Genomic DNA, 70,682 nt, shown 5'->3' with positions numbered 1-70,682 from the left:
CCCACACACCCCTGGGCAGTTGCACACAGCATAGATGTGCATGAAGACACACATATGTGCAACTAGGCACACAGAAGACGTGCACACACAGACCCAATGGCTGGAAGTTGAAGCTAGAACAAACTCAGAGTGGAAAGAAAGTGTACATTTTTAACAGCGAGGGTCATTCCCCATTGAAACAACTTCTAAGAATTGTGGTGGAATCTCCATTACAGGCAACTTTTAAATCAAGACAGGAATATTTTTTCTAAAAGATCTGTGCTAGTTCCACCAGGAGTTCATTCAGCTCTGGGTCTGCGTTACACAGAGGATCACGATGCTCCCCTAGGGCTTTACAATCTATGAATCCATGATTGTGCAAATGCACACAGCATAGACACACACTGGGGACTTGCACAAAGTTCAAGAACACGCCTATGCACTGCATAGATCCTAGACACAGAGGGACATGTGCAGTTATATGCATCATAGAGAAGCATGCACACACAATTGCACACAATAGACACATGCACACTGCACACGCAATCATGCAAATTCACATTAGCCACACGCATACACACACACAGGAATGAACACATGCAAAAGCACAGACACAAAACCTCATCAAATCTGCAGATGACACTAAGCTGGGAGGGGCTGCAAGCACTTTGGAGGACAGGATTAGAATTCAAAACAACCCTGATAAATTGGAGAACTGGTCTGAAATCAACAAGATGAAGTTCAATAAAGACAAGTGCGAAGTACTTCACTTAGGAAGGAAAAAAAATCAAATACACAACTACAAAAAGGGGACTAGATAGTTAGGTGGTAGTGCTGCTGGAAAGGACCTGGGACTTATAGTGATTCATAAATTGAATAGAAGTTGACAATGTGAGGCAGTTGCAAAAAAGGCCAATGTCATTCTGGGGTGTATTAACCAGGAGTGTCAGATGTAAGACATGGAAGGTCACTGTCCTGCTCTACTCAGGACTACAAGGCCTCAGCTGGAGTACCACGTCCAGCCCTGGGCAGGACACAGTAGGAAAGATGGGGATGAATTGGAGAGTCCAGAGGAGAGCCACAAAAGTGATTAAAAGGTTTGAAAAACCCGACCTCCGAGGAAAGGTTAAAAAAACTGGGCACATTTAGTCTTGGCAAAACCAGACAGATCAGGGAGCTGATCAGAGTCTTCAGAGATGTTAAGGGCCATTATAGAGGAGAGCGATCAATTGTTCTTCCTGTCCACTGCAGGCAGGTGTCGTAGCTTCCTACTCAGATTTGAACCTTAGCGTTCATAAACTGAGAAGCTAGCATGAACCCTCTAAGCTTAATTACTAGCTTAGATCTGATATCGCTGCCACCAGCCAAGGATTCCAGGGCTTGGCTCCCTCTGGTCTCCCAAAATCTTCTCTGGGGGGACCCAATATCAGAAGCCCTGAGTCTTACCCAAGGGAATACCCCCTCCCTTGTCTTCTTTTACTTCCTCCCCAGCTTCCCTCGTGGGTTATCTGGAAGATTCCTGTACTAAACTCCTTGGAATTATAACAGAGAGGGCCGCAATTTACCTCCCCCCCTCCTTTTCCCCTGAGGCTGCAAAGATTCACTCTGTAAATCTACACAAAGAGATTTCCCTTCCTTTGTTCCTTAGCCTACCCAGGAAACTCAAACAGGTCTTAAAAAGAATCTTTATAAAAAGAAAGAAAACAATAAAAATAGTCTCTGTTCAGGTTGACAATACATGATCAATTGCTTAAAGAAAAAATGAATAAACACCTTTATTCAAAAAGAATTACAATTTAACATCAGCACATACACACATGTAATACAAAAACAATAAAAGCCTATTGTTTTTCTACCTTTGTACTCACAACTTGGAAACTCAAGATTAGAAGCTTGAAGATAGAAAGATCCCTCTCATAGCCGAGAGACAGACAAAAGACCCTCCCTGAGCTTTGAAAAATCCGGTTTCCTGATTGGTCCTCTGGTCAGGTGTTTGGTTCCCTTTGTTAACCCTTTACAGGTAAAAGAAACATTAACCCTTAGCTATCTGTTCATGACAGCAGGGCAAGAAGGAATGGGCGTAATCTGCAGCAAAGGAGATTTGGGATTCAAGCCTTGGAAAAGCTTGCTAATTACCAGGGTAGCTAAGCTCCGGGCCAGGCTTCCAAGGGAGGTCGTGGGATCCCCCCAGAGGTCTCTGAGAATGAGTTGGACAAACCCCTGTCAGGGCTGGTCTGCGTTTACTTGGTGCTGCCTCAGCGCAGGGGGCTGGACTTGCTGACTTCTCAAGGTCCCTCCCTGCCCAACTCATAGAGCTGCAGCGTCTCTCAGCCCTGCCTCTTGCACAAGCTGCCTCCTTCCTGGCACAGCCGAGCTGGCTACCAGTTTTGCTTTGAAATACGCTGGTGACCAAAATGCACCTAGTTCAGCTACAGCAGACTCGAGGCTGGCGGCCCCTCTCTCCCCAGCATCCCAGCAAGCAGCACCCGCCTACCTAGAACCCAAGGCTGACAATGGCTGTCTGCAGGCAACAGCAGAAACTTTGGCCAGTCTCTCGGCAGCAGCACTGCGCTCCCTCACCAGAGGCACAAGCTTAGTCGCTCAAGAGAGCCACACCGCAGAGGCCACCTGCTCCCAGGAGAGGCAAGCCAGGACCCAGCTGGGACCCAGCCAGGACCCAGCTGGAGATGCCTGGCGTAGGCCTGGGCATCTCACCTGGGCTTGTTGTCACTCGAATGAGGGGGGTTGGCAGGATGGGCTGGGCTGCGAAGCCAGAGAGCCTGGCAGCAGGGCCCACCGAACAGCCCCCAGAAATGAGGCCCACGGTCGGTGCTATCAGTCCTACCAGCAAATATCCATGCAGCTCCGAGCCAGAGCCAGCGCCAGCCCTGCATATGCCAGCAGCGCTGCAGGGTGACAGACGATAGCGTCATGTGCTGTCTCAGTGCGTGCAGCCTCCTGGCTCCATCCCTCTGCTCCCCTGCAATAGACCTGCTGCAGATGGCACCATGCGTTCGCCAAGCTAACACCAAGTAGTGCCCTCGGCCCCCTTTTATCCGCAAGGCTCCCAAAGCACCTCACCAACTGCGTGCACACGCCATGCACTGCAATGTGGCCACCTCTGGGGCAGAAGGCAGCAGCCAGGCATACAGCAATGCTGCACACCCCGGGGGAGGGAAACCCCCACCAGCCCTGCCTGCTCCGACGAGATGTGCCACAAGGATCTTCAACATCCACCTGGTGCAGACGGGACAGGACATTGGGAGGTTCCAGTGCACATGGCACCAGGCCAAAGCCTGGGGCTGGGGAGACCCTGCTGCTCAGGGGGGATCACTGCTTAGGGGCCGGGAAGTGAAATTAAGTTCCCAAATAGCCTCATTTGGTATCAAATAATCAGAGGATGGGGTCAAACACCCAGCAATTGTTAGACACAAGTGTGCAGACGCAGAGCCAGTTAGTAGCCATTCATCCAGAGCCTCCCCCACGGGTATGTGCCTCCCCATCAGTACAGCAAAGCCCCTGGGTCACTACCCGCTCACGACTCTGGATCTGCCCCCCTGGAGCAGTTGTGCCTCCTTCCCATTAGTGTGGGGAACTGCCGCTAGAGAGTGCGCTACAGATAGCTGGCCCCGGTCACCACAGAGGACTGCATACGACGGTGCCCCATGGGGACCCTGGCACTAGCTGTTTGGTTTTCTGCTAGGGGAAGATGCTTTGAAGGGACCTTACAGTGACCCTGTAATAAGGCACCCAACCTGAGGTGCATGTGCCTCAGTTTCCCCTCAGCCCAGCCACACCAAAAAGAGCACAGTCTCTCTCACTGTCTGATACAAATGATGCCACCTCTGGGCAGAATTTATTCATGTACACGTGCACTAGTCCATGGACCCCTCATGAGAAAACCCCTCTCCCAGTTCCCCCAGTAAAACACACCAGTGCATGCTGGCTTTCCACTCCCCTTTCCAGAACGATGACTTCCAGGTGACCCCCTGGGAGCCCATCAGCACTCAGTCCCCAGGGCCTTTCCACCCTCAGTGCAGGCCCCCACTCACCCGGCCAGCCACTTGAGAGCGACCACCTCATGGCTCTTCGATGACCACAGCCCCCTAGTCCCCCCAGCACTGGCTCTCGGCTCAGGAAGACCAGTGGCCAGGCTCCTGCTGGTCTCTGGGCAATGCCTCCCTGCAGCACCCCGACTCTCCCAGCTCCTCCTCTTGCTTGTGCCAGGCAGCCCTGACCCTCTAGGTCCCCGGCTCACCCAGTCTGCACCCTTCTAGGGCCCTAATTAAGCCTAAGTCACAGGTGCACAGGCCTCTTCCTCTTAAAGGGCCAGTGTCACCCTATGACAGACCCCATGTCAACAGGCCCTTGGGGAGAGCAGACCCCAGCCTGACGATGACCTGCCCTGCTGGGCACCGGCTGCAGTGCTCTGTTCCAGCTGCCCCAAGCAAGGAGACGTAAAGAACTTTGAGGAGAAAACACAGTTTATGCACAAGTTCATGTGACCTGTTTCCAATCATCCTCGTCTCCAAGCAGGCGAGTCCCTCTGTCCTGCCCCTGCTAGAGGTGGGGCCTGGCCATTCGCGTTACACCAGGTTCAAAGCCAAGCTTTCCTCCCACCAACTCACAGCCTGTCGTAACCCTCTGGGGCACGTCCCCATCAGGAGGGCCAGGAGCTGCTATTGCTCAAGTCCCCACGATCCAGCCCGGAGGTTGGAGACACTGCAATGGGGCTGACGGGTGAGTGACATGCCCTGAGCAGCAATGGTAGGGGACAAGGAGGGTTTAACCCACCAGAGGAGCAGGAAGGCAGAGATGGGGGTCAGCTCTGCACCTGTGCTGAGCAAAGGAGTAGTTCCAAAACAGGCAAGAGCAGCCCTGGAGAAGCCTTTCTCCCTGGCAGCAGCATGAAGGCAACAAGGCAAGCACTGCTGAGGAGGGAGACGTGCCACCGTCCACATCCCCTGAATCTTCAGATCCAGCCAAAGCCCTGAGAGGCCCGTGTCCCAGAGGAGCACTGGGGGTTGGATCGCCTAAGGATGGCAGCAAGTGAGATCCAGATGGGCCAGGTGCATCTGGGCAGGTTGGCTCAGACTCGCCAGCAAAGCCATTCCTGCCAACCTCCTGCCACGGGGCATGCTGTCAGGGAGCAGATCTCCAGCTCACACCGGGCATTTGGTCACCCACCCATCAGGCCATGGAGATGCTGTTACCAGGCGACCTCCCACATCCAACTGGAAGAGCTCTGGTGGAGAGTTCAGATTCTCACACTGAGGCCAAGACACCGGAGGCTGGTGCCAGGGTGGACCAGTGCCCTGGAGAGGGAGCCAAGCTAAGCCATGAGCCATTCTGCCAGCGGCCCCGCTAGGAGGAGGTGAAGGAGGAGGACCGGACATTGGGTATGGACCTCTCCAGCGGGGAGGGAGGCAGTGGGAGGCACCGGACGACCTTGCACGCCGTCCTCCACAGATCAGCCCGGAAGCGCTTGATGGAGAAGCAGTAGATCAGCGGGTCGATGCAGCTGTTGAGGCTCAGCAGGGCCACACTCAGGGTGTGCAGGACGTCCAGGGTGGAGGGTGGGCTGCAGTCAGGGCTCTGCATCCGGCCGGCCACCCAAGGGGCCAGGGTGAGGTGATAGGGGGCCACGCAGATCACGAACACCAGCAGCATGCCCAGCACCATGGCCCGGGCCAGCCGGCGGTGGCTGCCCGGGGAGGCAGTGGCCGAGAGCGACCTCATGATGGAGGTGTAGGCACCCAGCACCACCAGGAAGGAGGCCGCAAAGAAGCCCACCATGGCGTAGGCATAGTTCCTGTGCCACGCAGTCTGCTCAAAGCACTTGGTGCCCCGAGAGCTCGGCCAGGTCTGCGGGGCTGCCAGAGAGGGGATGGCACAGCCCAAGCACAGCAGCCAGACCAGCACGCAAGCTGCCATGGCCCCATGGCGCCGGTTCAGAGCCAGGTCCAGCCTGGCCACCCGGACGGTGCAGTAGCGATCAAAGCTGATGAGGGTCATGAAGGTGATGGCGCTGTAGGTGGCTGTGTAGTAGGCCGCGCCGGCCAGACGGCAAGTGGCGTCCGAGAGGGCCCAGTGCCCCCCGGCCAGGTAGTAGGGAATCCAGAGGGGCAGGGTGAGGTTGAAGAGGATGTCGGCCAGCGTGAGGTTGATGAGGTAGATGCGGATGGCCTTCCTCACCTGGCCACTCTGCAGAAAGGCCAGCAGGGCCACCAGGTTGCCAGGCAGCCCCACACAGAGCACCAGGCAGTACACCAGGGGGACCAGCACAAACTGCACCGGGTCACTCGGCTCACACTCCCCACGGGCAGGGCCCAGGGGTGCCTCTGTCACCTCCAGCCTGGCTGTCCAATTGCTCATCTCGGCACCACTGGAAGACAAGAGGAGGCAGGGTTAGAGGGGAGGCGTGGTCTGTGTGCCTGAAAAGGGGTCAGAGTCCTGAGCCGGCCGGGGGAATGACACTGATTAGGAGCCCCTTGTAAAGCTATATGGTCAACCTGGCCGCAGCACCCCTTGCTGGGTAGGAGGAGCCAGCCTGACCCCCTTAAACTCCAGAGAAGTTCCATCTATCCCTATTCCCATGCCTCCCCATCTATCCAGCCAGCCAGCTCCATAAATACCCCTCGAGCTATCTCTCCATCCACACCCCTCCAATCAGCCATCCAGCCACCCTCTCCTCTCTCCATACAGTCCCTCTATCTATCCGTCTCCACACACACTCCTCTATCCATCCAGGTAGCAGCTCAGCACTGAACTCAGAGCAAAGCCTATAAGCATAAGACTTGGAGCAAACATGAGCACAGCAGCCACAGGTGGAGTCTGGGGGGTCATGGAGAGCTTTGCCCCCCCAAACTGCATGCCTCAGTCAGGCATCCTGAGTATGCAATGAGTTCTGCAGAGGAGACAGGAGATGAGCTGCTCCCAGTTTGCACCCTGAGGCAGGATCCAGGACTTAAGATTTTGTTTATAAACAGGGTGATTAACAGGTAATTAAGATAGGAAAGGGCCGTTAGGATGTTTCCTAAAGTGAAATGATCTGTTCCAAGCTTGATGAACTGGGAAAAGTAGCCTAAATGATAGAAAATAATTGTAGATTTTTCTACAATTGTTTCAGTTGTCATATTCCAAAGGCGGTAACGAAGTTACTCATGTCTTTGAGAAGAGAACTGACTTTTTAGTCAAAAGAAATGCAGTAGATCCAATCTACCTGGATTTCAGTAAAGCATACGATGCAGTTCCACGTGAGAAATTAATTAGTTAAATTGGATAGGATGGGGATTCATATGAGAACTGAAAGGTGGATAAGGAACTGGTTAAAAGGAAGACTCCAACAGGTCATACTGCAAGGTGAACTGTCAGGCTAGAGGGCGGTTACCGGTTGAGTTCTTCAGGGACCAGTCTTGGGACCAATCTTATAAAACATTTTTATTACTGACCTTGGCATAAAAAGTGGGTGTGTGCTAATAAAATATGCAGATGACACAAAGTTGGGAGGTATTGCCAATACCGAGGAGGACTGGAATATCATACAAGAAGAGCTGGATGACCTTGTAAACGGGAGCAATAGAAATGGGATGATATTTAATAGGGAAAAGTGCAAGGTCATGTAGTTAGGGACTAACAACAAGAATTTTTGCTATAAGCTGGGGGACATATCAGTTGGAAGTGACAGAGGAGGAGAAAGACCTGGGTGTATTTGGTACTCAGAGGATGAATATGAACCATCAATGTGATGAGACTGTAGAAAAGGCTAATGCAGTCCTAGGGTGTCTCAGGCATGGTATTTCCAGTAGAGACAGGGAAGTGTTAGTACCATTATACAAGGCACTGGTGAGACCTCATCTGGAATACTGTGTGCAGTTCTGGTCTCCCATGTTTGAGAAAGATGAATTCAAACTGGAACAGGTGCAGAGAAGGGCTACCAGGATGATCTGAGGAATGGAAAACCTACCTTAGGAGAGGAGACTCAAAGAGCTTGGCTTGTTTAGCCTAACCAAAAGAAGGCTGAGAGCAGAAATGTTTGCTCTCTATAAATACATCAGAGGGATAAATACCAGGGAGGGAGAGGAATCATTTAAATTAAGTACCAATGTGGACCCCAGAACAAATGGATGTGAACTGGCCATCAACAAGTTTAGGCCTGAAATTAGGTGAAGGACTCTAACCATCAGAGGAGTGAAGTTCTGGAGCAGGCTCCCAAGGGGAGCAGTGAGGGGAAAAAACCCTAACTGGCTTCAAGACTGAGCTTGGTATGTTTCTAGAGGGGATGGTATGACAGGACTGACTACAATGGCACGTGGCCCATCGGCGACTGCCTAGAGAGGGACCTTAGCTACTACAGAGAATTCTTCCCAGATATCTGCATGGTGGGTCTTGCCCACATGCTCAGGATCTAACTGACCATCATGTTTGGGGTCAGGAAGGAATTTTCCCCGGGTCAAATTGGCGCAGATCATGGCAGGGGTTGCACTTTCCTCTGCAGCGTGGGGCACGGGTCACTTGCAGGTTTAAACTAGTGTCAACGGTGAATCCTCTGTAACTTGAAGTCTTTAAACCATGACTTGAGGACATCAGTAACTGAGCCAGAGGTTTGAGTTCTGTTACAGCAGCGGGTCAGGGAGGCTCTGTGGCCTGCAATGCGCTGGAGGTCAGACTAGATGATCACGATGGTCTCTTCTGACTTCAGTAAGAGTATCTGAGTACGACTAGACGTTACAATTGAAACTGCACCAGTGTCCTAAAAGTGACTTGCTACGAGATGTCAGAACACATTAGTATTAGAGCTGAATGGGTCTAATATTTATTACATTTTCTTTCTTGCTATAGGAATTAGCTACAATGCTCCTATCAGACAAGTTATCTGCCAAAAAAACAAGTTTTCAGTTGCCTGAGAAGCTCTTGGAATCACGGTTAAAGTTATGTCCCTCCTCCTCGCGAAAAGTCTGAAATGGTGCCCCTGTGGGCAGGCAGGGAACTCGCCACACACACACGCACGGCCCCATTGGCCTGACTGGAGCCCAAACCCCCATTATAGAAGTCATATGACACTGATGCTCAGCACTCCATGTGAACTAGGCAGCCCAGCCCTGTTTGAATCAGAGGAAGAACCTGGCCCTTAACCCAGCAGCTCTCTGCAGAACAGTGATAATCAGGATGACCCATTTCAAACCGTTGACACCTTGTCAATGGTTTGAAATGGGCCATCCTGATTATCACTACAAGAGGTTTTTTTTCTCCTGCTGATAATACCCACTTTAATTGATTAGTCTCGTTATAGCTGCTATGGCAACACCCATTTTTTCATGTTCTCTGTGTATATATATATCTTCCTACTGTATTTTCCACTGCATGAATCTGATGAAGTGGGCTCTAGCCCACGAAAGCTTAAACCCAAATAAATTTGTTAGTCTCTAAGGTGCCACAAGGACTCCTCGTTCCTTTTGCTGATACAGACTAACACGGCTACCAATCTGACACCTGTCACCATTCTCTACGTGACTCTCTTCTCATCATGCACAGTCAGCAGCCATGCGGCAGTCGGGGAATCGCCAGAGAACCCTAACCTCAAACCACAGCCCGGCACCTGACTGCCAGCCAGCCAGATTGGCCGTTAACGTCTCAACCAAATGAGTGCAGTGCTTCCCGCTGCTCGCCCGAAGGCAGACGGTCAGCGCTCCAGAAAGTCATGTGGGTTAAGGAGGAAGGGACTCTCTCTCTCTGGATCCGTGCTCCTGTCCATCCAGCCATCCCTCACTCTAACTATGCACATCTGACTGCCTAGTCACCATGCAATGCACCTATCCCCATAGGATCTGGGCCCCAAACAGAGCAGGCCAAGCTTTGCACCTTCACAACCCAGCTGGAGCCATTATCCCATGGGAAATCAGCACCAGGTTTCACTGGCAGCAGACTTTGAGGAAGGCACCAGTGACAGCAATGGGGAGTTTGAGTTTTTTCTTTCCCAGGCATGGGATCCAAAGGCTAGCTGGTCTGGGCCGACCGGACACAGGGGCTGGGACTGAGGTCAGCACCATCCCGACAAACCAGCGCCTTCACTCCTGCAAGGGGGCAGGGCATCAGTCGCTGACAGAAGTCCCTGCTCCCAACACACACACACACACACACACACACACACTTTCTGCAGCATCCCCCAGCCTCAGCCCTTTGCCTGGACCATTCAGAAGGCGACTCAGCGGTGTCTTGCTCAGTAGGAGCGTGGCCAGGAGGCTCAGCACTGTGGTTCTCACGAGCAGCCAGGTTCCACATTCTCCATGCAGTTCAACTTCTCCATCCCTTTCAATCCAGGGAAACTCCCTGGGAATGGAGCCCAATGGAGAAGCCTTGTCCAGCAGTGGCTCTTTGCTCCAAGAGCAGGCAACAGGTAGCCATTCAGGCAATGTCAGTACTTTTCCTGCCCTATGACCTGGCCCAGGAGAGGCCTTGTGGCTGAGAGGCCATGGCCAGTGGCCATAAATTAGAAATACCAGGCCTCGTTGCATGGCTAGAGGTGAAAAGGACAGATGGGCCTTTGCTCCACTGCAGATATTTCCAGCTGCCATGTAGATCTGTGCAGCAAGCTTCAGCAGCAGCCTCGGCCATTCCCTGGGCCAAAGGAGAACCCCGAATGCAGAGGCAAAGGAAGCCAGATTTAGTGTGGCTTGAGCAGGGTCAGAAAGTTATATGGGTCCATGGTGCCTGGGCTCCAGCAATTTTCAGGGCCCGGGGGCCCGGATCCACCAATGTTTGGGGCCAGGTCTCTCCCCCAGCCCCGCACTCCTCCCCAGGAGCATCCCTGCCTGCGCCCTGGGCAGCGGGCAGCTGCTCAAGGGAGCAGTGCCGGCAGCAGGCTGTGGCATTTGGGTGGAGGTGCAGTGGAGTGAATGGGCGACTGCAGCAGCTCAGGAAGCCCCAGGCACAGGTGCCAACTTTCCTTGGCACCAGTGGGTGCTTGCACCCCTCCCACCCCCACCCTGTCTCCACTCCCTCCCTGCCCCTATTGGATCCCTCCCCAAATCACCATGGCCCTGCCTCTTCCCCAAGCGCACTGCGTTCCTCCCCCTCCCTCCCAGCACTTCCGGCACGAAACAGCTGTTTCGCGGCACAAGCACTGGGGCGGGGGGAACAAGACACTGCAGCAGAGGTGAGTGGGGCAGGGCGGGGAGCTTGCAGAGCACCCCTCAATTTTTCCCTGTGAGTGTTCCAGCCCCAGAGCACCCACAGAGTTGGTTCCTATGGCTCCAGGTGGCTGCTTTGGGCTTTTTCTGTTCCCTCCTCTCCTCCGCTTTTCTTTTCTTTTGCTAGTTCCCCTTTTGTGTGGCTGTAGCCAGGGCACTCCGACACCCCTTCCCCCCACGCTTCCTCCTCCCCATCTCCACTTTGGGGGAGAAACTCAGGCTGTTTTCCTGGGTCCTCGCTGCAAACAACTTCACCACTTCTCCTCCCCCGTCCCACTGAGCCAGCTGCTTCCCCTCTGCCTCCCTGGGTGCAGTGCCCCATGGCCAGCAGGACTTCTCACTGCCCCTCCCGCATGGGAGCGGCTCCGTTCAGGGTTTCTCCCGGAGTGCAGCATGAAGCTCCCCCCCACACCCCCGTAGTACTTCTCTGGAGATGAAGGTGGGCAACATTTGTCGATTGTTGGTTTTCCCGCTGAACTCGTGTCACTCTGGTCTTTGAATGAGGATTTCTTGCTCTGGGGGAAGTGTAACCCCCTGAACCGGAGAGGGGTCCTAGGAGCACGTGCAGTGACCGCGGTGTGGGGTGAGTGTGCTGCTGGGGGTGGGAGGGGGGCCTCTCCCCTGGAGTTCTCTGCTGCCAGGGAAAAAGGGTTGGAGGGTCATCCTCTCTGGCCTCAGCCCCGGGGCAGCCTGCCTGCACCCCAAACTCCTCATCCCAGGCCCTACCCCGCCAAAGCCCATACCCCCAGCCAGAGCCCGCACACACACCCCGCATCCCAACCCTCTGCCCCACCCCTCACCCCTCCTGAATCCTTCACCCCTGGTCACACCCCACATCCCTCACCCCTGCACCCCAACCCTCTGCCCTAGCCCTGAGCCCCTCTCACACCCCAGATCCCTCATCCCCAACCAGAGCCCTCATCCCCCCACACCCCAACCCTCTGCCCTAGCTGTGAGCCTCCCACCCCAAAACCTTCATCCCCGGCCCCAGCCAGAGCCCTCATCCCCTCACTCTTCAACCCTCTGCCCCACCCCGAACCTCCTCCTGAACCTCTCATCCCTAGCCCCCCCTGCACCCCAATCCTCTGCCCCACCCTGAACCCCTTCCTGAACCCCTTATCCCCAGCCCCACCGCACACCTCTCACCCCCACACCCCAATCCTCTGCCCCACCCCAAACCCCCTCCTGAATCCCTCACCCCAAGCCCCACCCCAGGGCCCTCCGGGCTGTCACAGAGAGAAGGATTTCCTGGGAGATTTACCAAGCTGCCGTGAGTCAGAGGCACAGCTGCATCCAGGGCCGCAGGGTCTAAGCCACAGAGAGAAGATCCCGCAGAGATGCTGCCCTGGCTCCAGCTCACAGCTGCAGGGGCTTAGCACTCCTGCCAGAGCCGCATACTTGCACCCGTTGGAATGTCCCTGCCTGCTTCCTGCTCCAGTCCGGCAGTGCGGCTACCCCTTGGCCGAGCCAGGTTACTGGCTGCTCTCTGCCTGGCAATCACAGGTTCACCGGCTGTGCACACTTGCCCTGCACTGCTGCTAGCCACACGCTCCCCTCCCACATGGGGAACCAACAACAGGCTACATTCCTACTGGGAAGGAACGAGCATCTCAGATCAGATCAGCAGCTACTGCCCTGCCCCAGAGAGGGACCACTTCCAGCAAAGCCACTCAGCCACTTGTTCAGTGCTGAGACCAGGGGATCGGACATTTCTTCCTGACCCCTGCAGGCGATCAGTTTGAGCCTTGAAGCTTGAGGCTGAATCACTGCCCGTGACCCTGCCTCAAGCTTGCACAGCTCTAGGACTTACTGACACCCAGAAAGGTTTCCTGTCTCCTCCCATTGCACACTTCTGAAACACTGACTCACTGGACACTAGCTAGGCCACTTGTTAGCAGTCTCAGCAATGAGGCCAAGTGCACCGAAAGACTGGCTAGCAGAGGCCCTCCTGGGGCAGGAGCGCAGGAAGCTGCTGCTCACACTGTCCCTGCTCTGCGGCTATTCAGAGGGCCTCCATCTGCTGGGCTGGAACATTTACCAGCTCTGAATGTGCAGGGACCAAATAGGTGTGTACGCCCTGCTCCTCCCCAGAGCCAAGGCAACCAGGAGTTAGAATTGCCATGTCCAGCCGAGTCCCTGCCTGGCATGGTACTTTGGGGTGCTATAGAGCCTCCCCCAGCCATGCCATCTCTGATGCATCTAAACCCTGCAGGAGCTGGCTCTGCAGGGTGGGGGCCGTGCAGACAGACACACACACACTGTGGCTGGGCCCACAGGCAGCAGGGAAAAGCCCCAGAGATGCAGCAAAGAGCCCCCACAGAGACTGAGTGGTAAGAAAATTGGTTTGGTCCTTACCTGCTGACTCTGCCTGCCTGACTTGCTCTGCAGCAGCCCTCCTTCAAAAGTGCAGATAAGAGTGTGAGTTGGGGAGGGAGAAGGGCAGGCTTGCCATGGACTGGCTGTCACATCATAGAATAGCAGGGTTGGAAGGGACCTCAGGAGGTCATCTAGTCCAACCCCCTGCTCAAAGCAGGACCAATCCCCAGACAGATTTTTGCCCCAGATCCCTAAATGGCCCCTCAAGGACTGAACTCACACCCCTGAGTTTAGCAGGCCAGTGCTCAAACCACAGAGCGACCCCTCCCCTCCCCATTGTCACGGGGAAGCTGATGTTACTTGTGCCTGTGGCTTTTTTTGACGTGAGTCATTTCAGCCCCATGCTGGGAGGCCAAGATGCTGCCAGGCCCCCTTAGCTGACAAACAGCCACAAAAGGCAGCAGACTGTCTCAAGAGACTCAAACCACCTGAGCTCAGCTTTTCATCCCAGCCACAGAAACGTTCTATGCTACAGAGAAGGGATCTTCAGGCCACAGCAGAGTTCAGGCTGCCATGACCCTTTCACATTGACCAGCATGAAAATCTCGCCCCCCGCCCCCACACCCGTTAAGTGTCAGTATTTACTCACCAAGGCCCTGATCCTCAGAAGTTTTTAGGCTCCTAACTTCCACGGACAACAGCAGAGGATCTTCCCCCAGACCCTGAACACGCGCAATTTTGTCTGATCTCAGAAGCTAAGCAGGGTCAGGCCTGGTTAGTACTCCTATAGGAGACCTGCTGGGCGGCCCTGATTTTCACTGGATTTCTGGGAGCTCGGCACCTACAGGTGGGGATGAGTTTAGAACAGATCAGCACGGGGTGAGGGGGACCTAGCCCCACAGGTGGGTGGAGAGCCTGCAAAAACCTGGTGCTCTTTTAAATGTCACGATGACACAGCCTGTGTTAGACTATTCCGCATACACCAGCTCTTTTTCCAAGCCCCCTGGCAGAGCAGTGAGTTTGATAATAAAAAAAGATTTGGCCCTCGTAAGCTCTCTCATTAGACTGTTTATTACTAAGCAGTAGTGGCACTTAGCTTGGACTATAGATCCTCAGAACGCACCCTGGCTCTTATATTGTGCTCAATAGCAGTAGCTCTCAAAGCTCTCTACAAAGGTGATACAGCCATATCCCTCTTGAATGGATGGGGAAACTGAGGCACAGAGCAGCAAAGTAACAGGCCAAGGAGAGAGAGACGCTTCACGCACCCACTGCACCCAAGATACAAATTCAAAAGCTCACTCTTACACAACGCCACCCCGCTGGGTTCTGCAGCAGTTTGTCACAGCTGAATGGCAGGCCCGTCCCCCATCGCAGGAGGAGTCCAGTGATCTTTAAGATTTTCCCATCGCTGGGAATAACAGGGCTCTACCATTCCAGGCCATTCCATGCTCTACAGCTGGTGTAGAAATCAGAGCAGCTATGAAGGGGCAGCCAAATATTTTTTCAAGCAAGGGAAAGCAGCCTGCCCTGCTAACACCCCCCAACCCCAGCCAGTCGCTCCTCTTGGAAGAGGGGTGGAAACTGGCTCTGGGCCCTACCCCAGCAAGTCACCCCCTTCTTCCGAGAGCCCCATCCAAAGAACTGGCTAGTTCTGGGCACTCCCCAGCAATGAGATGGTGCTGCAGGAGGTGCCAGTGGGAAGCTCAGGTTCCTGGGTTGCAAGGCTGCTCCAAGCTGGTGTCTTACCTTGTGAGGCTGGCTGGTGGGTCGGCAGCGTTCCTGTCCCTGCTGCACTTTGCTCTCTGGCTGAGCCAGGTCTCTGGGAGGCTTTAAGGAGCTGATCCAGGCTGCGTGGCACGTCTGATCTCCGCAGCCCCCGAGCGCCGTGTCTCTGTCAAGGGTTAATCCACCCGGTGTCGCAGGGGATGAGGTGGCAGCTGGAGGCTGGGCAGGGCACGGCACCTGTGCATGTTTGTAACAGGGGCTCCAAAAGGCAACGCCCTTTGAAGGCTTCCCCAAGCCCGAGGAGGCCAGCAGCACTGCAAGTAGGGCTGTGGGGACACAGCCCTGGCTCCCAGACAGTTCAGCCATGGTCCCACATCAGCACCTGACCCACGTCACGCACCTCTGCACCGAGTGGGCTGCAGGTGGGAACAATGGGACCTAACAGCTAAGGCAGAGAGTCCAGGGCAAAAAGCACCAGGGGTCACTCTGTGCAGAGGTGAAGGGGGTTCCTGTTCCCCTGAGCCAGCCCCCCCGCCCACGCCAGCCCATAGTGCTTAGCCCAGCAGGAAAGCCTGGTGCCAGCTGGGATGAATCAGCCGTGTGTGACCGGCAGGGATAATGGGCCTTTTCATTCCCTGCTCTTCGGGCCAGATTGACTGAGCAATGTGGCAGCTGAGGGCGCAAGCCAGGGTCTGCGCTGGCATGGACTGCGGTGGGGCTCAGGACTCTAACCACAGAGCACTCACTGCAGGATCAGGGATGGAAAAGAGGGACAGAACATGGGGAAATTAACACTTGCCACTCCCCCACACCTGCCAAGAGCTGGATGTCGCTAGCCCCGTTCACCAGTGGGGAAACTGAGGCACGGAGTGGGGCAGTGACTCACCCATACGCAGTAGGAGAGTTGAACACAGAACCCAGGTGTCCTGGCCCCCTTTCTCTCAGTAACCATAACTGGGATACAGAACAGCACCCACCACCACGAGTGAGAATTTGCACCCCAAGGACCGGCACTGGTTACACCTGTTGATGGCCAACTACTCAGGCAAGATGCACGACTGCAGATTACAGTGCATTGTGTCTTTCCCAGCTGTGCTAGGATTAACACCTCTGGCTGGACCTGGGGCAGTGCTTGCATGCAGCTGGGCCTGACCTCAACCCCAGACTCCAGCAGGACAACGCTCACCTTGGGACGGGGGGAGCAATAGCTCAGTGATTTGAGCATTGGCCTGCTAAACCCAGGGTTGTGAGTCCAATCCCTGAAGGGGCCCTTTAGGGAACTGGGGTAAAAATCTGTCTGGGGATTGGCCCTGCTTTGAGCAGGGGGTTGGACTAGACACCTCCTGAGGGTCCCTTCCAACCCTGACATTCTAGGATTCTACAAAATGAGTGATTCCCATGGGGATTCCTAGATTCAAAGGCCAAGAGAGACCTTCAGATCAGCTTCTCTGCCCCCCACCCCCCTGCATAGCAGACCATGGCCCCTCACCCAGTTACCCCTGTCCTGAGCCCAGGCACTTGTGTTGGCCTAAAGCCTCTTCCCAAAAGGCAGCCAGGCTGGACCATCAAGAGATGGAGAGATCAACACTTCCTCTGGTAGCACTTTCGAACAGCTAAAAACATGCACCTTCTGTTTCCACACATCTGGCTCCAGCCACCAGTTCTTGTTCCACCTTCTCTGCTAGATTAGAGCCCTCTCAGAGCTGATATTTTCTCCCTGGGAAGTTATGTGTACACAGTAATCAAGTCACCTTGCGAGCTCCGTTTTGATAAACTAACCAGACAGAGCTCTTTAAATCTCTCATTGCAGGGGATTTTCTACAGACCCCAAATAACTTTTGTGGCTCTTCTCTGCCCCTTTGCCAATTTTTCAACATCCCTTTTAAAACATGGAGCCCAGAACTGGATGCAGGATTGCTCTCACCAATGCCGTACACAGAGGTAAAATCCCCATCCTGCTCCTGTTGTGAAGGCCAAGACTGTAACAGGTTCAAAAATGAACTAGACTCTAAGTTCTTGGAAGATAGGGCAGGGATGGTGTCTCTAGCCTCTGTTTGCCAGAAGCTGGGAATGAGCAACAGGGGATGGATCACTTGATGATTCCCTGTTCTGTTCATTCCCTCTGGGGCACCTGGCACTGGCCACTGTCAGAAGACAGGATACTGGGCTAGATGGACCTTTGGCCTGACCCAGTACAGTTGTTCTTATGTTTCTACTCACGACACTCATTTACACCTCTAACGATCACGTTAGCTGAATTATACATATCCCATGGGAATGAGGGGGGGCAAGGATCATGGCCTGAGGGGTTTGAACCCCCTGGGCTCTGAGCCAAGGGAAACATTAGCAGGAATCCCTGAGTCCCGGGCTCCTGCAGAGACTTGCAGTGGGAGAGCCAGCGGGGCAGGAACAAGCATGTATTTGGTGCAGTGCAGCCCGAAGGATGGATGGGGAAGCATGACAACTCCATGTGGTCAAGTTTCCACAACTCACCAGCTGTGCCGAACGAATGGCGAAGGGAGAGCAATTCTGGAGTTTCTGTTCCTTTCAGGTTTTGGTCTTTGTTCATTTCAAAGTGACGTTCAGAATTAACACGAACTCCTGGGAGGCCCTGCCAGACAGGTGTGCAGCACTAGATTGGTCTGTGCTCCATCACAGGCTCCAGCACTGGGGTTTCAGGAGACCTGGGTTTTGTTCCGAAACTTGCAGTGTGACCTAGGGTGCGTGACTTTCCCCTCTTGGTGCTTCAGTTTCCTCCTATCTGAGCAACGAGCTTTGCACAGGTTAGTTAGTTACTGCTTATAATGTGCTCAGAGAAACTTGGCTGGAAGGGAAGGAATACATTCTTAGATGGTTTCCTTTTGGAACCTGTGGGTCCCTTCCCAGCTATGGATGTGTGCACCCGGAAACCACACAGATGGGCACTGTGCCAGTGTATGATCATAGACCCAATACTGGGCCTTCCGCTCTGTGTTTGTGAGTGGGAAGCATGAGAGTAAATAACTTACTGATCCCCTGGACCTCCAATCCAGTAGAGGTCAGGCTGTAGAGGGAAAAGTAGCTAGTCTCTATTCAGGCTCCGCCCACACCACCAAGCTCCACCCACAAACAGTGAGTCACTGACTTCTTGATTACATTTGTCATTGTGGATCCTTTTAAACAAACACTAGCATATTTCATTAGGTTTCAGAGTCAACACACCATGGTGATCGATGTTCACATCCCTCTTGGAGTTTCAGTCTGTCTGCAGACTCAAGCTCACAGCACTGTATTGGCCACATTTTGTGGGGGGTTTCTTTGCAGACATAAGGAGAAGTGACAGTGTAACATACACTATGTTGTACTGGCCAGAACTAGTTCAGTAGGACTTCCATTTCTTCCAACGGTCCGATCTCCAAGCACCCCTGCCACCCTCCCTGGGAGTTGGGAGAATGGAACCTCTGCCAATGGGAGACTTCTGCTCCCTCTGTGATGAGCACCAGACACTGGGGTCTCTTTGCTGAGTCAGGGAGACTATGTGCACCAGGGACCTTCCTTCCCATCCACTCAGCAACTGAGTAATCACTGCTAGTAGAAACACACCAAGAAAAGCCCTCTCTGTTCACTGATGCGTCATCCTCCCAATGCCTGTTTGTCCTCTGAAGCTGTGGTTAGCTGGGGATTTCAGCAGCAGCAAAATGTCCAGAGCTGGGGCCTAGTGCTGCTCTCTGGGGTTCAGATACCTGGCTGCAATACCCCAGGGGATTCCAGAATAAATACCTCAGCAGGCCTGTCGAGTGTGTCCCCTCATGTGTTCCCCCGGTCTCAGAGCCCACTCAGCTCCATTTTGACTGGGTGGGGGCGGATGCAATGGGTGAGGTGACCTGGTTCTCAGAGGTTGTCCTGCCCACGACTTTCCCAAAAGTTAATTCTCTGTTCTCAGAAACAAACAGCAAGAGGGTCAGAGGTGCCGATCTGAGCCCCCGAGCAGGGGGGCTGGAATAATGCGTGTAGTAGGGTTGCTGAGAGCTGTTGAACCAAACTGTATAGAATGGAAACCACTTCAAGCCAGGGGGTGCGGAAGCCCCTTTGCAGCCTTAGTTCCAGCACGTATGCCCCTGAGACTGTTTTGCATGGTCTCCTTCTGGCCCCCATTACAGATACTCGTCTCAGGCTTGGGAAGGGGGTAAATAATTCCTTTCGATCGTCAGTGAAAAATCAGACCACGAAGCAGTTTGCCAAGCAGCTCACTGGGCTATGATGTGCTGGCAACTCACACATATTAGCATCAGGATGACGCATAGATGGCTCTTCTTTTATTTTCAAAACGAAGCCAGTGCTTTCTCATGCTGCACATAATCAAGCTGTGGAACTCCCAGCTGCAGGAATTCTTTGAGGCAAATGCTGAGGCTGAATCACCAACCAAAGATCAGATCCTGAGCACTCTCAATCCCACTGACTCCAGCAGGCATTTCAGGTGTTCAGTAGGTGGATAGGATTCGGCCCATCTTTGTATCTCTGCAAGGTAAGATGATGGTGGTAATCAACTGCCAGGCTCCACAGCGTACACTGTAGGGGTCAGGAAGGAATCCATCCCATTCAGGGAATCAGGCGCACTGCAAGGATTTCCTCCTCCTTTGAGGTCTTGGACGTTAGCTAGACATATGCTGTCTGAGCTTGCCTGTTAAATCCTCTGGGCTGGATTCTCCACTGCCCTGCTCCTGGTGTCGCTGTTTCCACTAGTGCAGCAGTTCTCAAACTGTGGTTGGGACCCCAAAGTGGGTCAGGACTCCATTTTAATGGGGTCACCAGGGCTGGTGTTCGGCTTGCTGCGGCTTGGTGCTGAAGCCAGAGTCCGAGCCCCACTGCCCAGGGCTAACCCCCTCGAGCTCTGGCACCCCACAGGTAGGTGGGGCTTCTCCCCCTTCCCAGGGCCATGTGGTAACTATTGTTGTCAGAAGGAGGTTGCAGTGCAATGAAGTTTAAGAAACCCTGCACTAGTGCAAAGTGAGTGCCGCTATTCTGACTTGCTTTCCACACCCAAGCAGGGCAATGGAGAACCAGGGCCTATATTCTCAGTCTGACAGGGCTGTGGGTGTGTCTCTCACTCTCTCTCTCACACACACACCCCTCACCTCAGAATCAGGCCCCAGGGTCCCCTGGGGCTCTCACGCCCTGGCCCTGTGACAGTTGGTGCGGCACATATCTCAGAGGCTCCAGCTTGCTGCCTGGCTCCCGCCCCCGCTGTGACCATGCCTCACCTGCCATCCACCCACAGGCTGATTTCTCTGTGATCTGCTCCTCGGGGATCTCGTCTGCGCTGCAAACTGCTCCCTGGGCTGCGCCAGCTGATGGGAAGGCTCTTGCTTGGGTCTAGGAAGCTGTGGGACCCTGTAAGATCAGGCCCTCCCCCTTGCCCTCCCAAGACCCACCTGTCAACATGCCACTACCCTGCCCCGATAGGGCCAAGCAGGGAGCTTGATCCTTGGGGATACACAGCCCTTGGCCTCTGGGTCCGCCAGCAAGGGTTCACCAGAGACCAAACCTCGCTCTCAGCCCCCAAGCAGGGCAGAACGGGAAGCCTGGCCCCTCTCTGCCCCACACTGAGGGTATGTGCCCCTGGAGCCATCCTGCTGGACGCCTGGCAAACACCAGACTCACCAGCAGAGGAAGGAAAGTGAATCCTGCTCCTGTAAGAGCAGGAGTCACAGGGGCTGGGGAAAAATGCTGGGAATGTTACAAGTGATGGAGGGGTGAGGGGCAGGGGTGGGGAACCAGCAGGAAGCCCTGAGCCTCAGGTGCCCCCCCAGGGCCTGGGCCCCCAGAGAGCCACCCCAGCCCAGCAGGTGCAGCATGAACAGTCCTTCCCCCCTGCCCCCCGAGCTATGGCTGCACCTGTCGCAGCCAGAATCCCTCGCAGCCAGGCTCGGGGGGCTGTCAGGGCAGGGCAAGCTAAGTGCTGCCAAGTGGGGGGAGCAGAGGAGGGAGTGAGACAGAGGTTTGTCCCTCCCCACTCCCCCCCCCAAATTGCCAGCACCTGCCTTGTGATCCTGCAAGCGCAATGGGGGCCATGCCGCCTGCTCTGGGGACGCCAGCAGCTCACACACGTGCCCTCGCACGGCAGACCGAGCTTGTGCAGGAAGCAGTTGTCCCCAAACCAGTCCCTGCTGCAGCTGCATTTTTCAAGCAACCTAGGGGCTAGGAGCCCCCTTCTGCTCCATGAGAGCCCCCGGCAGGAGCCGCAGAAGACATCCTCAAGGCACCAGGCGGCCTGTCTGTCTCCTTCGAACGTCTTTTCTTAAACAGTTCCATGGAACAGGCCCCTGTGACCATTCGTGAACCTTCACCATCATTCTGGCCACAGCTACTCAGTGGGGCTTTCCCCAGCTCTGACCTCTGGGACTCACTGCTGCTTCCCACCAGGTGGGACTCAGAGCCCAGCCCCACTTCTAGGGGAAGGGTCACAGCTATTGGATGGCCCCTCCATGGGCAAGCTCCGCCCAACTGCCCCCTTACCCTCAGCCCCACCCTGTGCTCAAACCCCACCTGCACCCTCCTCTGGCCCCAGCTGGATCAGCAGGCAGGCATCACCCACCCACGGCATGGCCAGGGAGTCTCCCAAGAGCCCCATTTCCTCCACCGCATGCCCTGCCCTCCAAGGGCTGAGGATGGGGTTGGTACACACACCCCCAGCCCCTTTCCAATTCCTCAGCAGTGAGGACAGCGCAGCGCATGCAGCGACTCACCCATTTGCAGCAGCCGCTGATGCTGAGGCCCAGATCGGGGGCAGAACAAGAGGCAACCCGTTGGAAATAGAGGTTTTATTTAAAAGTCAGCGCTACGTGGCCCCCATCCAGAGCAGTCAGCACCACCTCCTCCCCTGAGGTCTGGCCAGACAGCTCCACAGGGCCCTGGCACCATGATACGATTCTTAGTGACAGAGCAAAGTGGGCAGCCCCTGACCCCTGGCAGAGCATCCCAGGCTGGTGGCACATCCAGCGCAGTGCCAGGTGGCTCACACCATGAGGTCCCTGCCCTGTGCCTGCCAGGTTGGCTGGTCCTAGGACAGAGGAGACTTGGGCTCACATTGGAGATGCTGGGTGAGCAGCAAGGAGAAGGGGAAAGCAACACAGGCAGACACTGGGAATCAGCCCTGGAGCCTTGCAGCCTGAAGGAATCAATGCAAGCTGGCTCCTGGGGCGAGAAGAGCGTGTGGGGAGAACTGAGACAGCAGAGCAAATGTCCAAGTTTGGGGAGCAGCCCTGTAGAGTTTGGCCCAGAAGGCCTGGAGAACGCAGGGGGCAGGACGTCTCGCTGGCAATGGTGGCACTCCAGTGCAGCTTTGGGGCTGACCTGAATGGAGGAGGATCCTGTGCTGGAATCACATACATCAGAGTGGAAAGACCTCACAACATCAACCCTGGAGAACCCGATGCAAGATCCACAGCCTTCTGGCACCGCCTCGGAAGATCAAGCTGCATCTCCACTGGCTCTGAGCAGCAAAGACGCTGCAGAGTTGGAAGGTTCCTCCTTCATTCCCACTGCACAGAGTCCTTACACACCATGCTCCCTGGCCAGCGGGGAAGGGCGGGGCCCCCAGGAGACAAAGGTTGTGTTCACCTCAGCTATTTCCGCTGAAAATCCAAGTTGTCTGCGGCTCCCAAGGAATGGGAGCTGCAAAGATTCCCACAAGGCCTGGATGGGGATCAGTGATGGGATGTCAGTGGTTCAAATCCAGCCAGGAACTGTCTGGACATGAGATGAGTTTTCTGGTCTCAGCTCAGTTCCTAGGGGGACTGTCCCCACAGCACTGGCTGGCAGAGAGGTGAAGGAGTTGCTAGACCATGGGAGCCTGACACACACACACACACACACACACACCCCGACTCACCCCAGGTCACACTGGAGCATGACCCATTGTGGGAACTCACACAGCTGTTACCCATTTGGGGCACACTCCAGAGCTCCCCCCACGCCCCATGAGGTCCCAGCACAACGCACCACGGCCCAGTTCCAGCTACCCTCCCCCATCTGGCAGGTCAGGACGAGCTGCCTTCAAAGCCAGGCAGAAAGAGAAACTTCCCAGCCTCTGTGCAAAGCTTTCAGGCCGGCAGCTGCTCCCCACACTCTGCACACAACTGCAGCAGGTCCCCGGATTAGTCAGCACTGGGGCCCAGTTCTGCCAGCAGGGCCTGCTGGTCCCTCCCCAGGATTTGTGAGTTTGTTCTGCGCGTAAGCGGCAAGTTCATTAGCAGGAAGCCATGTCATTGCAACACTTTGTTGGGGGCAGGACATCATTTCCTGCCAATCCAGTGCCCCCGCCCCCCATTTCATTCCAGTCACTCAAACTTGGACTTGGCCCTGCCCCCCCTTCCTCGTATGTTGAGCAGCAGCAGGAGGCCCAGGCAGATCGTAGCCGGAGCACACATGGCCAACGGCTCCTTCAGCACCAGCAGGGTGTAGATGGCACCTGGGGAGACAGAGAAGAAAACACGCTGGGGAAGAGTCAGGAGATGGACCAATGAAAGGTCAGAGCCACCCCTTCACTAGCAGCCCAAAGCACCTGACTCCAAAAGGTGGCCCCATGGCTTTGAACTGTTGTCATTACACTTCAGAGTCAACATACCCCATGAGATGGATGGAGACAATTCACACCTCTAGGAGCTATTGTTTCAGACACTCTGCAGACTCAGGCAGGGTGCAGCACCCCGGCTCAGGTGCAGAGGGTTTTCTTTAGGGGATAATATTTGAACCCCACAAATGCTGACCAGGCCCTGAGTTTGGGCAGACCCAGGTTTCACAGTGCTCATGTTCCTCTGCCAGAGATTTATCTCTACGGGTCTCGGCATTAGCCGCCCTACAGCTCGCTTTGACGCCAACAGACCATTCTCTGCACAAGCTCCGCCATGGCACCAAACAAACATGAGAGAAGCCACCGCAGCTCCCCACGGAGAACCGCATGGAACGCTCCCCCCGGCTGCCTAAGGACAAGGATGCTGGGAGCAGGGGGTGGAAAGGGGACATGTTCCCAGGTTATGCTCCCACTCTGACACTGTGGCTCCCTGGCCTCGCTCAGTGGCTTGATGGCAGCTAGCAACGGCAAACGCTTGCAGCCAGCAGGTTCCGCCCCATCACCAACCACCCCAGCTTCTGCAGCAGCTCTGGAAACGTCCTTGGCTAGACTAGAGAGCATGGGGACTCCGCTGCTGGTGCAGATAACGCTCCCCTAGGCAGTCCCAACACTGTGCCCTGCTGCAGACTAACAGCAGCTCAGCCACTGCACAGCCAGTTTATCCAGCCCCTGGGGAGTATCCCCAGCATAGAGAGGGGCCCCTCATTGGGTGGGATGGTGCCTGCTCAACATCCCTGCTGGGCTCACCCTGCAGGCCCCAGGGTCATGCTGAGAAGGGGATAGGGGTTGCTGTTCTGGGGCAGTGGAGCTGTCCATAGGGGGCAGTAAATTTAGAGCAGCCTCTGGGGATGCTCCAATTTATGCTGGAGGGGGCAGATCAGGTCCCAGAATCCCCAGAGGGGACGTAAAGCCCCCATTGCCCCTCCCCATACCAGACCGCACCCCTGTGAGCACCACAGCATGGAGTCAGGGCCAAAGGGATACACACGACTCTAAACAGCTTTCCACTCTCTCTTCCAATTAACTGGGCCACGGATCTGGTCAGAGCAGCAGCAATAAATTCCCTGCACGGAGCTCTCGGTGCTGGCCACGGGGCTGGGCTAGATGGGGCCCGAAAGGAATCCAACATCCATCGTTCTGTGACCGGACCGATGAGGCACCATCTGACCTGCTGTCACAGCTTCCTACTCAGATTTGAACCTTCGCGTTCATAAACTGAGAAGCTAGCATGAACCCTCTAAGCTTAATTACCAGCTTAGATCTGATATCGCTGCCATCAGCCAGGAATTGCCAGGGCCTGACTCCCTCGGGTCTCCCCAACAACGTTCCCTGGGACCACAAGACTCAGGATCCCTGAGTCTTAAACAAAGGGATAATAACCTCGCCCGCGCGCCGTCTCCTCATTTACCCCCCTCCAGGCTTCCCATGGAGAATACAGCTTCAAGTCCTTGAAACACAAGCACCGAGAGATTTAAGTATCTCTCCCCTCCCTCTCCTTTCTTCCCCTCTGAGGGACTGGTTCAAGATCTGCCCTCCGTAGAATCTTAACACAAAGAGAATTTCCCTTCCCTTCATCTCCTTAAGCCTACCCAGAGAAAATCAAACAGGTCTTAAAAGAAAGCTTTATATAAAAAGAAAGAAAAAACACATAACTAGTCTCTGTATTCAGGTGGACAGTACAGGGTCAATTAATAAAAAAATATGAATTAAACAGCCTTATTCAAAAAGAGATCATTTAACATTCCAGCAAACCTACACACAATGTAATACAAAAAAAACAATAAAAGCCTATTGTTTTTCTACCTTTGTACTCACAACTTGGAAACTCAAGATTAGAAGCTTGAAGATAGAAAGATCCCTCTCATAGCTGAGAGACAGACAAAAGACCCTCCCTGAGCTTTGAAAAATCTGGTTTCCTGATTGGTCCTCTGCTCAGGTGTTTGGTTCCCTTTGTTAACCCTTTACAGGTGAAAGAAACATTAACCCTTAGCTATCTGTTTATGACACCTGCACAGCCAGGGGCCTGGCAGACAGGGAGAAGCTATTAACCAGTGCAGCGCATGCTAGATTTGAACCTGATGGATGCCTGCTAGCCCCAGGAGCTTGCAGGGCCGGGTTACTTAAGGTCAGCTCTGTCGCTGCAAGCCAAGGATCCCCAGGTTAACATGTGCAGCCTCGTGATTCCAGCAGACAGTGATTTTTTGGCCTGTAACTGACACGCGATTTGAGAAGATTGTTACCAGCCAGCTCCCCCGGCAAGGTGAATCCTGCCAGGGACAAGAGATGGAAATTGCAGCCTTTCACCCTGAAGAATCGCTGCACTCGTCAAGGGCACTTGCCTTTAACCTTCTGGTTGCTGGCATGGTGCAGACTGCTGCCCACCTTTCACTGCAACACCCCCATTAACACCGAACTGTTCCAGAGCCGCTCTGAGGAGCCCTGGCGCTGTGCACGAGAAGGGGGGCAGCTGCCGAGGATCTATACCCATTGGGGGCTGGAGAGGATTTAAATAAAGGACCATAAAGAGCTTGACTGGCTGAACATGGACAGTGATGATTAAGAGCCAGGGGAGGCTTGAGAGCTGGCTGACAGGTGTGAATAGGAGGGAGTAGAAAATCTAGGCTGAATATCGGGGCAGAAGGAATTGGTGGAACCCCAGTTCCTGCAGCCAGGCCAAGCCCCTGGGGAACTTCCTGCAGAAAGCAATGCACCTGCCGAGAGCAGAGACCTGACTGACCTTTCCTGTCTCAGGACACTGGGCATCTTTCCACGGGTTACGTTAGCCACACATAGGCATGGAGCAGGGCTCAGGTGGGCAGAGCCTGCCATTCGAGGTGCCCCAGGGGCTGGGGATAGCGTGGGGACTGTGCATCCAGCCCCTAGTGAGGGAGGGGGCATCAATCACGAGAGACTGCTCCAAAGAGTATCCTAGCCCCTTGCCCGGAGAGCTGGAGGCTCCGGAGGACGGGATGGCATCACCACAGAGGAGAAAAGATCAATTCTGGGGCTCCTGCAGCAAAAGCCAGGACTCCCTGGTCGGAGGGGAGGGGTAGCAGGGCCAGGGAACTCTCAGCAACAAGTCCAGCGGCTGACACCTACCGATCATGACGATGGTGAGCACGAAGTTGCTGATCTCCTGCAGGAGCTGGGGCCCAAAGGCCAGCAGCGCCCCGGCCACCACCTCGATCCAGCCAACCACCTGCAGATACTGCCCCGGCTCCGGCTTGTAGCCAAACTCCTTCAGGGGGAAGACATCGGCAAACTGCACAAACTGGGACTTCTGGAACGGGGAAGGGAGCGTCAGTGGGTTTGGGGCCGCGGCGGTTCCCCTCCCGGGAATGGGGCGTTTGAGCCTGCGGCATGGCAGGGGCTCAGTCACGGTGCATGGTCCTTAACAGAGAGGAGATGGGTGGCCTGGAGCCCACGGGGGGCTAGGAAAGGAGCAGGGTGCCCCTTGCTTTCAGGTCTAGAAAGGCAGCTGGGGGGCTCCCAAGTAAAAGGCCTGTCTGCAGTAGCACTAGGTGCCCCCAAGGGCAGTCAGTGGGGCAGCAGGGGCACAACACTGCCAGAAACCAGCCCCTAGGCCTACAAGGGACGTGTTATTTATTGGGTAAGCACCAAGAATCTTCCCTGCAGTGTAGCAAATTCTCACCCTGCCTGAAATCCCGCCTTCCGCCCTCCCTCTGGCCGGCACCTTCCCATCCCGTAGGATCCCACTTTCCCGGGCTGCCAGCCCAACCTCTTTTCCCAGCACCTCTGGCTAGGCTCTCTGAAGTGCTCAGCGCCCAGCCAGGCTGTGAAACAAGCAGCCAGACCTTTCAATCCAACAGCAAATTCAACCCTGGGGTGTCCCCTCTGTGCTTGAGAAAGAGGGTCCCAGCCTAGCAGCACTACGCTTGGAACTCCATGGTGCTCGACTCCAACCTGCACCTCCAGGCTGCTTTTAGACTGGCTCGACGTCCTTTCTGAGGGGCAACGGGAGGGGTAGTTAAGAATCCTTCCCACAACCCACCCTAGGGCATGTTTATTATACGGGTTCTTACAGTCCACTGAGTGGGTGGCTTAGGCAGCCAGGACTCCTGGGTTCTCTCCCTAGCTCTGACACAAAATCTGTGGGTCACCTTGGTCTATAGAATGGGGCTAATGATAGTTCCCATTGTGGTCAGCTACCTGCTCTTTGGATGGAAGGGGCTACATAAGGACGAAGCGTTACTATGCCAGAAGGCAATGCCAGTGCATCCAGAGTGCCGCGACCCTAACAGAACATCATCATCAAGGCTTCAGGTGAGGTTACAGGTGGAATGTTTTAAGGTGGCAGAGAACACCTTGCTGCGCTGACACGGACAGTTTATTTCCCTGCAGCTCTAGGTGACATTCCAGTGCTAAAACTCTCCTCTCATGATAGTTTTTGGCCAGCTGGGAATATTGCTCCTTAGCCACAGAGCACTGGAACCTCTGCTCTTTGCTCCTTTATTCTCTGTTGGCCTCAGCTTAAATCAAAGTTCATTTATTTGTGTGTTATATCAGGGAAAGTTCACTGGCAGATAATTTAACTTCTTATCTTGTCAGTTAATTTCTGCAAGGCCTCTTGGCAGGGCGCTGGAGAGCAACATTGGCAGTTCCTGAAAAATTGCCATAACAATCCCACACTGCTAGCAACAGGTATTAAGGGCTGTGAGCCAGATCCTGCGTTCACCTGCACAGGTGTAAAACCAGTGTCACTCCATGGAGTTAGTTTTCATTGACACTGGTGGACCTGAGAGTAGAATCAGCGCCCCCATTTTCAAGTGCTCAGGACCCACATCTGGGGTCAGATTTTCTATACTCAGCACTCAACCTGCTGATCTCTGGACAGCTCGTGCCTAAGTGATGCTGGAGAGTGCTTCCTCTCCCAATAACTGCACAGGTTGGGGCTCAACAACGTTTACATGGAAAGTAACGCAGAATCAGTTCATCGTAGCCCCAGCACTTTCCAAGTTGGGGTTTATAACCGATCCCTGGGTCTACTGGGTGGGCTGAACGCAGCTGCCCTGAAACCACGGACGGTGCAATCTGGAAAATCTAGCTCGGCATCCAACATGTAGCTCGTGATCAGAGCTCCTCTGAACATCTGTGCGCCCGCCCCAACTCTCACTGTTGGTGCTGAGCGGTTTTGGAAAATCTGACTCCAGTGACAGAGTGGAGAAATAGAACCCAGTTCGCCGACCCCCCAGCCCAGTGTTCTAGCCACTGGATCACCCCACCTCAAGCCAGTTACAGCCCTTTCAGATGTCACCTCCAGCCGAGTCCCTGACCAGCTGTGGGTTTGTAAATACCACTGGGTTGGGTTTGGTTTGGGGCAGGGAGGGGGTTCGCTTTCCACTGCTGCTGTGAGAAAGCCACACAACAAACGGGGAGAACTCACTGACCAGACAAGGGAACAGGGCAAGTGACTACAGGCAAAATGCTGTTAGACATACAAAGAAACAAACTGGTGGGAAAGTAAAGATAATTTCTCCAACCCCTGCCAGTTCTGCCAGCCCAGGGGTTAATGTGTAACTAGGGAAGGTAACAAGCCTTCAAGCAGAGCAATGTTAAGCTGAGGTTTTGATCTCTCGATACATGTTTGTAAGTTGTGCCACCCCTGGGTGGAAAATATTTGTTTCCCCCTGTGGCCCTGATCCTACTCCAGCCCCCAGCACAATGGGGTGCTGCTCTCCGAGAGCATAAAGCACCAATCACAATTCTGGGAAGAGCCCTTAGCCTGCATCTGCAATGCACTTTCACTTGCAGGGGTCAATCATCCTCCTGTTCTTACAACTCGGGGGGGACCGCCCCACAATCTGGAGGTGCAGGAGGGGACGGCACGGTGGCAATGTGAAAAGGGGGGACCGCCCCACAGTCCGGGGGTGCAGGGGGGACCACATGGTGGCAATGGGAAAGGGGGAGGTGGAAATACCCCAGAGCCTCCCTTGCGAGGGAGGGGGAGACTCGCCAGGCCAGCTGCCCAGAGTCCCAGCCGGAGACAGGGAGCGGTCATGGGGTCGGAGCTCGCCAGCCGCCCCCGCCCCACGGGACGGGGTTAGACCCCCGGGGAGCCGCTCGGAGGCTGCAGGGCGGCGAGCCCCGCTTGCCAAGCTCGCTTCCCGCCAACCGACCCAGCTCCAAGCCCGGCCCCGACCTGCTGCTTGCAAGAGCCTGGCACAAACACCCCGCCCCGGCGCCGCGCAGAGCCCGGATCCGAGCCCGATTCCCCCGCCGGAGCCTGCTGCAAACCCCGGGCCGGGACCCCCGCACTCACCAGCTGCTGGTAGAGCTCGGCCGAGATCCGGTCCGTCAGCTTCACCGCCCCGGTGAGCAGGAAGAAGAGGCCGAGCAGCACCCGCACGGCGGGGAAGACGAGCGCCATGGCCGGGCAGACGCCGCCCGGGCTGGGGCGCGGCTCCAGCCGCTGCTCCCCGCCCCGCCCCGCGGCTGGTCCCGGCGGACACGTGTCTCCTGCAGCCAGGCTCCGCCCTGCCGGGGGTCGCGGGGGCCCGCTGCAACCCTCACCCCAGCCTAGCGTCAGAGCCCGGGGCTGGGGGGCCCCGCCGGGCAGACAGGCCATGAGACCGGCAGAGCTTAAGCCACTGGCCAGGCTGATGGGTCTAGGGTGACCAGACAGCAAGTGTGAAAAATCAGCACAGGGGGTGGGAGGTAACAGGAGGCAATATAAGAAAATGCCTCAACTATCAGGACTGTCCCTAAAAAAGCGGGACATCTGGTCACCCTAGACAGGTCTCAGGGTAGCAGCCGGGTTAGTCTGTATCAGCAAGGAGGAGGAGTCCTTGTGGCACCTTAGAGACTAACGTATTTATTTGGGCATAAGCTTTCGTGTGAAGGAAGTACTGTTACATAGCAGAAAAATAGCTGCTGTCACACATACATTCAAAAATGGAAGAGATTCCAAACCTGATGTGACGCAAGACAGTTTACTTCTACATCCTCTCCGTTACTGGAAATCAGACCTATCTCTAAGCTCAGTAAAGCTACATCTCACAGTCATTAATAATTTCTGCTGGAAGATAGATGGTCATTCGGTGTTTGCTCATCCTACAATGAAAAGATTTTTTAAAGTATGGGTAGCCTTTACCTTTGAATCAGAGATCTTACACCAGTATGGGACCTTAATCTTGTCTTAAACTGTGCAATAAGGTCAGCCTTTGAGCCTATGGCCACTTGCTCACTTCTGTGCCTCTCTGTGAAAACTGCATTCCTCGTGGCTATCATGTCTGCTCAGAGAGAGGGGGGCCCTAATGGTATATCCCCTCTCTTTGATTTTTTTCAAGGACAAGGCCATATTGTGGCCACACCCCAAATTCCTACCAAAATACCTTCAGCCTTCCGCGTAAATCAACTTACCTTCCAGCATTCTTTCCCAAACTACACTGGGATAAAAGGGAGGCAACACTACACACACTCAACATTAGAAGAGTGTTAGCCTTCTATTTGGAAAGGACTAAGCCTTTCAGAAAATCTTCAAGACTATTCTTCTACATTGCAGACCGATCTAAGGGATCCCCAATATCTATGCAATGGCTCTCTAGGTGGGTATCAGAATGCATTAACTACTGCAATTGCACGCATGACTTACAGCCCCCTTTGTGAGCCTGAACGCGCTCTACGAATTTTCTGTCGACTTCTGTCCTTCCTCAATAACGTTCCAATCACAGAAAAATGCAGAGCAGCTACTTGGGCATCTGCACGTACATTTGCCAAGCGTTATGCAATCAGTCATGATTGAGCATCTGATGTGATTCTTGGTTTGACCGTATTATAATCAAGATTGGACCCTGCTCCGATGTCCTACCCTTCCAACAGGGACACTGCTATAGAGTCACCTAGAGTGGAACACCCATAGGGACGCTACTGGAAGAAGAAGAGGTTACTCACCTTGTGTTGTAACTGAGGTTCTTCAAGATGTCTCCCTATGGGTGCTCCACTCTAGGTGACTCTTATATATGAGTTCTGTAGTAAAGAAGGAACTGAGGGTGGTTTGTCTATACAGCAACAGAACATAGCACAAGATGGGGAGAGAGCATGTGTGGGCCAAACGGATACTGCTACCAAAAATCTCCAATCTGAGGCACAGGGATATAAAGATACCTAGAGTGGAGCACCGGTAAGGGGACACACACCTCAGAGAGCCTCAATTATTGCACAAAGCAAGAAACCTCTTCTGTAATGAGCAGCAAAGCAGTTCTTTGGAGGTTTACTATTATTTCATCATTGTCAATCATTAAGCTTTCAGCACAGCTGTGGTTTAGAAATCCTAGGTCCTGTGCCACACTGCCACAGCTCAGTCAGCAGGGGCATGCGGGCTGGAATGCCCACACTATAAAAGAGAGTGGGTGGAGGGCAGATTGTTCCCTTTGAGTGTTCAGAGTCTCAAGAACTTGGTGCCACCTCACTTGATCCAAAATAGCTCAAATTTGGTGACCTTCCAGGCGCGCAGCAAAAGACACCTGTTTGATAGACTTTTTGGAGAGGCTGTGTTTCTCACAATGATTAAAGAGTGGGAATTAGTGTCTGTAGGTGTCTAGTTGGCTCATTTCATGTGATATTATTACTTCAGTGCTGCTGGGATATTGTTGTATTATCAATGATGTATTAGGATACCTAAAGCCTTGGATCGATGTCTTTTATTTTAAATCTAAATGCAAACCTGTTTGATTTATTTAAGATCTTGCTTTGTTTTTAGTTGTGAAACCCTTGTTACATTGTTTTCAAGTTGTTATGCACTATTAAAAATTCTCAATGTATGGTTTTGTCTCAATACTTTTATACTATTTAGTATTAGGATTTATTTATGTTGGTTATTTTTAACTTTTGCTCTCCCTCTTCCCCCTTTTTAATACTGCAGTTCCAAAAGAGTTGATAGAACTTCACTTGAAACTGATGAGGAAGATTGGGAAGTCTGTCACAGCAGATAGATGGGAAAAATACTTAATCAAGGTACAGTAGATTTCTGTTCTGTTAGTCTGAAAATGCTAGAATCTGATGAAATCTTATGTCAGAAATCCGTAGTATGAATTTTAGCGAACCTAGAGCTGTAGCCAAAATCTGTGTGCATGCCCAGACCAGAGTTGCTTAAGGTTCTAGTTAAACTAACTAACTTTTGGCCTGCCTGGGTATGCGCACAAATTTCTGAAACTAGATACCAACTTCTGCGTGTAGAACATTGCAAACCTGCAGGCTGTATTACATGTGCAAGACAGGAGCAGATTGGACTATAAGAATTTTAGTGGCCAGTCAGAGCAGAGAGGTCTGAGCCGTAGCCTGGCGTGCTGCGTCACGAAAGTGCAGGCCGCCATGTGGCCCAAGAGTGTGAGGCAGGTGCGAGTAGAAGTTAGAGGTGCTGCCTGCAACCTCCGGATGATGTCCGACAAAGCCTGGAATCGGGACAAGGGAAGAGTGGCCGTGGCCGTGGTAGAGTCTAGGACGGCGCCGATAATTCTATCCTCTGGGTAGGGGACAGAATGGACTTCTCTACATTCATCAGGCCTTAAGGTTATGCAAACACGGCGATACAAGGCGGACGTGGAGAGAGCACTGGCCTGCTGACGGTCCCTCGATGCCAGTTACTCGAGGTAGGGGAAATATATGACCACCCGGTCTCAGCGACGAAGGGAAGGGCGAGACGACTACGGCGGCAACTTACGTGAACACTCTCAGGAGGCCGCTGAAGAGCGAAACCGGAGGACTGTGACACTGATAAGCGCGCTGCTATAGAGCGCAGAACATACTCCGAATGGGGCCGGGAAATGATGCGATATGAACAATAGGCGTCTTGACATGATCGAGGGCGTTACCAGTCTCCAGGATTCTAAGGGATGGAATGGAACCCCAAGGAAACATGCGGAATTTCAACTTCAGTAAATATTTGTTGCATCGCGCGAGGTCGAGGATGGGACGAGAATCCCTTAGGCCTTGGGAATCAAAAATTAGCGGAGTAGAACCTCTGCCCTTCTGTTGCGGACACCTCTGATTGGCACCTTTGTCGAGAGCGCTTGCACTCCCGGGGAGGATCTGCCGTAGAGGTCCCTGAAGAGGGAGACGAGGGGAGGAGCGGGTACGAGGCAAACTGCAGGTGGTACCAAAAGCAAGCGTGCAGAGGACCCAACGGTCGAGGCCGGACGCAGGGAGAGGCAGAGAGGACGGAGAAGTGGAGCAGGGGTGTCATGGAGGAAACTGGTACAACTGCGCCCGTAGCGAGTCGTATTCAAATGAGGACTTGAAGCCGGAAGAAAGACTTGGTAAGGTCCTGGACTTGACCCTTGAATCCAGAGTGTCTGCGCCTGCATCATTGCGGTGCCTGATTTGTCTCTGTTGGGTGGGGAAAGCCTACGCTGTTGTTGTAGTTGGCGGGCAAGGGGAACGCTGGAAGCATTCCAGAAGCCCGCATAATGACCTGTATCCTTTAGGCTTTGCACCGCCGCGGAGGTTATCAGAGAACAGGCCCTGGCCCTCAAACGGAATCCTGGATGGTGTCTGGAGTTCCGGAAGGCAGAGACCTGCAGCCAGGAGATACGACACGCATCATGAACACCGGAGGCAGAGTTCTGGGCAGCAAGTCGCCGCGTCCAGTGAGCCTGCAAGAGAGGTGCGTGCAACTTTCTTCCCTTCGCGTCCAGAAGGGACGAACTCCTGTGAGCGTCATTGCGGGAGGAGCTCTTTGAATTTATCAGCGGCTGACAGCCAGGTGTTAAAGCAGTGCGAGTAGAGGCTTGCTGGGTTAGATCATCAGCGCATGCTCGAACCAATAGATGGCGAGCAGGCCCAGTTAGGTCTCTTCTTATGGGGAGGCTGGGGCTTATGACTTGGTCTCTCGTTACACGTCGTGAACACAGAGGAGCATGGCGCGGGGTGAGTATATAGGTAGTCATAGGTTTTAAGATGGACCATGTTGCGTTCTATAACCCTCGCAGTGGGGGAGAACGCGAGCCGGTGAGCCAGACAGAGTGGTGGTCTGCTGCCGTAGATTGTTTTAATAACACGGGCAAGGTGCAACAACGACTGGGGAGCGTCAGACGTGATTACGCAACCAGGGTCTCAACCTCAAGAGATCTTCGGCTGAATGTTCATGTTCAGAGCCCACTACGCCTGAGGAGATCTTGTGAGCCCTCAAGTATGCGGGGTGGCCAATGGATGTCGTTCCGGCTACTGCTCATCAGGGGGAGGAGATGAAGAGTGCACTGGCAGAGTGGTACTCGGGGACGTCATGCGCGAAGTACCAGGCTCAGCGTCCTGAGGCTTCGGCAGGCAGCGAATGGACGGACCGCCTTCTCCAGGTAGCGGGGCCGGGACGCTCGCAGCCTCTGGAGCCCTCCGTTCTGGGTCAGGTGCACCGCTGGGACGAAGCACACGAGGCATAGCAGGGCTATGATGTGTCAGGCCACGTCCAGAAGCCAGTGCTGTGGGCCGGCTCATGGTAACCTTGCGGAAGTAGGTGGCAGGTCTTTCAAATCAGATCAGATATGTCAGTACCGGGAGATACAGAGCCTTGTAGTTCGCAGGCCACGGTGGCGCCGCATGAGAGGAGACGAGAGATCCGCGCCTAGATGCGGACCCGCAGGTGCCGGATCGGGTGAGTCGTACCCGGTGCCGGGCCGCGAACCGGGGACCTGCGACCGGCAGCGGTGCCGGGAGGTCGACCGGGAGAGGACCTGCGGTGCCGTGAGCGCTCCTGGAGTTGCGGTGCGGTAGCGGCGCTGGACCCCGAGCGGTGCCGGGAGTATCTGGATCGGCGCGATGATGACCGGTGCTGCGAGTACGATCGGTGCCAGGCGAGGAAGCGGTGCCGGGACTGCGAGCGCGTCACGAGGAGACCTCCCTCGTGATCGTGCCGGATCGCGACCGGTGCCTGGATCTTGAGCGCGCCGGGTCGGAGATCCGGGGACGGTGCCCTCATAGGGTTGGCTTGCCCTTAGAAAGCACAACCGCACCGGCGGCGCCGGGGGTGGGGCAGCCCAGGCTCAGTCAGAGCAATCAGGTCCCGTGCCGACGAGAAAGTCTCGGCGTGGACGGAGGTATCAGCTCTACCCAGATCTTGGCGGGGAGCTGGGAGGGATCGGACTCGACGGACAGCCGGGGCCGGAGCCAACGAAACCCTTGCACAGCCAGCACGGCCGCGCCGGCAGTGGGTGCTCCTTACGGGGCCGCTTAGCCGGGGTTGAGGACGTAGAGAGCCTCTTCGCGGGAGCCGGTGCCGGAGAAGGTCCGTGCCGGTGCGTCTTCGCGGTGCCGGAGGATCGGTGCCGGAGCCGCGCTCGGTGCCGGAGGCGCGGGGTGAAGTGCCGCTTCCATAAGGACGTCCTGAGGCGCTGGTCTCGCTCCTTTTTGTTCGGGGACGGAAAGACTTACAAAATGCGGCACTTATCTGAAATGTGTGATTCCCCAGGCACTTCAGGCAGCGTCGGGGGATCACTGTGGGCATCGCTTCTTACAAGTCGAGCACGCCTTGAACCCGGCGAACAGGCATCGGCCCGGCGCCGGCGTGGGAAAGGGCCAGAGCCACCCGATATGAAGTTTAACTATATATACAACTATAACTCTAAGTCTAAACTATAACTACAACTACGTATGCTAAGTAACTATGACTAACTAACTAGAACAGGAACGATTGACAAGAGAAGCTAGGGATGTGGAGGTCAGCTATGCCGCGCTCCACAGTTCCAACGACCGACACGGCGGTAAAGAGGAACTGAGGAGCGGGCGGGCCGGCAGGGGTATATATCACCCGCCATAGCGGCGCCACTCTAGGGGGCGACCTGCCGGCCCGCTTGAGTTGCTAGGGTAAAAGTTTCCGACGAACGTGCACGCGCGGCGCGTACACCTACTGGAATGGATATGAGCAAGCACTCGAAGAACAGTTGAAATCAGGGTACAGTAGCCCAGAGCCTGGTGTCCACCCCTGGGACGTGCAGTAGCAAAAGGCCTGACACTGAGAAACCACGAAGGGGGGATAGTTCCAGTGAGCCCCACAACCCTGACAGTTACCATGTACATTGCCCTACACAGGCACCTTGTCAGGCTAACGACATCGCTCTGAGCGATGCAGTTACACCAACCTCACTGCTAGTGTAGACAGCAGCACTACGTCAAAGGAGAGCTTCTTCTGTCAACACAGCTACTGCACGGCCTCCTGGGGAGGTGTATTACCTGTGTCGATGGGAGACGCCCTCCCATAGGCGTAGGCAGTGTCTTCACTGACGCGCCACAGCAGCACCGCCTTTTAAGTATAGACAAGCCATCTCTGTCCTCACCAGCTGATCCCCCTACATTTATAGCATTATCTTTGATGCATGGGGCACACCCTCTTCCTGTTGTGTAAATGCAGAAAGGCATCACTGCATCTGCTGAGCTGTGGCTCCATGTTTTCAAGACAACCTGAACAGCTGGGAATTTCCATCTAAAAACAAACACACACACACACACAAACAAACCTGGGTGTCATCAGATGCCGTGGTGCTCTGCTCTGCTCAATGTTGATAACTGTCGGCTGCGTGTTCCCTCTGTGTGCTGCCCCGGCTCTGCAGATCGCTGGCACACCAAACCCCGAGAGAATCCCCAATAACCACAGACTCCGATAAGGTACAAAGGCACCCGGCCAGGGTTATTACCAAACAGAGCACAGTAATAGTTCCCCGCAGACTCTACAGGACATACTACGAATATGCGCCCCCTGACAATGGACCGGCTCAGTCAGCGGCAGGACTCTCCACCGCCCCAGGGATGCATTCTTACACACAGGTACAAACAAGTTACACATCAGTCCTGACGCATTGAGGTTGAACCCCTCTGCGTTTTAGGGTGCTGCTTCTCTCCTGGTGCACATTGGTTCGAACAAACAAGCCTATCCGTCATATTGTCCTTTTGACCCTGTCTTTAGGATGGGTCAGCCAGTTCCTCATTATCTCTGTGGGATGTGTTCATACCGGGATGTTCTGGTGCCATCCAGGCACATATATTCATGCAATGAGCAGCCTTCTTCTTGCCAACTTCTGTGAGCAAGGCCTGCCTCTGGCTCACAGCTTGACTTTGCTTTATGTTAGCAAAGTCGTGACCATTACTTTAGTTCAGGCCTCATACTAGGCCTATGATACAAGGGTTTATGTTTCAGGGCCTCATCTTACTACACTGGGCTTCTGGAGACAAGAGGGCCGCTTCAGGGCATGCACCTGGCCTTTACAGACTTGCTTCAGTGGGCCTATGTGCATAAGTAGAGTTGAGCACGTGTGTAAGTCTTTGCAGTTACCTTCCTGAGGCTAAAGCAATCTTTGCTCTAGTGCTGTATTTATCTGGGTCAAACCAAAGTCAGTTTTTTGCCATTGATCCTTCCTTTGAAAAGTTTAGCACGTGGGACTGTGGAATGGAAGGGAACAAACACAGCCCAGTTCCGTCCGTCGTATTTTCCTTCCCCAACCCCTCAGATGTTGGAGAGCTGGTCAGACAGGGCACCGCCAGGCTAGTCTGCAGCACCCTGAGCTATTCTGGACTGCAAACTAATCAACACCTGGAAATGCGGCGGAGACAAGGGCAGAATTCAAGTGGGGTTTTCTGTGAAAGCCTTTTTAAAAATCCTTTCTGAATAATAGATTCCTGCATCAGGCAACCTCGTTCCCTTCTTCCAGGATGAGATTTTGTGTCCGTAATACCTTGCACATCACTGCATGAAACATTAAACAGTCCTCCCAGCACTCTTGTTAAAGCAGGAGAGCATAAGGAGAAGCCAGCCTGAGGAAATCATTTTACTTCAGATGAAAAAGAATCTGCTTGTGTTTAAATAGAGAAGAGGTTTCACCCCAATCCTTTCATGTGTTCTGGAAACTCCTGATAATTTTGATCCAAATTTCTGTCTTGCTGGGACTGCTTAGTGTGCAAAACAGGCCTGGTTTTAATTTTTAAAATGTTGCAAGAACCATTTAATTCCCCCTCATCCAAGAACATAAGATGCCCATTTCAAGTGCCATAAGGATCAAATCCCTTGCTGCTGTAACAGCCCCAGCCTTGGTGGGGTTATGCTCGGCCTGAATTCACCCCCCAGGCATTTAAAAATGGAGATTATAGAAGGGATAACCTCCTAGGTTATGATTTACCCCAATAGCTTTACATTCCAGCACATTTTAAAGATGCTGTCTGCATACCCCACCTCTTCTTGGGAGGCACAGAGCCTGCTTTTCAAAGCAGCTGAGTGCGCCCAGTTCGCACTGACTTTTGAGTTGTGCTCTAAAAATCAGGGCTTAAGCCTCTCTCTATCAGCGATCAGATTGAGCCTTTCACAGGGGCAGATTATTCCACACCTGTCTGGGGAGAGAGAGCGGTTCTTCCACCTTCCTCTAAAGCACGTGGTGTTGGCCACTTTCAGACAGGACACTGGGCTAGGTGGACCATGGGTCTGATCCAGCCTGGGAATTTATAGGTTACCACACTCCTGTAAATCCAATGACTTTAGTAACATGAGATCAGAAATGTGGCAGTAGGGATTGGGTGCTGCACTGAGCAATCAACGCTGGAGTGATGCTGACGTGGCATTTTGGACCATTACTGGAGGATACCGGGGGATTTTTTCCAACACTTCTTTCAGCAACTTTTGTTTGCAGTTTACAAGTATTACTGAATCAAACCCCACAGCAGGTCAGCGTTATCCCCATTGTAGAGAGACTGAGACACAGAGAGGTTAAGTGACTTGTCCAAAGACACACAGCAGTGGGGCTAGAGAGACAACCCAGGAATCCTTCCCTCTGCCTTAAACACCCTAGAGAAAAGGATGTCACAAGATGGTTCCCCCTCCCCCCGCCAGGCATTAGATTTATAATGGAAGAGAATCCATCGTTACCTGCCAGGGATGCAGCAGAACCACACCTGAGACTGTGTTGCTAGCGCATTCAAGGTCAGACACTAAATTCCCAGTGAACTAATTCACTTCTCATCTCGCAAGCTCAACGAACTCAGCTTACTGTCTATATCTTCCCCCAGCAATTCAGAGCCTGTGTTGTCTTCCTCTCTGGGTACATAGACGTGGATCTCTGCTCTGGATTTTCTGATCTGGGGCAGCAAAGGCCGATCTCTCCAGGCCAATGGCAGGCAAGTGAGCCCACACTCCAGCAAACTCTGCGCTGTAGCACCAGGAAAGGGTTTCAGTGCTGCTGGCTGCATATTCCTCTGGGCCACTGCTCCTGCTGGGAGGTTGTTCCCATTAGGCTTGGACTTGCTGGGAGATGTCTTGACAGCTGGTCGGATGGGACTGGAGAAGTGCACGTAAGCCTGTTGTTTCCTCGACCCTCGAAGGGTTCCTGTCCTCTCCCTCAGGTTGGAAATGCCACCATCTTGTGCTCTGCTATCTGTGGAGTAGATTAGCCCTGGGAAAGGTCTTAGGAAAGGTAACTTGCTGTTCTTTAGGAGGCCTTGCAGAGCAGAGCATTCGCTTTTGGTGAGGAAAGCTTTGCACCTGCTTTAAAGACAAGACCAGGGGTTAGCTCAGGAAGTAGACACAGGAGAGCAAGAGTTCAAACGCTGAGCCAAAGACCCAAATCCAACGTGCATTGAAGTCCTTTGACAGACTCTGTCAGGGGCCAGCTGCCTGCCAATCTGGAAGCCTGGAGCCCATTTTCCCTTCATCCTCTCTGCAAAGTCTGGAGCTGCAAACCCCTTTGCCCTCTCTGCTGCTGGCCCTTGGGTGAGCAGGTCAGGGATGACTCCCACTCCAGGGTTGTCTGTGCTGGCGTAGGGTTCTTCCCTTTGAAATGTCAGGGTCCTTGCATGAGCTGCCTTCAGCAGGGGCCAGGTTCCAACCACTGCTGCCCCTCTCAGAAATGCTCTGCCCAGCAAGAGCAGCACAAGGGAGAAGTTGTGGCAGAAGCAGGATAGCAGCTCCCAACAAGGTGATTTATAAAGGTTGGGTCAGCATCACTATAGGCACAAAGAGGTGAAATGACACAGCAGATCAGTGGCAAAGCTGGACATGGAACCCAGGTGTCCAACCCCCCAGTACAGCATGATGTCCCCTGCCTCGTAACAGCCCGTTCAGGAAATGGAACTCTAGGCAACTTACTGCTCCCGTTTGGGGGGAGGATGTAACTGGGGTTGTAGGCACTTAAAATACAGGCACTGCTTTGCTCTGCTATTGCAGCATGTCTGCAGCTCTGTGCTGGGGTCCATCATCATCATACCAGAATCTGAGCCTTGGAATTATTGGACCAGAATTTCTTCTTTGCCATCCCAGGACAGGAAGGGGCAGCAGGGAACGATGGGAGGTGTCATTTCCATTTCCTGCAAGGAACAGCCATCCAGTCTCCTTGGAGTCCTGAGAATGGGCCAAGTGCAGCCCTGGGGGTGAGTTCACTGCCTACACCAGATTCAAAGGGCTCCCTCCTGCTCTGAGAGTGGGTCTCAGACAGCGGTGGCATGCGGCCCAAATCAGGCTGGTGGCAGAACAAGAATCCATGACTAGACTGCTTGCAACCATGAAGGTGACATGCCAAATACTTATACAGCTGAGATGTGGGACACCAGAGCCCAAAGTCTGAGAACTGGTGATTTTGAGCAGTGGTTTCTCAAGCTCTTCCATCCCTCCTGGGGGTACAATGCAGTGTAGTCTGGGGCTCTGGAAGGGAGTTTGGGTGCAGGAAGGCAGGGGTGTGGGTTCTGGGAGGGAGGTGGGGTGCAGGAGGGGGTGAGAGGTGCAGGGTCTGGTAGGGAGTTTGGGTGTGGGCTCTGGGCTGGGGTGCAGGAGGGGATGAGAGCTGTGGGCTCCAGCCAGGCAGCACTTACCTTGGGCAGCTCCTGAAAGCAGCCGAAATCTCTCTGGCAGCGGCTGCTAGGTGGGGGATCCCGGGGGGTGGGGGGTCTCAGCCAATGGAGGCTCCAGAGTTGGTGCTTGGGGCAGGGGCAATGGGCAGAGATACCCCTGCCCCCCCCCCCCCGGGACATTCCAGCTGCTTCCAGCAGTGTGGGACCAAGCAGACAGGGATCCTGCCTTAGCCCTGCTGCGTCACCAGAGGGAGAAGAGTTGATCCATGGGGCCCACAGACCCCAGGTTGAGAAACGCTGCTCTAATAACATAGCCATGGGGGGGAAGGGGGGAGTGTGTCATGAGCCCTAGGGAGCTCTCTGACACACCCTGAGGCTGACAGCCCATTGCTTTGGATACCCTTGACAAAGGCCAGAGGAGCTAGGCGTTTGCTACAGGCAAGCTGGGCTTTGTTACAAGCAGGTTAATTCATTCACCTGCATAAAAGGACAATAAAGTGCCCTGGAGTACAAAGACAATTCATTCCATTCAAAGCTTTTGGGGTGGAGGGGACAGGGGTGACATTTGCAGTCTCCAGTCTGGACTCCCTTCAAAGCAGGGAAGCTGTAATAGCTTCTTCGCCCATATGGCGTGATTGGCCACACAGCCTTAGAGAGGATTGCTGCTAAGGATATGGAATCTACACCTTGCAAGGAGACACTCAGGCTATTATTGCATGAGGATTGAGAAATGCTGTGCCCTGCCGCAAGGGGCAGCGCTGTATTCAAACTCTGCTAATTCTTACCCCCATGGCCTTATTCCCCCCCTTTCGCATCTACCTCAGCCGCTGCTCCTCTCTTCCAAGCACTGCCTAAGGCCCTAGCCCACTTCTTTGCAGCAACTCATGCCTCTGTCTCCCTTTCCATCCTTTTGCACACTTCCCCCACCCCCACTGCCTGACATCTTCCCCCAGCATTACCTGCACCTCCGGCTGCATGAGCTGGTTTTCTCAGGCTCTTGGCACTTCCACTCCCACCTCACTGCATCCTCCCAGTCCCTCCACATTTGTAACCCCATTTCCGATCCACACACACAAAAAATGGCCATATGGGGCCAGACCAATGGTCCATTGAGCCCAGTACCCTGTGGTTTTTGTCCAACCTGTCCTAAAAAATCTCCAATCATGGAAATTCTACAACCTCCCTAGGCAATTTATTCCAGTACTTAACTACCCTGACAGGAAGTTTTCCCTAACGTCCAACCTAAACCGCTCTTGCTGCAATTTAAGCCCATTGCTTCTTGTCCTGTCCTCAGAGGTTACTAGAATAATTTTTCTCCCTCCTCCCTGTAACAACCTTTTATGTACTTGAAAACGGTTATATCCCTCCCTGTCTTCTCTGCTCCAGATTAAACCACCCCGATTTTTTAAATCTTCCCTTAAAAGTCATGTTTTCTAGACCTTTAATCATTTTTGTTGCTCTTCTCTGGCCTCTCTCCAATTTCTCCACATCTTTCTTGAAACGCGGTGCCCAGAACTGGACGCAACACTCCAGCTGAGGCCTAATCAGCCCTGAGGAGAGCAGAAAAATTACTGCTCATGTCTTGCTTACCACACTCCCGCTAACGCAGCCTAGCATTGGTCTTTTTTTTTTTCCTCTCTCTCTTTTTTTTTTTTTTTTTTTTTTTAAGTGTTTCACTTCACTCATATTAAGCTTGTGATCCACTATGACCCCCACATCCCTTGCCGCAGTACTCCTGCCTAGGCAGTCATTTCACACTGTGTATGGGTGCAAACTGATTGTTCCTTCCTAAGTGGAGTACTTTGCATTTGTCCTTCGTGAAGTTCATCCTATTTACTTCAGACCATTCGCCCAGAACATTTTGAATTTTAATTCTATCCTCCAAAGCACTTGTAATCTGTCCCAGCTTGGTATCATCCAAACTTTAAGTATATTTTCTATGCCATTATCTAAATCATTGATGAAGATATTGAATAGAACTTGACCTAGAACTGATGACTGTGGGACACCACTTGCTATGTCCTTCTAGCTTGACTGTTCATGTGTCTGATAATTCTGTTCTTTACTCTATTTCCAACCACTTTTTCTGAAATGGAAATTAGGTTAACTGGCCTATAATTGCCAGGATCACCTCTGGAGCATTTTTTTTTAAAAAAAAATCAGCCATTACATTAGCTACCCTGACATTGTCTGGTACAGAGGCTGATTTAAGTGATAGTTACATACTACAGTTAATAGCTCTGCAATTGCATAGCAATTACAATCCATAGCATAGCATTTGTGCCCTGCACTGCCTTCAGGGCAGAGAACTCTGGCATCCCTGATGCATTGGGAACAGAGCAGTGGTACCTCAAGGCTTCCAAAGAACTGCAGCTACAGAGTGGATAGAGATGCTGTTGCTTTACTCTCAAATGGAAACACAGCATGAGCCTGGGTGGGAGCCCGGGCAGCATGGCAAGCTATGCCAGGTGAATAATTGACTTGAGCTGAGCTCCAAGTGCTAAAGTCACATTTCTGCCTTGGGTGTGCATGACCTAGCTTTGCTTTCTGACTTTGCAAGGCGGTTTGCAGCAAGGCAGTTGACTTTGGATTCTTTTAATTTAAAGTCCTGGATTCTAACATCACATTTAGGGTGTGTCTACACTACCTGTGGATCAGCAGGCAGCGATTGACCCCTGAGCGCTCTCCCGTCCACTCACCACAGTAAGTACATCGACTTCGGCTACATTATTGACGTAGCTGAAGCTGCATAACTTAGATCAGCACACACACACACACCCCAGTGCGTACACTAGGCCTTAGATCAGGGGTAGGCAACCTATGGCACGTGGGCCGAAAGTGGTACGCAAGCTGATTTTCAGTGGCACTCATACTGCCCAGGTCCTGGCCACCGGTCTAGGGGGCTCTGCACTTTAATTTTAAATGAAGCTTCTTAAACCTTTTAAAAACCTTATTTAATTTACATACAACCATAGTTTAGTTATATATTATAGACTTATAGAAAAAGCCCTTCTAAAAATGTTAAAATGTATGACTGGCACGTGAAACCTTAGAGCGAATAAATGAAGACTCGGCACACCACCTCTGAAAGGTTGCTGACCCCCTGCCTTAGGTGGTGGAATAGTCTCCAAGACAGTGGTAGAAGCCCCATTGCTGGTGACAAAGCTAAGAGATCACTGCAGAATCGGAGTATTTGTCTGAAGGAGGTGGGAAGAGGAAAGTCACAATTCTGCATTAGCCAACTAGACAAGGTAAGACCTATTCTCCCCCTACTCCAATTCCTATGATTTAATCAGACACAGTAAAGATCTCACAAGTATTTAAGAAAATGGTACACACCAACACACAGGTGGTGGTAGGGGACTCACCTGCTTTCAAAGTGAGATTTCCAACTGCTCTGCTGCTGACGAAGGCTAGAGCATCTGAGAGATAGCTCGGGTAAAGCAGCCACATACTCAGCATCTGGAAGAACAGGATTCACGGAGGATTCAGAGAGAGTCTGGTGAGCAGGGGTACCTTTCCTTGCTTGCAAGTCCAGAACAAGTGGGCTGCTCAGTCCCAAGGATATTTTTGGCACTGCCAAGTGTAATGTTCTGCCACGTTCATTCATTTCACTAAGTAACTTCCCAAAGGCAGTGGTGAGAGCTAGTGCTGGAAGAGCAGCAAAGAATCCTGTGGCACCTTAGACTAACAGACGTTTTGGAGCATGAGCTTTTGTGGGTGAATACTCACTTCGTCAGATGCATGCTGGAAGAGTTCTCTACATCTCTTTCCCTGAGCACCTGTCCCCTTCTGTTTTAGCTCAGGTCTAAACTAACATGAATAATTCAGTTAAACTATGTAATATTCATAAGTGATGAGTAAAATGGGACCTAATTACAACCTAAACCTAAAGGGAAGTTAGCTTGAGTATGTAACATGAGGACTTGCCTACAATCTTGCCAGATAAATGGTTGTGTTAACACAGAAAATGCAACATTAGACATCCCTCTGCAGCTGAAATCCACATATTTTGTAGTTGTTTGAATGAAAGAGCAATGACTTATGAGATGCCAAGTATCTGACTGAAATCCCCCTTTTCCTGGACAGATTGTCCTGTATCTGAACAAATGTAAGCAATTGTATGGTTAACTGTAAATCAGCTCAGTACGATGCAGAAAAGCCTGATGGCAAACTCAGGAATGTGGGGCTGGACTCCCACTGCTGCTTTATACCTCACTACTGGCCTGCAGCCCCCAGCTCTGGGCCTGTTGAGCAGGTACTGCTAACCATACTTAACAGGGCAGTTCATTAAGGATGACTGAGCTTCCAATCATGCGGGCTCAATCAGTTATACCACTTGTTGTTCCACTTGCTGCTGATCTACTTTTGGGAGTGAGGTTAAGAAACCAAAAGCCCAGAAGCACCTGTAATGTACATGTGGCTGATTGTTCACTTACAGCATGGTTACACTTCCCACAATTATGTACATGCGCCAATCTGGTACTCTCTTCCCCTCACAAGTAACAACCCAAGGACTGCCAAAAATGTTCCCAGGACATTTAAAACTTAGGCTGGCCTCCACAGGGCTGACAATAGGTTTCCTACTCAAATTTCCATGGCTTGTCAGACTGTTCAGTTTGACCCATGCAGCAATGAAGCAAAAGGCTGCTTCTCCCGCTACCACCCTTCCATTCTAATCTACTAATCAAGCTGTTTCAAGAAATTTTCTACAGCATTGTAGAAACCCATGATCGATCTTTTATTTGAAGGTTGGTTATACATGGGAAAAATTTAGCTGGTTTTATGTTAGTGTGGATTAATGTAATTACAGTAATCTGCGCTGTTGTAATGTTTACTCCCAAGCCTTGGCTAGCAAAGGAATATACATGTAATAATAGCTATTGGCAGAGCATAAACTTCTTCAGCTGCTCCGTATTACGTGGCATGACAAAATCAGAAATATGGATATTCAAAGCTAAACACAGCAACCACCTCCATCCAGCACTGGTTTAGTTGTGGCAGCTTTCTTGGTATAGACACAGACTGGAAGACCAACAAATTCGCAAGTGTGTTCACCAAGGACTGCTGCTACACTGTCTGCAATTACATGGGCGACAAAAGGTTTGATGGCACAAGATGACGACCAGTGATAAACTGAATATCCAACCAAACCACTTTAAGGACCTAGACAGACCGATCCAGGTGAAGCTTCATCTGCAATGAAGCCGCATCCCTTTGTGATTTGTCATCACGAGAGCATAAACTTAGCTGCTAGCTTGACACTTTCCTTAGAGAAAATGATGGGCCTTCTTTGCTAGACTTAAATCCTTATCCACACTGAAGCAATAAAAGGATTGGACAGCTGTAGGATTCGTGCTTGCTACACAACCAACCTTATTTTGCAGTAGGTAGCTGATGCTGGCTAATGAGTAACTGCAATTTTGAGATCTACTGCTGGAGAAGCAGTTGGTCTGATTAAGAATCTGATCTCTGTAAGGGAGCACACTTTGGAACAAGATGCTTTGTCTAGTAAGACCTTTCAGAATCAGGCTTCTAGTTTTGTAAGCATGATAGGCAAGCTCCCATCCCAGCTCATGCAGCTGCCTATTTCTATGCTTCATTAGGGTCTTGGGTTTGTCTTGTTCAGTGTAGATGCAGCACAGTACTGAAAGACACTAACCATGCAAATGCTTAGACAAGCTCAAAAGACAAGTGTCTTCAGTGTTCCCCACACAATGTTAGGATGCTGAGGGGAGGTTGACAGATTCTAAATTTATGCTCCATCCCCATCTCATTTTTAGCAGTGATATCCAAAGTACATAAATATGTTCAACTAAATGAACTTCTGGAGTAACAAACTTAAGAAAACGAATGTCATTTGTACAGCAATTGAGTATTTTATTGAAAGAAAAACATTGCCACTTAAGTCCCTGGCTCCTCTCCACTGGGTTCTGGACTTCAAACACTGCTTCTTCCTGTGAATGCAAAAACACAAAGTTAGCCCCAAAAATCTACAGATGTTACCAGCAATCATCATACATAGGTCACTTTAAAAAAATAAATACTGAATGAACACAAACAAATCATGCATCTGGAACAAACATTCTTTAGCAATATATATAAGCTTTCAGGTTACATCTGGGATTAAGTGAATAGCATAGAAACAGGGACATAGAGGCAGTTCTGAATTGGACTACGTAGCATTACAATCAACTCTTAAGAATCTTTAAGTCACTGGTTTCAAATTTTAAGTGTCCATTCTGTTCAAACTGCCTAAGGGATAGATCAGATATGTACAACCATCAAGAGTGCAAAAGAAAATATTTAGCAAGTTTCCCCCAGGCCTGTGGTTTTAAATACTGCCATCATATTTTGTAAGCGTTTTAGACTGAAGTCTGGTCAAATGGTGGGAAAAAAAAGAATTCTAGTTTAATTCCAGCTCTACAGATTCCTTCTTATAGACCCTGCATACTACCTCCGGTCTGCTTGCTTCCCCACATATAAAACAGGTATAATATTGATTCACCTACCTTGCGGGATGCTGTGAAGTTCAACTGTTTGTAAAATGTTTTGAAGATGAAAAGCAAAACCAATATTTTTGTATCAAGTTTAATTTATGTAATTGTTTTAATCAAGTATTACGCTATCTGCCCTAAACCTCTCTCCTCCTAATGCACCATGCTTTTCTTATGGTGCTTGAAATTAACATGTTAGCTTCCTTGTTTGTGTCTGAGCATCTGTAGAGTTCAGTGAGCAGGGTTTATTGATGCTGCAGAGCCGGAAAGCCTCAAACAATGCTTATCTTGGTTCTACAAAAGAAAGATTAAAAAGTTTTATATAAAATCCATTAAAGAATGACTTCTGATCTTAAGACTCTATAATTAAGATCAGGTCAAACTTCAGGTGGAAACTGCTAAGTACACTTGGGATCATTTCTTCTTACAAATTCAGTATCCCAAGATTAATCTACTACTCACCCATTCACTTCGCAGTCTGACTACTCCACATCACTGGACATCAAGTCACATTCTGGATTGTGCTCAGGCTCTACTGCTGTACGAGGAAAACGTAAGTTGATATCTTCCATAAAATGATTTTATACCCCCCAATATAAGTCACTTATTTGCTGACTCTCAGTTTGGCCATTCCTTTTATGAGGTGCAGCATCTCAGCAAAGTAGAGGCCATGAATTAAGAGGAAGTTGGAGTCTAAAGTACAACATGACCAACCAAAAACAACAGTGTGCACAATTGTAACTACTTATCTGGAGGTGTAAAAAGCATGTTAACTGTATGGCAGGGATTCCCAAAAAACTTATTCAGAGGGTGAAACGTAAGATTGTTTGAGAACTACCTCCAATCTCCACTATTCGCTATTATAACGGGCTGCCTGTGGCCACTATCACCATTGCTGACACAAAAATGTAAGTTTAGCTTTTTAACTCAATTTAGCTACTGGAAACAAGAACCACCACCAGCACTACTCCACGGTCCTTTAGAACAGTTTCTAAACTTTTTTTTAATGAAAGATTAACAGATATGCTTACTTCACATGGATGAGCACGTTGATTTCATTCAGCTTGCATCATCTTCACCTAAAGGATAACAACTGAAGTTACTATAAAAAACACACACATTAGAAAGTTTCTGAAAACAAAGTTTAACCCATTACAAAATTCTAACCTTTAAATTAAAAAGTAAAAGTTTACAAGATAAATGGACTGATTAGTTATGAGGGAGTTTACAAATTATTCCAAAATACTAGGTGGAAGTAGTATAAGGGGCAAAAGTAGGCTAGTCTAAACACTTGTAAGAAAGTAAAAGAATACAGGTGGTTGAGTGAAGAACTGCACCTACTCTGAACACCAAGCCATAACTGCTAGCTTCACCAGTCTGAGTACAAGTGACGTTTGATTGCAGTCAGAGGTATACTATCCCTTATGTGAAGGTATGTAACTGTGAAACTATACTGGTTATTTAACCAGTTCGGCTTATTTGTAGTAACACATGCTCCATATGGATGAAGCAAGTGTCCCTGAAACTAGCTGTGCCCAGCCCAAGAATCCCATAAGTGCATTGCAATCCAAAGGAAGACACTAGAGTTTGTCATGCGTTTAATTACCTTTGTTCTACATCACAGCTTCTCCCCCTCTGCATATTAAGCCTTTCACTACAGCTATGTTGAGGGCAAACTGCAAGGGGCTGAAGATCATCTACTCATCAGCAACTAGGGACAAGTCTGTACAAAGTTCTGTGCATACGATTAGTTGGAGGCAAAGCACACTGCCTTCACAATGCTACTTAGCCAGCCAAGTGGATGAGAGATCCAAATTTAATATCAAACCCATCTCTTGGTAGTGTTGAGACTGAATTATAAGTCGACAAAAAATGTACTACGCACACTGTTTTCTATGCTGTAGCAATAAAACACCATGCATAAGGGATACTATATCTTTGTGCATCTCTTTAACACTCCAGATTATGCACTTGTAGCCACCCCCTTTTTCCCCAGTTAGCTCTTCAGTACTGGTGTTCAAAAGCAACATTTATAGATGGGGTATTCACAGCCCACTGTGGGATTGCACAATCAAGTCCTAACTTGTCAATCATTATCTAGCAGCAATGACAGACAGGGGAGAAGGCCAATCCTCCCATTTTTTTCTTTTCCAGTAGGCAGCCATTTAAAAACCCCACTAACTGATATGGAGAGAAATCAGAAGCTGATCAGTTGATTCCAGCCTTGCTACTAGTGGAAGAAGCCAACAGTCCAAACCAGCATACTATTTATGCAATTTCTCCAACATGCTCAGCCTCATTTAACATGTTACAACACACAGGCCTTCCTGATCATGTCACTGCAGCTGGCAATGATTAACAGACATGCAACCCCAATACCACTCAAGTCCTAAAACTACTCACAGGCCTCAATATTTAGCTGTTTAGTGTTTTGCTATTGGGGAAACTGCAAGCAAGACTTGGTATGCTTAATGTTACAGTAAAAGCCCCCATATGCTACACTGTGCTGTGCTCTCCCCTGACAGCACCAGTATCTGATCTAACAGGTACGCATATGTATTCTGGCACCACACTTCCGAGCTTCAGATAAACTTTTGGGAAAAGTATAATTCATAGACAAAAAGATAAAACCAAGATGAAACACAATGCAAGCACTTCAGTGTACTGTTATTTCTCATACCCACTTATTATAAGTTGTTTGCTTAAAACAGACATGCCTACTTGTTTAAGAGACCTACTGCACTAAGTTTCGTTACTGCAGACAATTCAAAGCTAGTATGAAACCCATTGCTTTGTCACAAACTGCTTGCTCCAAGAGTGTCAAAAGCCTATTTCCATTCCAAGTATGCAGAAGAAGGCAGATGTGTCCATATAACCCCTCCATGATATTCCTGAAGGCAAGTCATGTGTCTAGTAAATACTCAGCACACTAGCAAAACTGAACAGACCTGACTGTTGGTTTAGAGATACCTAATAATCCAATTCTTGCAATTTCACAGCAAACATACTGCGATTAATTTCATTACTGAATTTTATTCATAGAAAAGCTCTAAAGTCAATGGCAACAGCCAAACTGGCTTAGAGACGAATGGTGTCACAGGCTGAGTAGCTGAAGTTCAGCTACACATTTAACGTAACTAAAGAGCTGTTACTGTCTGAGTTATGAAGTACAGAAATTACTTTGATTTTTCAAAAGAACAGGAATACAAACAGCAGAGGGCAAGCCTATCTAGTTTATAAACTGCTCACCAATGAGTAAGATTCCTTCTTGGAAGATACAAAACAGAAGTATAATGTCCAAATTTGACAAAAATGTACACCAGAAACAAGTATGCAAAGTAAAACTTTGCATCTCAAGTAGAAAAACGCTTGCAATACCGCTGAAAAAGGTTTCTTATGTATTGCCAAGAACCAGATCAGGGGATGAAATAAGGAAACGTATTACATTCAGACTCTGGAGTTACAGCTAACTAGCACAACAAAGCAGATAGGAGCTGAAGGTCAACACATTTGGAAGTTTGGAAACATTTAGGTATGTAACCTTTTGAAACACCATATCTGGTATTTCTAGCAGTGAAGAATTTAGAATAACCACACACTTGAAAGATATTTTGATGAAAATTAAGCTACTTTGATCAGTACATTCATTACCAAGATGAGTACTTAAAGACTGGAATCCACAGATTCCCAGCATATTCAGTTGCCTTTAATTGAACGTATCATGATCACTGCCACCTAGAAATTAAAAACAAACATATCTTAAGTTGATAAACCCTGAAAACTAATGGAGATATTTGAACACAATTTATGACCTAAGAAGTACTTAGACCCAAGTCTTAAAGCTCACTACAGTGAGCTTTACACCTTTATCACCTAGTTCATTGAAGGCTAGAGCAAAGATTACCAATATATTTTCTAAATAGCCAAGATTCTACAAGGGGATGCACTGCAGATGGGATATTTTGCTACTACAGAAGGTTAATACAAGTGACAGGTTTTCTAGGTGCAAATTGCACCTAGTTGACTAGTTAAATGATTCTAAAATCACATTCCCTCTTCCCCACAGAGCTCACCTAAGAATATCTTCATTACAATGTACTTAAGAAAATCCACACAAGCCAAGTCATATGTACAAAGGAATCGGGTCTGTGATACTTATCTAAGAATCGCAATAAGTTGCTTATTGCTGCTGAAAAAGATACAGCTTAAAACCGAAAGCCACGCAACTTTGATGCAAGCTAAACATACAAGTATGAAGAGTGCTGCACTGTAATTTCATAGTCGGAAGTGTGATGTCAGAATACCCACAGAATAAGGTTACACAGAAAGTCACCAAGTTATATTATATTGCTTGTTACCTACCTGTACGCAGTCGGCAATGAGAATCTCGGAGCAAGCAGGAATACTACATCCGGGTCCTAATGTCCATTGCCATTTGTGGTACTACGTTCCTCACAGTTATGAACTGCAGAAATGCTGGCTAAGTGCAGTTATGTAGCAGGCCACTACTTTTAAGAGTGTAAAATTGCAGTCTCAAAAACTCCAGCAAAAACTTGCTGCCACAGTAAGTGGTTGCCGCCAAGGAGAAGCCAAGAATTTTTCTACCATAAAAATACCACAGAATCTCACAAAAGCAGTTTCAATTTCTCATAAGCTGTATTTCTATTAGGTGGTATGATGTATCTACGTAGTACCGTAGATATGCTCTGTATTCATTTTTAAGGAAGTGTGAAAACATGCAAAAGAATATCCATTTCTATATGCTGCAGAGATTAAAAGTTTAAATGGGCTCAATTTAATTAAAGCAGACTAAATTGCAAAAGCCAGTATTTTCTCCAAATCCAATACAAAAAAAGTTCTACATGGTCTCAACCATCTGGAAATGGGTCTGCCAGACCAAGGACTTTTCTTAATGGATTTGAAAATCCTTTACTTCAATTATGTAAATCACCTAACTTTGTGAATACTCCAAAACCACAGAACCATGGGGAAAAACCAAAGGAACATGACAACTTCCTTAACACCTCCCACCAACTTAATAACCGGGTATAAAATTTTAAAATTCTGACATTTGTCTGTCAGCTTTCAAGAATGTATCTTTAAAAGGTTCTGAAATCAAATTGGCCAGAAGCTACTGTATGCAACTCAAAGCAGGACTTGATTCTGTTTTAAGAAGTCTGCTTATGCAACTATAACACAGGGTACACTGTTTAATAAAACTATTTCAGAAGTTGTAGAAACTGCTGAATCATTCAGTATGTTTGCTAAACACAATTTAGCAAACAGTCTATTTTTAAAACCAAGCAACAGCTTACATACAAATAGGGGTTCTAAAAAGAAAGCCTCTGGAAGGTAATGATTAGGACATCAGCATCCTTCACTCTTCAGAGTTATAGTACTACAAAAGAAAGCAGTTTAGGATATGTACCAGCATCTCTTTAATAAAGAATGACATGTAATCTGAAAAATAAACTGAAAAAATTAATTTAATGTTTACTGTCAGAGTTTCCCATCTCAGACACTTGCACCCTCTGTGGGTGTCCACGAACACCCTTTTGAAAGCATTTGCATTGAGTCCCTACTATAAAATTCATACAAGTTGTAATTGGACTGCTGATTTTAAACTAAGAATCCTATACAAAAGATTCCAGAAACTTGATCTCCAGCTTAACTGCTGATCCAAGATTTCCTACATTTCAATTCATAGAGGTAAAGTGTCATCTACCCTCATACCTTCAAAAAGTTCTGGGAAAATAGGAACAGATTTGCCAAACTGGCTGAGTCTCTATTTAGACACTTAATATTTAGTCACACACCTGGTTATCAACATTTCACAGCTTGCCAGGATTACATTTAAAGTTTAACAGTCAGCATTTAAACAGTGCTCACTTCTGAGGACGGACTGTTTGTATTCCAAGGTAATGAAATCTAAACACTAAAACTTTTATCCATACAGAATTTAGGATTAGCCAATGCTTAGCACAAACAGTGGAAAGACCTTCTAACAATTAAAACTATTCACAGAATGCTCAACATTTTGGGAGTCTGGTAAAAATACAACCAAAATCAAATAAGTTTGCCAACTTTGCACAAGCAGGTTGACGTACCCTGTCTTAATACCAAGGCATTTTACACTGGGAAGCCATGCTCCCAACATGTCAGGTACAATCACAGTAATGAAGTAACTACATTAATATCAGAGTCCAGAATACCTTGCATTCTTATGGGGTTTAATTAAGGGGACAGCAAACTGTAAATTCATGAAACCATCTCCTCTGTCAGAATCTTAAGAGGGAGTTTTATTTGTACTATATAGCATTAGCTATTGAACTCCAGGTTTAGTCCTACTCTTGCCTGCCAAACATCAGCATTAAGGTATCTGACAATATCAGAACAGGGGTTCTCAACCAGGAGATGCGGTGAGCTGAGCCAAAAACTTAAGTGGCACTGTGACTTGGCACATGGACAGCAGAAGCTCCAAGTAAAAAGAAATGCTAAGACTGGACTTAACTCAAAAAAAAAGCTGAGAACCCTGCTACAGTGCAAGAGGCTATTTATTTATCTGAATTTAACATGATGCATTTTAGGATTTAAGTACTACAAGGTCTATGAAAGAAGATTTCAGTTTTTAAAGACCCCTGAAATTAACCCTAGTTGATTTCTGAACTGTAAGAGTTAGTCCACTCAATTAGCATAAGGACATAAACAAGTTAGAGTACAAATTAAAAGTCTCCTTGTTTTACTCAAGTAATACTCCCTGGTCTTCTTGCCAAGCAATTTCAGTTAGGTATTAAATACTGAACCAGGCCAATCCTGCCTCTCAGGTAGACAGCTTACGTATAAAACAAACATTTGTCACGTTTACAGCCCTTTAATTGAGAAGCCAGTTAATCCAAGCCATTCTGTGGCTTTATTTTAAAAAGTGACCTTTTCAACTTCTTTAGAAGATTTCAAGCAGTGGATGCCAAAGAGATAAGTCTCTGCCACCATCCCACCCTCCATTGTTAAAATCTAAAACTCATTACACAACAGCAGCATAATTTGCTGTTTAGTTTCCATTACTGCATCTTACAACACTTGCAAAATTTCCATTTATTTCCTTATTGCAGTATAACGAATGCTCTGAAAATCTGTACCCATTGGAAGATCAAGTATCGGTCTACAACTATTTGACCCAAAAGTAAAGCTTGAGGCATAATGGGAGGAGGCCTCACCCTTAAGCTACTTTTCCACATCCTGGTCTAAATCAGACCTCTAAATCCAAGACTCATTTGTTTTATGTTGAAAGATACGGCATTTAGCCTCATTTAGAACCATGAATGGCGAGTTTATGATCAGAATAGTTACTACATTTAGTATTCTATTTATTTGAAGCACAGTAAAAAAAAATTGTTACACTGCCATCAAGTTAGGGATGTTATACATCAAAAAAACAGCTAAATTTTTTTTGAAACACTGCATTACATAATTAAATTTTACTCGTCCAAACAGACCACTTACAAATATTAGGTCACTATTTTCTAACATCCATAAAAATGTAGCTTTCTTACTAAAATGCAAGAATTTAAAAGTTGGTGTCTAAACAAGGCAGACAAAAACAAACTGGAATGAAACTACTGGTCACATCTAAAATCGGGGCTTTTTGTTTGGGCCTTCATATTCTTCTCTCCCTCTACCATATCCTGCTGGTGTTCCAGGCCCCATTCCTCTAGGACCCTGGCCACCCACAGGCCCCGCACCTCCCTGCCCAAAGCGTTCAGCACGCTATTGGAACAGTATTAACAGTTCATTATTATGTAGTTGATGTCCATGTGTGTTAAGTATATATTTTTAGAAGGTTCCGTAGTCAAGGTTCGTCGATACAATCACCATTGAGCCGATCCACAGGTACCGGGAACATAGAAAGGAAAAAAGGGTAATTTAAAAATTAGTTTATTGTAATACATGCCTTGAGGTATGTTCCCAACTTGATGCATTCTCATACATCTGTTACAAAGAACAGATACTCCCTGCAGTGCTAGAAACGTAAGCATTAGTGCAGATGTGAATTTACACCCTTTCCAAAATGAGCTCTAGCAATTTTCAACCAAGTTTACGCAAATAGCTTGCAAACTCTCACCTTTAGTTCAGTACAAGTTTTGTTTATGTCAATAAGTTATTTCCAAATAAGCCTAGCCAAAAAAGGCAGATTCAGTTCACTGAAGTATGAGTTGACATTAATAAAATGTCATTGTAAGGAGGATGCCTACTCACCAGTTAATGGCATGTGCTGCATTAGAGACCATGTGCTTTTCAAGATGGGTTTAAGACTACATCTGCTGACTAAACTGCAGAAGCCTTAAGTAGTAAAACAAACAACTGTAATACAATGCTACTGGATTACAAGAATGAAAAATGTGAAAGACTAATAAGCAGTGATTTACCTAACCAACAGAACTGCTTGATGAAAAGACCTTCATTTGTTCTCACATTCTCAGGTCTACTGCTATATAACCAAATGTAAAAATGGGTTCACAGAACTACATTTTAATCATAGTGTTTCAGGTTTCCCCTTTGTGCATTTCACTAGGTGCACCCATTAAAGCCCCTCTCCCCTCCCAGCTTCACCACAAGCTCTTGGAAAGTCCACTAAGCCTTTACAATTATTGAAAGACTTCATGGACTGTCTCCCATCAGAGTTGTAAGCGCTGAATTAGACTGCAATAAAGCAGAGACTTCAAATATCTTTACTAATGTATCTAGCTGCACGTATTTCTACCAAGCTACCAGATAAGTAGGTGTGGCTGGCAGCAGATCTCTAAAAGTTACATCAATACTGTGAAGTCAAAGATAGTTTTCAACTTCCATTTCAAACAAAAGTTTCACTACCCCCTAAAAGAATAATAATTTCAGTTTACTAAACTAAGTCTGTAAATACAGACCATGGGTTACATTCAGACTTTTCTCCAGTTACTGGTATAGAATTATTTGAAAGTTGCTTCAGTCTTTCTGAGCAAGGATTTTCAGAAAATAAGGAGTTTGTAGCTTCTCCGTAATTCACGTCTTCTTTATAAAGTTTATACACCAGCTAAAACCTAATTGCAACTCTTAAGTTTAATAATGGGGACAGCACTGTGGCATAAATAGAGCCATGTCCTAGGGAACTTTAGGCAGTTAAATCACCTTAAGAGTAACATGTTTTGATGGTATCAAGTTGTTTAAAATATTACACAAGTTCAACATGCACCCGTACCAAGACTTTTAGAAGAAAAAAATGTACACAACATTCACCACAGACTACCTAACTGTTCACTAGATGCTTATGAATTGCTTAAAAATGTTATCAGTAGATTATAGATGCATTAATGCCGGCAGCATCATCTACTGGATCAATGCTTTGCAAAGTTAGATACCATAGGTATGGTTTCCATAAAAAGATACCTGGCAAGCTACTGTGGTAGCACACCATATAAAGCCAGAGGCCTGAGTACAGTCTAACCTTAAACCCACCCAGAAAAAGATTCTCTGCATTTTGTGCCAGAGGGTGTGTACCCCCAACAGGGAGGTGGAAGCACACTATCATCAACCACTTGACCCAGAAGAGACTTCCATCCTATTAAAGCATTGCTGTCAGTACTGCTCCAGTGGGATAGCACCAAGCAGACTCCAACCCCATGCACAGATTTAGTGTGCGCCAAAAATAGTATTGTTTGGAAACATACCTCTAAACAAGAGGTATGCAGTAGATTAAGAACCTACATCTACAGTCATGCCCAACAAGTGGGAAATGAAGTTAGAACAGGCTATCATTATTCCTTTGTCAGACAGGAGTCACAAAATGACTAAGGTCAAGGAGTACTGGGAATATTTAAACATGCCTAAACCTAACAACTGCATTTCTGCTCTTTTGATATTATGGCCAACATTAGCACACAGCATATGGTATACTGTTTGCCATTTGATTACTCACAAGTTGAGTGATAAGTAATCTGTTGCATAAACATACATGTGATCACAGATTTGTATTTTGCAGTATATCAATGCAAGGGTGCACTGATTTTGTAATTAGGCTTGGAAGGACCAGATTTTAACTGGCCTCAGTAATTACACTTTGGAGAACAAGAGTAGAACCACGTAACACTTGCAGACACTTGATACAATTATGAAATAGTTTTTAGATAGAATTGACAAGGTGCAAGCTCTCCTGTGTCAATTTGTTGTAAATTAATTTCTGAGGTAATCACATCTTGATAAATAAGGCTTAAATTTGTTTCTTGTTAGAGCAAAAGCTGCTAGAAATCAATTTAGTATTTTGAAACATCAAAATTTATGAAAAAATCCTTCCAAGCTTAAGTATAAGGCAGGTACTCAAAACCCAATCAGTAACAGGGTTAACAGCAAATATGCTTAATAGCACATTTGAATTTGTTTACAGACAACTTCTGTCTAAATGACCACACTCATAAGATCTGAGCTATTATTGTACATACTGCCAGACTAGTCCTTAATATTGCTATTACATACACTGACTGAAAAAAAAGCAGTCAGTACTCAAGATTTAAACCATCTACCATTCAAAAATCAGTAGAGTTCAGAATTTCCTGCCTTAATTTCCCCCATACTAAAGTAAAGCCACCACAGGATACATTACCATGTCACTTCCCATCATAGAACCACTCATGGCTGGTTGGCCAACACCAGGACTGGCTTCATAACCTATGCTGCCACCACCGCCGCCGCCGCCGCCGCCACCACCCATAGGTGGGAATTTCTGAGCTGCTGCACCATAGGGATCTAAGAAAGAAAAATGTAATCATATTCTGACAAGTTATATGTTAACCACGTAAAAGATATTTAACAATCCTTTACCTCCCATGTTCATTGTGCTGGCACCACCCATTCTCATGTCTCTCTCTCTCTGCAAAGGCAAAAATAGATCAGAATGAGTAATCAATTCTTCCCCCCTTTGAAGGCCTGCATTTCATGAAGCAGGTGCGCCATTTAACAGTATCCGTTCACCTACCAAAACTATGAGCATTAGTTATTTTGAACTATTTTTTGAAACTAAGAAAATCCCAGCAGCATCTCAAATCATTATTCATAAAAACACAAGGTTTTATTTTGTTTATGCTTACTGGATCCATGTAACCCATTCTACTGTAATTCTCTTCCCTTTGTCTTCTCATCTGTTCTTCCATCTCACGCTGGCGAATCATCATTTCTTCTTCCCGTCTACGACGTTCTTCCTCCTGCCTGATAATTTGTGCATTATTATACCTCAAAAGCACAATATTTACACCTTTAATATGTATATAAATATAACATGATTCAAATTTCAAGATGTTCAAGAAAAAATGATAGCATTTTTACAAAGGTAAGCTAGCTTTAACATGTAAACCTCAACTTGAAATTGTATTAGCACATGCACAACTGTCATTTGCACAAAGAACATTGTCACTGAAATTTAGTTTTTAGTAACAAAATCTTTTTTATCAAACCCAGACCTACCTTAGCTGAATTTCCTTGCGTTTCTGCATTTCTTGATTATGAAGTTCCTCCATACGCCTCAATTCTTCTTGACGCCTCATAAGATCTGAAAAAATAGTCTGTCAATATCCCCTTTGTACATACTATTTCCAAGTTTTTATTCTCACAACGTGTTACCTCACTTCAACCACCTACGCTAGCCCCATTTAAGCTCTACACAGCACACAACTGATACTGAAACATGACTGTAATTGATGAGAAAAGCAGTCATTGGCCAACTAATTTAAAAGGGGAATGGTTTCAAACAGAATTTGAGTTATGCTCACAAAAAAAAGTGAAAAAAACTCAACTTTGCAGGAAGCTTTTTCTCCTCTCAACTTCCTACTGAGCAACCAGAATTCCCAGTCTCGCAGAGCCACAATAACTATGTGAATCAAATACACAAAACCAGTTTTTAGGCTCCCTTATTTTTATGCAAAGTAAGATTTACAGCAAGCAGGAAGCAAGATGTAATGTTAAGTGGCAAGCTACTTTTTAAAAACAGTTCTCAAGCTCCACCTGGCTGTTTACTATGGATCAGTTCATGAAAACCTAAAACACAAACATCCATATAATAGGACTATTTGTATAGACAGCACATACAACTAGAAAACAAATGGCAACAGAAGAATTAGTGCCAATCACCTTGACGCAAGAGGTTTGCCTGATGTTCATGATAGGCATCTTCCATTTCACTTTCAAGTTTGTCTTTGGCATCTTTCATGTTTTTCTCCACCTGATCTCTTTGCTGTTTTTCCATTTCATCTAAGGATTTCCACCTCTGGGAATATTCAAATTCAAAACTGCCATGCTGAGCAAAGCGGGGTGGAGTTTCTCTTTCCCTACAAAGAGAATAGAAAATATTCTCTAATAATGAATTTAAAAGACAGGAGTTGTGTAACATCATTTGAATACTCAGGAAGAAACTACTTAATTTTGAACTAAGTCACAATATTTTCAATAAATGTTTGAATTATGCTTAACAATAAGAGCTTTAAAGACTTAAAACACTGCTGCTGCTGACAACACTATATATTCTGCTACAGGCCAGATGTTCAGAAGAATCTAGAGAATTCCGTGGAGTCTTCACTGCCATGAGCCAACTCCTCCTCTGTGGACACTGCCTGCGCCTCTCGCAGCAGTGGAGTACCAGAGTTGACAGGAGAGTGCTTGGGATTCAATTTATCACATCTAACTAAATGCGATAAATCAATGCCCACTGGACTGACTGCTGCCTGCCGATGCAGCAGGTAGTGTAGACATACCCCCAACAACAGCAGTAGTAATTTCTTTCAAGGAGTCAATGACCAAAAGAGGTACACATTGTCAGCTAGGTCCAAAACATGTTTTTTATATTAGAATTAGAAAAAATTATCCCCAACAGTTAAACCAAGGTTTCTGCCCATGAGGAAAAGTAACTTAGTAGCTGGACTGAGAAAGCGTGTTTACACCCACAGCTCAGTGAAAAGTCAAATGATATCCACACCATCTCTGCAATTTTCTGAAAGACCATTTTTCTTTATAATTTTTTGAATGTATTGGCTTCAGACTATTAATATTGAAACATTTCAGTAAAGTTGCATCAACTTGAATTTTTCTTTTTTAAATTAACAAAAAAATTCAGAAGTAGTTAAGTCCCATTTTCAATAATGATTTGGGTACATCTGAACATTTTACGCAGCACCAAATACTACAGCAGCCCCTCCAATGTTTGCAGTTTTGCAAGTTTTTAATTTCCTTCTTCCTTGTTGCTATGTGAAAACTGCCAAAGTGCTGTGAAGTGCACAAAGCAAAGAAAAATATTTGTTGTTTTCCTTGTAAAAATAGAGTAAGCCAGAAGGGTGATTTTTAAGTTGACATCCTTTTAGTGGATAGAAAGAAAAAACCTATGAGAGGTTGTCAAATTCAATGCTGGCTTCACAACAAAAATTTTATTAAAACTAATGTTTAAATAAATTATATAATACACAGGTTAAGAAAAGAACACCTGTACATCTGGGTATAGTGCTTAGACTATCTATAAATACAAAGTTTGTTTTAAAAATCATAAAATACATATACTAAACTATCATATATTGTAAATAACATGTTCTGTAATATATTTGAGATCAATTTGCCTTATCTCTACATGGAGAAAAACAAAAGAGTGCCCCTACTTTTGATACATTGGATTCTTCTGAGCAAGCTTTTCTGGAAGACCATCTTCATCATCCAGTTGTTCAAGTGGTTCCACAATAACTGGTCTAGGAGTACTAAAAAACGAAAGTTTTTTGTTCAATATGAATGCTAGTTTTAGCTTTTAGAAGAAAATTTGTTTATAACAATTATCACTTAAGCTCACTTGTGATAAAATGATGGTAACAGACTAAATGTTTACCGTCAATTACCATGTTTAAATAAAATACATTTCTATATAGTCAAACAGCTTACGTTGTCAACAAGAATACTCCTTCTGTGCACCGTTCAAATGCCTTCCTTGCAGCTGGCTTAGATGCAAATTCAACAATGCCTTTTCCTGTTGATCTGCCCCGATCATCTACAATCACAACAGCTCTTTCAACTGGACCAAACTGTGAAAAAGCTTCCTCCAATAACTCATTGGACACATAGGGTGAAAGGTTACGCACAGACAGAGCAGCAGCATGTGTGGCAAAACGAACTCTAAGCTGTCGGCCTCTCATAGGAATATCATCAAGTTCTGCCTTTGCAATTTCAGCCAGTGCTCTGGATTCCTGGAAAAATTTAATGAGACCCAGTTTCAACAAAACAACTGTGTTGCTGTAATTTAGCTGAACAACAGATTTAAATGGCTACAGTATGAGAACCCACCAATTTAATGAATCCAAATCCCTTCCCCTTGTTGATAAAAACCTCTCCAGGCTCCCCATATTTAGCAAATAATCTTTTGAATTCTTCATCTGTAATATCAGCAGGCAAGTTTCCCACAAACAGACGGCAACGCTGGGTGTAAGTCTTCTCTCCAGGTCGCCTCAGAAGGGACAGATTTGCTTTAAAGCCCTAGCAAAAAAACAGAGACCAGTTCAATGACGCGTTGCTTTTATACCAGACACAAGCCTTCAATCAAAGCCGCTTGAATAGATACCACCCTCTTCACGACGGTACATGCTCCGCCCGCCAATCACACGACCACAGGCTCACAGCTACCTCAGCTAGCCCTGTAGGTGGGACTGGGGTTAGTTACCAAATTGTGCCTACGCGGTCTGTCAGGCGGCCACATCCCGCGTTTAGGCAAGGCCAGGCCCTCTGGGTAGGGAAAAGCCCCGTTCAATTGGGCCCATAGCCGCTTCCCTCCCCGCGGCCCCACGCTGTACGGCCACCCCCGACAGGCCCCTCAGCACATCCCCGCCTCGCTTCAAGATGGCGTCGGGCGCGCGGGGAGTCCGAGCGTGGCCACCGCCATCTTGTAGCTGCGGGGGAGGGGAAGGGACTCACCTCGTCCGTGGTCTTCTCGCCGCTGCCTCCGGCCGGGCCCTGCTGCAAGTTGAGGCCCTGCCCTTGGTGCTGTTGGCCCTGACCGCGCCCGCGCTGTTCGCCGCCCGGGCCACCGCGGTGTCCCTGGCCCCCCTTGGGGTGCGGGCCGCCGGGGCCCTGCTGGGGGCCCCCCGGGCCCTTGGGCCCCCCGCCCGGAGACTGGCCCTGACCTTTCTTGGGGCCGACGGCAGGGGTGGGGCTCGGCTTCGGCTGCGCCTGGGCCTGTCCCCCAGGGACGGATGGGGTGGAAGGGGGAGCGGCAGCGGCGGCAGCCTGGGTCTGCGGCTGTTGCTGTCCCGTGGCCGGTGGAGGCCCCGCGGGGGGCCCGGAGCCGGCCTGGCTGCCGGAGGGGCCCGAGGTAGTGGCAGTGGCGGAAGTTGACGAGGCAGGCGGCGTGGCGGTCGAGACGGGCGGCTTCGGGGGTTCGGGCTTAGGGCCCCCGCCAGGCGGGCCGCCCCCCAAGGGGCCGCGGTTCTGGCCAAGACCCATGCCGGGCGGTGGAGACCGGAAATCATGGTTGGGGCCTCCCCGGCCTCCGCCACCCCCTCCGCGCCGGTGGAAACCGCCACCACCTCGGCTACGGAACCGATCCCGAGACATGGTGCCGCTCTGCTCTTTTCTCTTCAGGCTCAGGGCCCTGCGCACAAAATGGCGGCTATGCCAAACGGCCTCGCCGGCGCCTTTGTCCGGCCCTTATATACCTTCTCCTCCCCCGGAAACCACCCTCTTCCCCGAATAACCAATAGAGAGCCGAATTTGCAAAGACTGATAGCTCTAATAGCCAATCGGCCGCACCTCTTATGCCATATCTTTTCTCCCGTTGGTAGGAAATCTGTTCCTTGATGATTGGTCCGTTTGACCTCCGAATACCCGACGGTATGATCCGTTATACTGTTGTGTGCTGATTGGACAATTTGACGGGCAGGAGGGTCGGTTATTAGCCAATGCGTATAACGATTGGATGGCAACGGAGTCACTCAAGCTACCGGCTCTGCAGGGAAGATGATGAGTTTGTCGACTGCCACAATGTAACCAATGGCTCCGCTATCCGCCATGCAGCCTCAGCCACGTGGTGCGCATGACCCTGGGCTGCCAGGCTTGCATACCGTGTGGTCTGGAGGAGCGGGGCTGCTTTCTGGCTGTGTCAATGGCTAATTAACACCCACACAAAACAGAAAGAAGGCCCCTGATTGCTACAAGAGGAAGACTGTTCTTGTGGTTATAAGGCGCTGGTCTGGCACTCAGAATAGTGGGATTCTCTTTATTCTGTGACAGAGTCACTGCTGCCTTCAAAAGCAACTTATCATGGGGATTCGTCCATTTCTTGGTTCCCCACTTTAGACTGATTTTTCAGAGGGGCTGACTATCCCCTGCTCCAGCTGAAGTCAGTGGTGTCTGTGTACCCCAAAATCAGAGGCCACTGTTGAATACGTTAAACTAAATCAGGGGTAGGCAACCTATGGCTGAAGGCAACCTGTGTGCCGAAGGCGGCACGCGAGCTGATTTTTCAGTGGCACTCACACTGCCCGGGTCCTCGCCACCGGTCTGGGGGGGGCTCTGCATTTTAATTTAATTTTAAATGAAGCTTCTTAAACCTTTTAAAAACCTTATTTACTTTACATACAACAATAGTTATATATTTTACACTTACGGAAAGAGACCTTCTAAAAATGTTAAAATGTATGACTGGCATGTGAAACCTTAAATTAGAGTGAATAAATGAGGACTTGGCACACCACTTCTGAAAGGTTGCCGACTCCTGAACTAGATCATAGGCCCTTCTGTAAAATACTGTCTCAGTGGGGAATGTGTATGTATGAGGTGCTCAGAAACTAGTTACATGTCCATAAAAGAGATTATAAATAAAATAATAAATGGTGAAATATTGTAGGCACAATATAAAAAAGCATCAGAATTTAATAACCTTTTAATTAGACATACATAAAATTTTAGTGCTACTGAAGGTGGGTGGTTTGGAAGTCTTTCATTTATCCACAGAACAGTTGGTTGGGGAAAATATAGGGGATTGCAATCATTAACATTTTTATTAAATTTAACCTGATCTACAGCTCAGGAAGGCATCACAAGTAAAGCTCGCTAAATAACAGATTATTGGTTTGCTGGCAATATTGAGATACTGAAAAATCGTTTCAGATTGGAAAATGTCCAGCAAATCAAAAAGTTAAAAAATTGATTTTAGGTCAAATTTCCTTGTGACCATTTTAAAACATTTTAAAATTATTTTAAATAAAATAAAAGGAAATGGTGTCTGGCCACCCAAAATCAGAAGTCACTTTTGAACATGTTAGGCAACATCTTTTTGTACCAAATAGGTCCTTCTGTACCATACTTCAATATCTCAGTGGGGAAAACTGAAATGTTTCCTTTCAAAATGTCAAAACATTTTGATATTTTCGGAGCGATGTTTTTGTTTTTTCCTAAATGAACTATCTGGCAAAATCAACACAAATTCACAAAACATTTTAGTGTCACTAAATCTGCATTTTTCACTCCAAAAAAAAGCTTAGTGTGAGAAATTTCACCCAATTTTAATCACAAGTGAAAATTTTCAAGTTAGAAAAATAAAGTCATTTAATGAACCCGTGCTATTATATAGAACTAGTCATTACATTTAAGCTGTGACCTTGAGCTTCTATCCATTTTATCCAACTGCTAGATTTTAGTACCAGCCCCAAGGTAGGTGTACAGTAAAAAACCATGGCAACTAGCTGGTGGAAAAAGCAGATTTGGGACCCCAAAATACTAACAGGGGAGCCCCACAAGAGAGTTACTACACAGATCACTGTGACTCCATAATACTGCTGTCACAACATTCTGCAGATGAATATATACAGTAGCCCAAGGTGGATAGCACCACTAACTGCAATGAAGTTACACCACGAACTCACTTAGTTTTCTATTATTAGAGGCATGTGGTATTCTGCAGTTTCAGTTTTGAGTGTTTCAATCCATGCGGATTTGCAATTTCTCTGCCTCTCCCCTCCGTTTCACATTCAATATTAGGTTGGAAGGAGACCCAAAACTCAAAGCAAAACTCAATCAAAACCAAAAGTTTTGCTTGATTTCACGCCAAAACCAAAACATTTATGTGGTTCTGGTGTGAAATTCTAAAGCAGACCCAGGTTTCTTGAAATTGTTTGTTAACCCTTTGGATGATCCAAGGCAGAGCATGGAATATGTACATGAAACAAAGTTTCATGGATTCCACTATGACTTGTGGTTTTTTTAAAGAGAGATTTCTTACAGCTTTAATTATTTTTCAAAATATTATATACATAACAGGCATGATACTTCAATCAACTTAATTCTAGCAGGATGGAACCCAAAACGATGTTTTAAAATGGATGCTCTCCTGAAATGTGAGTTCCAATTGCCAAGAGCAGTAAAGTTTTCCACCGCTAGGTGTCTCAGTGGTTGTATGACAGGAGAAAGCGTTTTTTAATCTGTCTAACTAAAATTCAAATAATTGTCATTTTCTCCCTCACGCTGGACTATTTCCCTTCAGTAGGCAGTGAAAACAGAGAATATTCAATATCTAGTCAGTATTTCTGCCTTTGCTGTGTCTTAAGTGAAAACGATTTTTAGTTTAGGGAGCTTCTATTTGACAACATTTTTTGGATTGGATACAAAGAAACAACTATGATCATTGGCTACAAGCCTATAGGCCAAGAGGAGCATGGAAACAAGGGGCAATTCTTGGGAGAAACTCTCAATGTACTTTTAATGTCAGGATGCTGTGATCATGCGGGATGTAAACAAGATATCTTGTGGCTAACAAAGACAACTAAATAGGCAATATCAAGGATGTCCTTGAGTTGTATACAAAAACAATTTTATAACTCTATAAAGCAGGGATTCTAACTAGGAGAGACTTCAACCTAGCTCTGTCGGGAGGAACTTCCCGGGAATACGAGAATAATTGGGAAGGTTGAACCAATGACCACGCACACAGTATTTGTATTGAGCATAGTAAAGAATGAATTCATAGAACACTGTAGTACAAGGCATTAGACTTCAAGAAAACTCACTTTAGGCAATTATTAAATCTGGTGAATAAGGTGCCAAGAGACAAATTATTAAAATCCACATGTCTGAAAAAATGCTAGCGAATCCTAAAAGCCACTATAAATGAGGCACTTTAACTACAGTTTCTCTGAAAAGAATACAAGGAATAAGAATCAGTCCATATGGCTTCAGAAGGTGTTCTGAGGTCAATATCCGTATGAACTGGTAATAGAAAAGGAGGAGGCAACCAAACAAGAATTCTCAGAATCAGTTAAGGTATTTAAGGAATATAGAAAAACAGCAAAATAAGCTAATGCTATCGAATGGGCTGAGAAGGCTTTTACAAATATAGAGGAACATGGCATATAGGGAGAAAGAAAGTACATTCATAAATAAATGAGGAAGGGGATTAAATTAGTGATTTGAAAATAGCGGAGATACTATACTGCTTTTTAAAATGTCACCAACAAGAAATAAATGTGGCCAGATTATCCCACCTCAAAGGACTATCCACAGGAAGGGTGCAAAAGAGATTGAAAATTCTATGCTGTTTGCCTCATGGAGTTTTCAGGGAATTATCACTTATGTATGACCTTGCACTATTAAATTTCATTTCATTTCACTGCAGTTTCAAGGTCCTCCAGATCTTCTTTTACGATATTCTGCTCCTACTTTGTATTGGCAATGTCTCCCAACTTTGTGTCAACTGCAAATTATATTAGCACACTCCCACTTTTTGTGCCAAAGTCATGAATGAAAATGTTACAATAAGATTGCTCCTAAAACTGATCCCTAAGGAGCTCCACAAGTAACTTCCCTCCAGCCTGACAGTTCACCTCTTAGCACGACCCCCTGTAGTCTCCCCTTTAGCCAGTTCCTTTCAATTCTCATATTAATCCTCATCTTCTCCAATTTAACTACTAATTTCCCATGTGGAACTGTATCAAATGCCTTACTAAAATCCAGGTAGATTAGAGCTACTACATTTCTTTTATCTAAAAATTCAGTTATCTTCTCAAAGAAAGAGATCAGATAGGTCCGGCATGATTTATCTTTTGTAAAGCCAAGTTGTATTTTATCCCAATTACCATTTATCTCTGCACGGGAAGTGCAGAGAACAAGCCAAATTGAAGAAGTGCCCAACTATTTGTATGAAAAGACTTATCAGGAAATCTTTGCACAGAATACTTCTTAGGAAGGTGCTCATGCATTTGGGGAAGAACAGAAATATTGTGTGTAAGTGCAATTGTCCAAATTTATCCCTCGTGTAACTCTGGGGATTACACTGGAAAAATTCACTGGAGTTACACTAGGAATTAATTTGACACATTATGTTTCTTCTATATGTTTGACAGTTTTCTTCTGGTAATAATTAGTATAATCTTAGAGAGACTAAATAAAAGAGTTAAACACTTATATGAATAAGAACAGCATCTGCAGTGACAGAAGCATGGATGAGTATTATAAAGGTTCTCAGTCCTCATGCTTCAGCACATAAGCATGTTGACATCTAGGTCAGGAAGAAACCCCTGCTTTCTCCTATACATGACACCTTCCCCCACTTCCTCATATACATGACATAGGCCATAAGCCTTCAAAACCTTCCACATGTGCTTACAGTTAAGCATGTGTCATAAACAGATAGCTAAGGGTTAATGTTTCTTTCACCTGTAAAGGGTTAACAAAGGGAACCAAACACCTGACCAGAGGACCAGTCAGGAAACTGGATTTTTTTCAAAACTCAGGGAGGGAATGTTGGGTCTGTGTCTTTTGTCTGTCTCTCGGCTATGGGAGGGGATCTTTTTCTATCTGTAAGCTTCTAATCTTCAGTTTCAAAGTTGTAAGTACAAAGGTAGAAAAAACAATAGGCTGTTTTTGATTTTTTTGTATTTACATGTGTGTAGTTGCTGGAATGTTTAAATTGTATCTCTTTTTGAATAAGGCTGTTTATTCATATTTTTCTTTTCAGTAATAGCCCTGTGTATTGTCAACTTGATGCAGAGATCATGAGGAATATTATGGGGCACACAGCATCAACAGAGCCAGACATGTCCCAGAAGCCTTCTACTGCAAGACAAACCCAAGAAAGTAATACCAATACAGGCTCCACTAGCCTATCACATACAAGCCCCCAGCTAAAACCCTCCAATGATCATCAGGTATCTGCAACCCATCGTCTGCGACAATGATTCCCACACTTGCTCACAGTCTTGGGGTGGCAGGAATCCTTGGCCCAAGACAACTGTGGCCAGCGCTGAAAGACTCATTCTCACCGCACACTGTACACTGCTACCATGTAAACGTCTAGCCTCAGGAACCAATCCATGGTACAATCAACTCGATGCCAAACTCTGCCCCACTATCTACACCAGCCCGGAACCATCACTGGAGCCTTAACCAGTCAGTCAGGCCCACCATCTGTCAGCTGGCTTACATTCACCTCACGATTCTTCTCCATATGCTCACATTCTATACGCCATCATTAATCCCTCGCAATGGCCCCCTCTCGTAGAGTAACCTCGGCCAACGTGAGCACTCAGTCAACGCGAAAGGATAAAGATGGACATTCAATCAGGACTCGAGGATATGGCAATATTCACAAAACCTTGGTTTAGCGAGCCGCAAGCAACGTTCAACTCCTCGGCCACCACTATTGCAGGTACGCTTTAAGGACTTGACCATGCCTGGCAGCAAAAAAAACTTCAGCTGCCCAAGCCTATTCAAAGAGAACCTGCTGAGCGTGTCAGTTCATCTGCAAAGTTTGACCCTTCATGCATTCAGCTCTGGACTAAGACCAAAGCACTGTGAATGGCTTGGCCAAATTACAGAACCCAGTTTCTCCTCCCTTGGTTTTCACACCCTCTCTGGCTAGAACAGGAGCCCCATTCCTCCCTGATTGAGACCTAACCCTCGCTATTTGCTTGAGCTTGCTTGCATAGCTACTATATAACCTACCCTAGTGCGAAGAAATTTCTCTACCCCATGCGATCTTCTGTACGATAGTGGGTATTCACCCACGGCAAAGCTCACGCTCCAAACGTGCTCCTGTAGATCCTATAAGGATGCCCACAGGGAGTTCTCTCCTTGCATAGTTCGGTGTCCCCCTTGATCCACTTAAGTCTCTGTTGGCTTGATCTTCAGAGGTTTGATGAGCATCCACAGCACTTCCCTTTGAACTTCATCAGTGTGTATGTGCGATGCAGCATGGACCTTGGCTGCACTTCTAGGTCAGCATGGTACTTGCGTATATGCCCAGCATAGCGATCATTGTGTAAACGCCTAGGTGCGGTTGCATAGCACTATCTCACTTCAAGTTATTGCCAGTTGTATTAATTTAGTTGTTTACATTACCATATTTTGCTCTATTGGCATAGTCCTGTCTGGAAAATGTCTTCACGGTTTTTCTTCTGTCTGTTTTTTGTGTTCAGCAGCACACTCCCCTTTGCTGTATATCTACAAAATAGCGGCTACTTCAAAGAGATGGAGGGACTTGTTGTACAGAATTCCCAGCTGCTTAGCCCAATGTGTCTTTGATTTCGGGCGCCCATCAAAACATGCTTCACAGGTCAC

The 70,682-nt window shown here is 48.7% G+C and overlaps 3 protein-coding genes across 10 annotated transcripts; all 3 read right to left on the bottom strand.

Moving 5' to 3' along the window:
• Positions 1–4,828: 4,828 nt before the first annotated feature.
• LOC116837885 (G-protein coupled receptor 183-like) lies at positions 4,829–6,424 on the bottom strand. The gene has a single exon (XM_032802720.2). It carries the CDS (start codon positions 6,352–6,354, stop codon positions 5,344–5,346), a length of 1,011 nt encoding a protein of 336 aa, XP_032658611.1. The 5' UTR covers positions 6,355–6,424; the 3' UTR covers positions 4,829–5,343.
• A 15,573-nt stretch (positions 6,425–21,997) lies between these two features.
• Positions 21,998–30,263, bottom strand: TMEM35B (transmembrane protein 35B). Its single transcript, XM_032802697.2, has 3 exons — positions 30,104–30,263; positions 26,923–27,103; positions 21,998–23,661 (listed from the first exon to the last, which is right to left on the bottom strand). Exons 1-3 carry the CDS (start codon positions 30,209–30,211, stop codon positions 23,531–23,533), a joined length of 420 nt encoding a protein of 139 aa, XP_032658588.1. The 5' UTR covers positions 30,212–30,263; the 3' UTR covers positions 21,998–23,530.
• Positions 30,264–47,451: 17,188 nt separating this feature from the next.
• On the bottom strand, positions 47,452–63,765 carry SFPQ (splicing factor proline and glutamine rich). Of its 8 annotated transcripts, none has more exons than XM_032802713.2 (13): positions 63,048–63,765; positions 62,424–62,612; positions 62,025–62,326; positions 61,751–61,846; positions 60,240–60,436; positions 59,577–59,661; positions 59,204–59,321; positions 58,938–58,986; positions 58,720–58,862; positions 49,121–55,853; positions 48,552–48,627; positions 48,105–48,383; positions 47,452–47,549 (listed from the first exon to the last, which is right to left on the bottom strand). In XM_032802713.2, exons 1-10 carry the CDS (start codon positions 63,684–63,686, stop codon positions 55,716–55,718), a joined length of 1,956 nt encoding a protein of 651 aa, XP_032658604.1. In that variant the 5' UTR covers positions 63,687–63,765; the 3' UTR covers positions 47,452–47,549; positions 48,105–48,383; positions 48,552–48,627; positions 49,121–55,715. The 8 variants fall into 8 exon arrangements, with proteins under 8 accessions (XP_032658604.1, XP_032658601.1, XP_032658602.1 ...); XM_032802710.2 differs by having other exon boundaries at positions 47,452–48,383; positions 49,121–49,168; positions 52,452–55,853; XM_032802711.2 differs by having other exon boundaries at positions 47,452–48,383; positions 48,552–48,624; positions 49,121–49,168; positions 52,452–55,853.
• Between the last annotated feature and the right edge of the window lie 6,917 nt (positions 63,766–70,682).

Source organism: Chelonoidis abingdonii, chromosome 25 (assembly GCF_003597395.2).
Source record: "Chelonoidis abingdonii isolate Lonesome George chromosome 25, CheloAbing_2.0, whole genome shotgun sequence".
NCBI lineage: Eukaryota > Metazoa > Chordata > Testudines > Testudinidae > Chelonoidis > Chelonoidis abingdonii.
Note: the sequence above shows the minus strand (reverse complement) of the source record. Positions and strands in the feature narration are given on the sequence as shown.

Coding starts and splice junctions, on each gene's coding strand:
- TMEM35B (XM_032802697.2), bottom strand. CDS start 30,211: ATGGCGCTCGTCTTCCCCGCCGTGCGGGTGCTGCTCGGCCTCTTCTTC. Junction 27,104..30,103: donor CCGAGCTCTACCAGCAGCTG/GTGAGTGCGGGG, acceptor TCCCCGTTCCAG/AAGTCCCAGTTTGTGCAGTT. Junction 23,662..26,922: donor GCTCACCATCGTCATGATCG/GTAGGTGTCAGC, acceptor CTGTCTCCCCAG/GTGCCATCTACACCCTGCTG.
- LOC116837885 (XM_032802720.2), bottom strand. CDS start 6,354: ATGAGCAATTGGACAGCCAGGCTGGAGGTGACAGAGGCACCCCTGGGC.
- SFPQ (XM_032802708.2), bottom strand. CDS start 63,686: ATGTCTCGGGATCGGTTCCGTAGCCGAGGTGGTGGCGGTTTCCACCGG. Junction 62,327..62,423: donor GATTTGGATTCATTAAATTG/GTGGGTTCTCAT, acceptor AAATTTTTCCAG/GAATCCAGAGCACTGGCTGA. Junction 60,437..61,750: donor AAGAATCCAATGTATCAAAA/GTAGGGGCACTC, acceptor TTCTCTTTGTAG/GGAAAGAGAAACTCCACCCC.